The sequence below is a fragment of the Bombina bombina genome, chromosome 7 (assembly GCF_027579735.1).
Source record: "Bombina bombina isolate aBomBom1 chromosome 7, aBomBom1.pri, whole genome shotgun sequence".
In the NCBI taxonomy this organism is placed as follows: domain Eukaryota; kingdom Metazoa; phylum Chordata; class Amphibia; order Anura; family Bombinatoridae; genus Bombina; species Bombina bombina.
Window position 1 is genome coordinate 503,276,632 of NC_069505.1, and position 72,089 is coordinate 503,348,720.

General features: G+C 40.5%; 1 protein-coding gene across 2 annotated transcripts; it reads left to right on the top strand.

Moving 5' to 3' along the window:
• Positions 1 to 18,255: 18,255 nt before the first annotated feature.
• LOC128636037 (uncharacterized) lies at positions 18,256 to 42,747 on the top strand. Of its 2 annotated transcripts, XM_053689112.1 has the most exons (4): positions 18,256 to 18,345; positions 28,115 to 28,314; positions 42,186 to 42,314; positions 42,534 to 42,747. In XM_053689112.1, the coding sequence occupies exons 2-4, from the start codon at positions 28,219 to 28,221 to the stop codon at positions 42,579 to 42,581; spliced, it is 273 nt and encodes a 90-aa protein (XP_053545087.1). In that variant the 5' UTR covers positions 18,256 to 18,345; positions 28,115 to 28,218; the 3' UTR covers positions 42,582 to 42,747. The 2 variants fall into 2 exon arrangements, with proteins under 2 accessions (XP_053545087.1, XP_053545086.1); XM_053689111.1 differs by lacking the exons at positions 42,186 to 42,314; positions 42,534 to 42,747 and having other exon boundaries at positions 18,262 to 18,345; positions 28,115 to 28,344.
• The last annotated feature ends 29,342 nt before the right edge of the window (positions 42,748 to 72,089 follow it).

Consider the following 72,089-nt stretch of genomic DNA (forward strand, 5'->3'; position numbering starts at 1 on the left):
CTTTTGGGCACTCCAGTGATGTTGCAGCTCTGAAATATGGCCAAACTGGTGGCAAGTGGCATCTTGGCAGCTGCACGCTTGACTTTTCTCAGTTCATGGGCAGTTATTTTGCATCTTGGTTTTTCCACATGCTTCTTGCGACCCTGTTGACTATTTTGAATGAAACACTTGATTGTTCGATGATCACGCTTCAGAAGCTTTGCAATTTTAAGAGTGCTGCATCCCTCTGCAAGATATCTCACTATTTTTGACTTTTCTGAGCCTGTCAAGTCCTTCTTTTGACCCATTTTGCCAAAGGAAAGGAAGTTGCCTAATAATTATGCACACCTGATATAGGGTGTTGATGTCATTAGACCACACCCCTTCTCATTACAGAGATGCACATCACCTAATATGCTTAATTGGTAGTAGGCTTTCGAGCCTATACAGCTTGGAGTAAGACAACATGCATAAAGAGGATGATGTGGTCAAAATACTCATTTGCCTAATAATTCTGCACTCCCTGTATAATCTATGTTTTTTTAGATTTCACGGTTGCAACTAATGATCTCTGTGTTTCTAAAATCAATGCCTTTCCTGTAATCATTTTTTTCAAAAGGATGCCATATGTCCTCTTTCCTGCTGCTGGTTTTGTGGAGGGTCCTGGAGCCTCTGCTAAAAAGGCCTAAGGATAAAGAAGTGTACTGGGTGTATAATCTATGTTTTTTTAGATTCCACGTTTGCAAAAAATTATCCACGGGTTTCTAAAATCAATGCCTTTCCAGTAATCTATTATTCACAAGGATGCCATATGTACTTTTTGATGCTGTTGTTTCGGTTGAGGCTCCAGGAGCCTCTTATTAAAAAGGCCTAATGAAAAATAAGTGTACTGGGTGTCTAATCAATGTTTTTTTCGATTTACCGTTTGCAACTAATGATCTCTGTGTTTCTGAAATCAATGCCTTTCCTATAATCATTTTTTCCAAAGGATGCCATATGTCCTCTTTCCTGCTGCTGGTTTTGTCGAGGGTCCTGGAGCCTCTGCTGCGCATAATAAAGAAAAAAAATTAATTTAACTTGACTTAATAACTGAAGCATGACTTCAGGAGTCAGGTGTGGTCGTAGGTAGTGGTTGTTGTTAGCAGATTATTTTTATTGCAAATTGCAATTGCCACAGCGTGCATAAAATGTGCGTCACTAGTCCAAATTGTTATTTTTTTTTTTTCATTCAGGATTAGTTTGGGGTACGGCGCAATATTGGAAACGCAAAAAACAGGTCTCCATACCCGTTGATATAAGGGGTGACTACTACTGCTTTTACCAGGCTCCTCTTGGATAGCCCCAGAAAGTGTGACTATGAATCCCAAAAGAAAATTAAATTAAGGTTGAAAACTAACTCCAAAGTAACTTGTAAGACCTGGAGCTCCTCAAACACACGTCCTACCTTAACAGCTATAGGCTCCACAACCCACAAATCTTAACTTTTTCATGCCAATTGAGATTGCCACAGCTGGAACAACAGTAAATAACATGTGCGTCACCACAGTCTCCGAAGCTGTTGTCGGATGTATACAAAAACACTGATAAAGTATTCCTTTAGGAGCGCAAAGAGATGGCTACCAGAACACCAGGAACTTCACAAGAGTGGCTGTATTGTGTTTCTGGTGATGTTTGAGACATCTGGGTAGTGTACAGGGAGGGCAAAAATCGTCTCCATCTCTGTGCACCAAAGGACATGACGTCCTTGTCATCCATAAGCACATGAAATTGCTGGCATTTTTGTTGCTTCAAGAAGTTCATTTTTTGTGGTGATAGATAGTACTGAATTAAATAAACTTTGGTTTCCTACCATACTCAAGACAATCTTGTAGTTCAAGCTTCGGACTTGCTGTTGGAAACAGTGGGCTGTCCATAGCAGGAAGATGATTTAGACAGAAGTAACGGGCTCTGCTTGCAGGTGACACATGTTTATCGTCAATCATCAAAGGGGTTGCGTGCAGAATATGGCTGATGGCCCCTTATTCACATGTTTGTCCAGAGCAACAACATTTGCAAACAGCCAGAAGAGAGGTCGGTTCTCATCAGCCTTAAGTTGAGCTTCAATTACCAAATGCTGATATTCAATAAATAGACAAACAGTGTCTTAAAAAACACATTTGCAATATGGATTCAGCAGAGCAAGGTCATTGCTAGTATTTCCCACAGTAACAAAATTAAAATGACACAACTCCGCAATCTTCCCCTTCACATTATTATTGTCACACTCCATTGTACTCCTATGCCCACCTCCCTGCTCTTGTTTTTGTTGAGGATCCTGGAGCCTCTGCTAAAAAGGCCTAAGGATAAATAAGTGTACTTGGTGTATAATCGAAGTTTTTTGTGATTTCACGTTTGCAACTAATGATCTCTGTGTTTCTAAAATCAATGCCTTTCCTGTAATCTAATTTTCTAAAGGATGCCATATGTCCTCTTTCATGCTGCTGGTTTTGAGGAGGGTCCTGGAGCCTCTGCTAAAAAGGCCTAAGGATAAAAAAGTGTACTTGGTGTATAATCGAAGTTTTTTGTGATTTCACGGTTGCAACTAATGATCTCTGTGTTTCTAAAATCAATGCCTTTCCTATAATCATTTTTTTCAAAAGGATGTCATATGTCCTCTTTCCTGCTGCTGGTTTTGTCGAGGGTCCTGGAGCCTCTGCTGCGCATAATAAAGAAAAAAAAATTAATTTAACTTGACTTAATAACTGAAGCATGACTTCAGGAGTCAGGTGTGGTCGTAGGTAGTGGTTGTTGTTAGCAGATTATTTTTATTGCAAATTGCAATTGCCACAGCGTGCATAAAATGTGCGTCACTAGTCCAAATTGTTATTTTTTTTTTTTCATTCAGGATTAGTTTGGGGTACGGCGCAATATTGGAAACGCAAAAAAACAGGTCTCCATACCCGTTGATATAAGGGGTGACTACTACTGCTTTTACCAGGCTCCTCTTGGATAGCCCCAGAAAGTGTGACTATGAATCCCAAAAAGAAAATTAAATTAAGGTTGAAAACTAACTCCAAAGTAACTTGTAAGACCTGGAGCTCCTCAAACACACGTCCTACCTTAACAGCTATAGGCTCCACAACCCACAAATCTTAACTTTTTCATGCCAATTGATATTGCCACAGCTGGAACAACAGTAAATAACATGTGCGTCACCACAGTCTCCGAAGCTGTTGTCGGATGTATACAAAAACACTGATAAAGTATTCCTTTAGGAGCGCAAAGAGCTGGCTACCGGAACACCAGGAACTTCACAAGAGTGGCTGTATTGTGTTTCTGGTGATGTTTGAGACATCTGGGTAGTGTACAGGGAGGGCAAAAATCGTCTCCATCTCTGTGCACCAAAGGACATGACGTCCTTGTCATCCATAAGCACATGAAATTGCTGGCATTTTTGTTGCTTCAAGAAGTTCATTTTTTGTGGTGATAGATAGTACTGAATTAAATAAACTTTGGTTTCCTACCATACTCAAGACAATCTTGTATTTCAAAATTCGTACTTGCTGTGGGAAACAGTGGCCTGTCCATACCAGGAAGATGATTTAGACAGAAGTAACGAGCTCTGCTTGCAGGTGACACATGTTTATCGTCAATCATCAAAGGGGTTGCGTGCAGAATATGGCTGATGGCCCCTTATTCACATGTTTGTCCAGAGCCACAACATTTGCAAACAGCCAGAAGAAAGGTCGTTTCTCACCAGCCTAAGTTGAGCTTCATTTAACAAATGCTGATATTCAAAAAAATAGACAAACAGTGCCTTAAATAACACATTTGCGATATGGATTCACCAGAGCAAGGTCATTGCAAGTACTAAGTTCCCACGATAACAAAATTAAAATGCCACAACTATGCAATCTTCACCTTCAGATTATTATTGTCACACTCCATTGTACTCCTATGCCCAGCTCCCTGCTCTTGTTTTTGTTGAGGGTCCTGGAGCCTCTGCTGAAAAGGCCTATGGATAATAAAGTGTACTGGGTGTCTGTTCAATTTTTTTTTTGATTTCCCGGTTGCAAGTAATTATCTCAGTGTTTCTAAAATCAATGCCTTTCCTGTAATCTATAATTCAAAAAGATTGACATATGTCCTCTTTCATGCTGTTGTTTCAGTTGCGGCTCCGGGACCCTCGTATTAATAAGGCCTGAGGATAAATAAGTGTAACCGGTGTCTAATGAATGTTTTTTTCTATTACACGGGTCATATAAATGATCTGTGGGTTTCTAAAATCAATGCCTTTCCTGTAATCTTTTATTCAAAAGTATGACATATCTCCTCTTTCATGCTGTTGTTTCGGTTGAGGCTCCGGGACCCTCGTATTAAAAAGGCCTGAGCATAAATAAGTGTCACGTGTGTGTAATCAATTTTTTTTTCTAATTTCACGGTTGCAAATAATGATCTGTGGGTTTCTAAAATCAATGCCTTTCCTGTAATCTTTTATTCAAAAGGATGACATATCTCCTCTTTCATGCTGTTGTTTCGGTTGAGGCTCCGGGACCCTCGTATTAAAAAGGCCTGAGCATAAATAAGTGTCACGGCTGTCTAATCAATGTTTTTGTCTAATTTCACGGTTGCAAATAATGATCTGTGGATTTCTAAAATCAATGCCTTTCCTGTAATCTTTTATTCAAAAGGATGACATATCTCCTCTTTCATGCTGTTGTTTCGGTTGAGGCTCCGGGACCCTCGTATTAAAAAGGCCTGAGCATAAATAAGTGTCATGGCTGTGTAATCAATTTTTTTTTCAAATTTCACGGTTGCAAATAATGATCTGTGGCTTTCTAAAATCAATGCCTTTCCTGTAATCTTTTATTCAAAAGGATGACATATCTCCTCTTTCATGCTGTTGTTTCGGTTGAGGCTCCGGGACCCTCGTATTAAAAAGGCCTGAGCATAAATAAGTGTCACGGCTGTGTAATCAATTTTTTTTTCTAAATTCACGATTGCAAATAATGATCTGTGGGTTTCTAAAATCAATGCCTTTACTGTAATCTTTTATTCAAAAGGATGACAGTACTACCAAAATACAGCCAATGAAGGGCCTTAGGAAGACTGAGCCAAGGTTGGATTGTAGTATTTGGTTAGGCTAATCATGATGGCCATGTAGACCACCACCACCGAGAGTCCTGGAAGTAACAGGGATGATGAGATGAAAGAGCTAAGAATAGTAGAACTTGAAACAACAGAGTTAGCCATGGGTGTTAGTGCAAAACCGCTTGTTTTATTTTTGGCTTTGGGTGCGGCTATTCATGCAGGCCATATAGAGCTGACAACATTCAGTGTCGTATCAGCTATTAAACTAATAAGAACAGTACTACCAAAATACAGCCAATGAAGGGCCTTAGGAAGACTGGGCCAAGGTTGGATTGTAGTATTTGGTTAGGCTAATCATGATGGCCATGTAGACCACCACCACCGAGAGTCCTGGAAGTAACAGGGATGATGAGATGAAAGAGCTAAGAATAGTAGAACTTGAAACAACAGAGTTAGCCATGGGTGTTAGTGCAAAACCGCTTGGCTTTTTTTTGGCTTTGGGTGCAGCTATTCATGCAGGCCATATAGAGCTGACAACATTCAGTGTCGTATCAGCTATTAAACTAATAAGAACAGTACTACCAAAATACAGCCAATGAAGGGCCTTAGGAAGACTGGGCCAAGGTTGGATTGTAGTATTTGGTTAGGCTAATCATGATGGCCATGTAGACCACCACCACCGAGAGTCCTGGAAGTAACAGGGATGATGAGATGAAAGAGCTAAGAATAGTAGAACTTGAAACAACAGAGTTAGCCATGGGTGTTAGTGCAAAACCGCTTGGCTTTTTTTTGGCTTTGGGTGCGGCTATTCATGCAGGCCATATAGAGCTGACAACATTCGGTGTCGTATCAGCTATTAAACTAATAAGAACAGTACTACCAAAATACAGCCAATGAAGGGCCTTAGGAAGACTGAGCCAAGGTTGGATTGTAGTATTTGGTTAGGCTAATCATGATGGCCATGTAGACCACCATAGTAATAAGAACAGTACTACCAAAATACAGCCAATGAAGGGCCTTAGGAAGACTGAGCCAAGGTTGGATTGTAGTATTTGGTTAGGCTAATCATGATGGCCATGTAGACCACCACCACCGAGAGTCCTGGAAGTAACAGGGATGATGAGATGAAAGAGCTAAGAATAGTAGAACTTGAAACAACAGAGTTAGCCATGGGTGTTAGTGCAAAACCGCTTGGCTTTTTTTTGGCTTTGGGTGCGGCTATTCATGCAGGCCATATAGAGCTGACAACATTCGGTGTCGTATCAGCTATTAAACTAATAAGAACAGTACTACCAAAATACAGCCAATGAAGGGCCTTAGGAAGACTGAGCCAAGGTTGGATTGTAGTATTTGGTTAGGCTAATCATGATGGCCATGTAGACCACCACCACCGAGAGTCCTGGAAGTAACAGGGATGATGAGATGAAAGTGCTAAGAATAGTACTACTTGAAACAACAGAGTTAGCCATGGATGTTAATCCAAGACCGCTTGGATTTATTTTTGTATTGGGTGCAGCTAATCATGCAGGCCATATAGAGCTGACAACATTCGGTGTTGTATCAGCTATAAAAATAATAAGAACTGTACTATCAAAATACAGACAATGAAGGGCCTATGAAGACTGAGCAAAGGTTGGATTGTAGTATTTTGTTCGGCTAATCATGATGGCCATGTAGACCGCCCGTAACAGGGATGAAAGTGCTAAGAATAGTACTAATTGAAACAACAGAGTTAGCCATGGGTGTTAGTCTAAGAACACTCGGCTTTTTTTTGGGTTTGGGTGCAGCTAATCATGAAGGACAGATAGACCTGCCACCATTTGGTGTTGTAACAGGTATGAAAATGCAAAGAACAGTACTACATAACACAACCTACTTACCATGGGTCCAAGAACATATGTTTGGTTGTTATATTTTGTAAGGGTAATCATGCAGGCCATATAGACCTCCACCGATAGGGTGAGTATGAGTAACAGCTATTAAAATGCGAAGGACATTACTAATTAACACAACATAGTTACCATGGGTCGCAGACCAAGAGCAGATGTCTTATTATTATATTTTGTATGGGTAATCATCCAGGCCGTATAGACCTCACCAAATAGGGGGAGTTACAGAGATTAAAGTGCTAAGAATGGTAGTACTTAAAACACAACCTCGTTAAAATAGGTAGCAGACCACATGTCTTATTATTATAATTTTTCAGGGTAATCTGGCAGGCCATATAGAACTCCCACGATAGGGGGGGGGGGGGGAACAGGGATTAAAGTGCTAAGAAAAGTACTAATTGACACAAGCTAGTTGGGTCCAAGAACGCATGTTTGATTATTAGAATTTATTAGGGTAATTATATATCTAACAAATATATCTATTTCTCTTCTATTGATTCTATCTAACTATCAATCTATGTATATCTATCTATCCTATCTATCACTATCAATCTATCTTCTGTCCGGGATGTTTTGAGACAGCCACTTTGGGAATGTTAGTTGATTTAGACCCATTATGGCTTAAAAGCAGACTCTGCATCAACTATGTAATTTTCCATGGAGTTTTGCCAGGGATCCCCCTCCAGCATGCAACAGTCCAGGTGTTAGGACCCTTGAAACAACTTTTCCATCACTATTGTGGCCAGAAAGAGTCCTTGTAGGTTTTAAAGTTTGCCTGCCTATTGAATTCAATGGCGGTTCGCGCGGTTCGCGCGTTTGCGAACAATACCGGAAGTTCGAGTCCGCGGTTCGCGAACCGAAAATTTTAGGTTCGCGACATCACTACTTTTGAGCCCTTCAAAGATGTCCTATAGCATGCAGGGGACTGCTGAGGGAAGCTGAATGTCTCTGTCTGTAATTTTAACTGCGCAAAAAAGCGCTAAAATAGGCCCCTCCCACTCATATTACAACAGTGGAAAGCCTCAGGAAACTGTTTCTAGGCAAAAATCAAGCCAGCCATGTGGAAAAACTAGGCCCCAATAAGTTTTATCACCAAAGCATATATAAAAACGATTAAACATGCCAGCAAACGTTTTATATTGCACATTAATCAGAGTATATACCTCTGATAGCAAGCCTGATACTAGTTGCTATTAAATCACTGTATTTAGGCTTAACTTACATTAGTCCGGTATCAGCAGCATTTTCTAGCAAATTCCATCCCTAGAAAAACTTAAACTGCACATATCTTATTGCAGGATACCCTGCACGCCATTCTCCCTCTGAAGTTACCTCACTCCTCAGACATATGTGAGAACAGCAGTGGATCTTAGTTACTTCTGCTAAGATCATAGAAAAACGCAGGCAGATTCTTCTTCTAAATGCTGCCTGAGATAAAATAGTACAACTCCGGTACCATTTAAAAACAATAAACTTTTGATTGAAGAAAAAACTAACTATATTACACCACTTTCCTCTTACTACCTCCAGCTATGTTGAGAGTTGCAAGAGAATGACTGGGTATGGCAGTTAGGGGAGGAGCTATATAGCAGCTCTGCTGTGGGTTATCCTCTTGCAACTTCCTGTTGGGAAGGAGAATATCCCACAAGTAATGGATGATCCGTGGACTGGATACACCTTACAAGAGAAAAAACACACTTTTTCTAACTTTGACCCCCAAAATCTGTTACACATCTACAACCACCAAAAAACAACCATGCTAAATAGTTTCTAATTTTTGTCCTGAGTTTAGAAATACCCAATGTTAACATGTTTTTTGCTTTTTTTGCAAGTTATAGGGAAATAAATACAAGAAGCACTTTGCTATTTCAAAACCACTTTTTTTCAAAATGAGCGCTAGTTACATTGGAACCCTGATATCTGTCAGGAATACATGAATATCCCTTGACATGTATATATTTTTTTTTAGAAGACATCCCAAAGTATTGATCTAGGCCCATTTTGGTATATTTCATGCCACCATTTTACCGCCAAATGCGATCAAATAAAAAAAAATTGTTCACTTTTTCACAAACTTTAGGTTTCTCACAGAAATTATTTACAAACAACTTATGCAATTATGGCATAAATGGTTGTAAATGCTTCTCTGGGATCCCCTTTGTTCAGAAATAGCAGACATATATGACTTTGGCGTTGCTTTCTGGTAATTAGAAGGCCGCTAAATGCTGCTGCGCATCACACGTGTATTATGGCTAGCAGTGAAGGGGTTCATTAGGTAGTTTGTAGGGAGCTTGAAGGGTTAATTTTAGCTTTAGTGTAGAGATCAGCCTCCCACCTGACACATCAGACCCCCTGATCCCTCCCAAACAGCTCCCTTCCCTCCCCCACCCCACAATTGTCCCTGCCATCTTAAGTACTGGCAGAAAGTCTGCCAGTACTAAAATAAAAGGTTTTTTAAAATGTTTTAAGTTTTTTTTTTAGCATATTTACATATGCTGTGGTGTAGCATCCCCCCTTAGCCCCCAACCTCCCTGATCCCCCCCAAAACAGCTCTCTAACCCTCCCCATCTGCCTTATTGGCGGCCATCTTGGGTACTGGCAGCTGTCTGCCAGTACCCAGTTTGCAAAAAAAAAGTAGTTTTTTCTGTTTTTTTCTTTTTTTTCTGTAGTCTAGCTTACCCCCCCACAGACCAACCCCTACCACCTGCCTGATCTTTTTTTTTTTTTTTTTTTTTTATTCCTTTGTTTTTAAAAATTTTACACCAACTTTTTCTGTAGTGTAGCGGTTCCCACCCCCACCCACCCCATGCAGGTGCCCGCTCCCGCCCCTCCCGTGCGCACGCTGTGCGTGCGGTGCGTGCCTGCCCACGGACATCCCCGCCCACGATCCCGCCCCCCTCCACTGACTGCTATTATTTCACAGTCAAATTTCTAGTTTTTTTTTTAACCCCTTAAGGACCAAGGCCATTTTTCAATTTCTTTCCCTTAAGGATCAGGGCTATTTTTACATTTCTGCAGTGTTTAGATGTAATTTTCCTCTTACTCATTTACTGTACCCACACATATTATATACAGTTTTTCTCGCCAGTAAATGGACTTTCTAAAGATACCATTATTTTCATCATATCTTATAATTTATTATTAAAAATATTATAAAATATGAGGAAAAAATGGAAAAAAACACACTTTTTCTAACTTTGACCCCCAAAATCTGTTACACATCTACAACCACCAGAAAACAACCATGCTAAATAGTTTCTAAATTTTGTCCTGAGTTTAGAAATACCCAATGTTAACATGTTCTTTGCTTTTTTTGCAAGTTATAGGGAAATAAATACAAGAAGCACTTTGCTATTTCAAAACCACTTTTTTTCAAAATGAGTGCTAGTTACCATTGGAACCCTGATATCTGTCAGGAATACCTGAAATATCCCTTGGACATGTATATATTTTTTTTAGAAGACATCCCCAAAGTATTGATCTAGGCCCATTTTGGTATATTTCATGCCACCATTTCACCGCCAAATGCGATCAAATAAAAAAAAAATTGTTCACTTTTTCACAAACTTTAGGTTTCTCACAGAAATTATTTACAAAACAACTTATGCAATTATGGCATAAATGGTTGTAAATGCTTCTCTGGGATCCCCCTTTGTTCAGAAATAGCAGACTTATATGGCTTTGGCGTTGCTTTTTGGTAATTAGAAGGCTGCTAAATGTCACTGCGCACCACACGTGTTTTATGCCCAGCAGTGAAGGGGTTAATTAGGGGAGCATGTAGGCATGCTTGTAGAGTTAATTTTAGCTTAAGTGTAGTGTAGTAGACAACCCAAAGTATTGATCTAGGCCCATTTTGGTATATTTCATGCCACCATTTCACCGCCAAATGCGATCAAATAAAAAAAAAACTTTACATTTTTCACAATTATAGGTTTCTAACTGAAATCATTTACAAACAGCTTGTGCAATTATGGCACAAATGGTTGTAAATGCTTCTCTGGGATCCCCTTTGTTCAGAAATAGCAGACATATATGACTTTGGCGTTGCTTTCTGGTAATTAGAAGGCCGCTAAATGCTGCTCCGCATCACATGTGTATTATGGTTAGCAGTGAAGGGGTTAATTAGGTAGTTTGTAGGGAGCTTGCAGGGTTAATTTTAGCTTTAGTGTAGAGATCAGCCTCCCACCTGACACATCAGACCCCTTGATCCCTCCCAAAACAGCTCCCTTCCCTCCCCCCACCCCCACAATTGTCCCCGCCATCTTAATACTGGCAGAAAGTCTGCTAGTACTAAAATAAAAGGTTTTTAAACATTTTTAATTTTTTTAGCATATTTACATATGCTGTGGTGTAGCATCCCCCCCTTAGCCCCCAACCTCCCTGATCCCCCCCAAAACAGCTCTCTAACCCTCCCCATCTGCCTTATTGGCGGCCATCTTGGGTACTGGCAGCTGTCTGCTATTATTTCACAGTCTAAAAAGTGTTGTTTTTTTTTAAATGTACCTACTGTTACACCAGATATGAGTGGTGGCACTGGGCAAGTGGGCACAGTATACGCTGTGAGCCTGACACACACCGCTGGCAGGCAGGCAACTGCAATTAGATTACACAGGAAAAAAAAAAAAAAGCAGACTGATGTTCTAGCCCTAAAAAGGGCTTTTTTGGGGTGCTGTCCTTACAGCAGAGATCAGATGAGTCCTTCAGGACTGTAGTGGACACTGAATACACTAGCCTAGCTATCGATTTCCCTATTAAATTAGCAGCAGCTACACTGTCCCTCCTCTCACTAAGAATGCAGCTTCCAAATGAATCTAAAATGGATGTTGTCCAGGAGGTAGGAGGGTCTGGGAGGGAGGGTCTGCTGATGATTGGCTGGAATGTGTCTGCTGATTGTGAGGTACAGGGTTAAAGTTTTACTCAATGATGACGAATAGTGGGCGGATCGAACATCGCATATGTTCGCCCGCCACGGCGAACACGAACAAACTATGTTCGCCGGGAACTATTCGCAACAACATATGGTGGGCGTGTAATGGTGTAAACTATTAAGGACAGTGATGGCTAAATAAATAGATAGTAACATGGTACTTTAAGATCATTAGTATTATTGACTTTATGTCTTTGTTCAAACTACAAGGAAGAAGCTGTGCCTGACCCAATCACCCCCAAGTCAGAGTGTCGGGAGCTTGGAAGGGGAAGTTTTGGAAAGGTAAGTCTTATTTTCTGTGTATATGGAACCACCATTTTGCCTATACAAGATTATTTCTTTAACCCAATACATATGTCCTTTGGGTCACTTGCATCTGTAACCACAACCTATTTATCCCTTCCAGGTTATTCTGGCATCAGCTCCTTCTTACAGCGAATTGTTTGCAGTAAAAATAGTTAAGAAGCACAGGACTATTTGGAAGAACAAACAAAATAGAGCTAATAGAGCTCTCTGTGTTTAAGCAAGCCAAGGATTGCGCTTTTCTTACGCACGCATGTGCTGCCTTCCATGTATTACTTATTAGTCTATAACCCCAAACGTTCTTCCAATATGACAATTTAGGGCTCAGTCACGGAGTAGTGACCTAGAAATGAATCTGCCCAGTGGGGGTGCTGAGCGTCTTTATCTGGCCTAGTGTTAATTTTTTCTGGTTGTGTAAGGAAATGTTTCCTCGTATGCTCTAGCGCCACACATATACAGATACTATTAAAGACCCTGTGTGTAGTAGAAATATACTAACACTATTCCTCCTTAGCTGTAAGCATAACTTATTAATCTCTATCCTGCTCTCTGTTACTACAGTACCATCTTAACTATCTAATGGAGTACTTACCTGGAGGCAGCTTGAAAAATCACCTGGCTAAAAGTGGACGGCTTTCTACAGAGAGCACAATGTAAGTTATTGCAAAGACTTAAGAGTTACAAGAAATATAGAAATACAGTTTACTTAAAAAGAGACGTATTACAGTTGATATGACCATGGTCCAAGATAGTATACTTGGATTAGCGCTGCGGAATATCTTGGCGCGCTACAAATAACCGATAATAATAATAATAATAATAAGGCAGCTTTGCTTATGAGACATGTATCTAGCAAAGTCTATAGTTTCCCACATAAGATTTACAGTCCATATGGGAATTCTGTGTACTGTTTTCCCTAAATTTTTATTTATTTTTTATTTTAACAGAATCTATGCTGCTGAACTGACTTGCGGCCTGCAGTTCCTCCATCGTCCGTGCAGATCTCCACCGGTAATTAAGCATTCTCTATTCTCTTCTATGTTTGGTATTTTCTGCATTTCTCAGATTTTTTTAAGCAATTGAAACACCCATAAAGGTTAAATCTAAGTGCACGTTATTGAAGTTCATTAGGTAGACTAGATTGATCCTTCTGCTTTGTACCCACAGTATATCTTGCACGCACTGTACCAGGACTCTCAAATCCCCCTGTTACCATAACTTACTCTTTTGTATGTGACTGCCCAATGACTTGCCATATGTAAGCTAACCTCACAATTTTCCCTCCCCTCAGCGATATTAAGCCAGACTAAGATTCTACTGGGATGCGGCGAGGACATGTTAAGATCTGCAGGGGACACCTGGCTACTTTGCCCCAGAGGTTAGAGAAAGAAATTTATGCTCTACCTGATAATTGATTTCTTCTACTATACGACGAGTCCACGGATTCATCCTATATTTGTGGGATACTTATCCTCCTGCTAACAGGATGTGGCAAAGAGCACCACAGCAGAACTGTCTATATAGCTCCTCCTTGACTCCACCCCCCCAGTCATTCGACCGAAGGTATAGGAAGAAAAAGGAGAAACTAAAAAGGTGCAGAGGTGACTGAAGTTTTAAACAAAAAAATATAATCTGTCTTAAATTGACAGGGCGGGCCGTGGACTCGGATACAATACCAAAGCTACAGGACACAGATGAACGGGAGGGACAAGACAGATACCTAAAAAGAAGGCACCACTGCTTGAAGAACTTCTTCTCCCAAAAATAGCCTCAGATAAAGCAAAAGTATCAAATTTGTAAAATTTGGAAAAAGGTATGAAGGGAAAGACCCAAGTCGCAGCCTTACAAATCTGTTCAACAGAAGCATCATTTTTAAAAGCCCATGTGGAAGCCACCACTCTAGTAGAATGAGCTGTAATTCTTTCAGGAGGCTGCCTGTCTTGATCCTTGCAATCAGACGAGGTAGGAGAGGAAAAGGAGGAAACACATAAGCCAGGTTAAACGACCACGGTACTGCTAGCGCATCTATAGTACTGCTTGGGATCCCTTGATCTGGGACCCGTAACAAGGAAGTTTGGCATCTGACGAGATGCCATCAGATCCAATTTCCGGTGTGCCCCATTGATGAATCAATTTTGCAAACACCCTCCGGATGGATTTCCCACTCCCCCGGATAAAAGTTCTGACGACTTAGAAAATCCGCTTCCCAGTTCTCCACTCCTGGTATATATATTGCTGATAGATGGCAAGAGTGAGTCTCTGCCCACTGAATTATTTGGAAACCTCTATCATCGCTAGAGAACTCTTTGTTCCCCCCTTGATGATTGATATATGCTACAGTCGTGATATTGTCCTACTGGAATCTTATGATTTGGCCGAAGCCAGCTGAGGCCACGCTTGAAGCTAGTTGAATATCGCTCTCAGTTCCAGAATATTTATTGGTAGTAAGGACTCCTCCCTGAGTCACACACCCTGAGCCTTCAGGGAACTTCCAAACTGCACCCAGCCCCAAGAGGCTGGCATCCGTCGTCACTATGACCATGCTGGCCTGCAGAAGCACATTCCCTGGGACAGATGATCTGTGACAACCACCAATGAAGAGAGTCTCTAGGTCTCTCGATCCCATATTTATCCACGGAGATAAATCCGCATACTCCCCCATTCCACTGTCTGAGCATGCACAGCTGCCAGTGGTCTGAGAGTAAGCGAGCAACCGGAACTATGTCCATTGCTGCTACCATTAGTCCCAATTACCTCCATACACTGAGCCACTGATGCCGAGGAATGAATGAAAGTGCTCGGCAAAGTGGTTAAGATCTTTGATTTTCTGACCCTCGTCAGAAAAATCTTCATGTCTACCGAGTCTATCCGAGTTCCTAGGAATGGAACCTCTTGTCAGAGGAACAAGTGAACTCTTTTTTATGTTCACCTTCCACGCGTGAGTTCTTAGAAAAGCCAACACAATGTCCGTGTGAGATTTGGCTAGATTGTAAGTTGACGCCTGAATAAAAATATCATCCAGATAGGGCGCCACTGCTATGCCCCGTGGCCTTAGAACCGCCAGAAGGGACCCTAGCACCTTTGTGAAAATTCTGGGAGCTGTGGCCAACCCGAAAGGAAGGGCCACAAACTGGTAATGTTTGTCCAGGAAGGTGAACCTGAGGAACTGGTGATGATCTTTGTGGATAGGAATGTGAAGATACGCATCCTTCAAATCCACGGTGGTCATATATTGACCCTCCTGGATCATTGGTAAAATTGTTTGTATGGTCTCCATCTTGAACGATGGAACTCTGAGAAATTTGTTTAGAGTTTTGAGATCTAAAATTGGTCTGAAAGGTTCCCTCTTTTTTGGGAACAACAAACAGATTGGAGTAAAACCCCTGCCCTTTGTTCTAATTTTGGAACTGGGCAGATTACACCCATGGTATAGAGGTCTTCTACACAGCGTAAGAATGCCTCTCTTTTTGTCTGGTCTACAGACAAACATGAAAGATGAAATCTCCCCTTTGGAAGGGAATCTTTGAACTCTAGACGATACCCCTGGGTCACAATTTCTAATGCCCAGGAATCCTGAACGTCTCTTGCCCAAGCCTGAGCGAAGAGAGAAAGTCTGCCCCCTACTAGATCCGGTCCCGGATCGGGGGCTGCCCCCTTCATGCTGTCTTGGTAGCAGCAGCGGGCTTCTTGGCCTGTTTACCTTTATTCCAGGTCTGGCTAGGTCTCCAGACTGACTGGGATTGAGCAAAGTTCCCCTCCTGCTTGGAGGCGGACTGAAGGGGTAAGGACCGCCTTTAAAGTTTTGAAAGGAACGAAAATTATTCTGTTTGGTCCTCATTTTTAATGTCTTGTCCTGAGGAAGGGGCATGACCTTTACCTCCAGTAATGTCAGAACTGATCTCCTTGGGGGAGGAGCCCATCATCTGACTGAACAGACGCACACTTCAGGAGCTCCGGCAATAATTTTCATTAAAATTCAGTTTACCAATTCTTAACCCTTTATTTTCAATAAATATAGGGAATTTAGCTACCCAGAAAACGGTACTGGGTCTGGATTTTGGAGCCTATCACTCATGGCGGGTAAAACTCCCTGGACAAGACGAATACCCCTACTTGGAGTTCCGAGAGGCGGCCATTTACCTACCATGTGGAGTCTAGACGAGACCGAATCAAATTGGTTACCCTAACCTTTTACCTGATCCTGATGCCTTTAAGAGCACCATGGCATCTGCAGCCCGCCATCCTCAAAGAACTGAGCACCCTTTTGGACGGCCTACCAGGAGCTTTTCACAAGCGCTCGAGACGCTTTTCAACTTGAGGGGACAGACCTTGTTAAGCCCTGTTCACTACCCAGCTGATTCTATGGCACCGCATTTAAAGTTTCGAAAGGAACGAAAATTATTCTGTTTGGTCTCATTTTAATCGTCTTGTCCTGAGGAAGGCTCATGACCTTTACCTCCAGTAATGTCAGAAATGATCTCCTTGGGGGGAGGAGCCATCATCTGAACTGAACAGACGCACCACTTCAGGAGCTCGGCAATAATTTTCATTAACATTCAGTTTACCAACTTCTTAACCCTTTATTTTCAATAAAATATAGGGAATTTAGCTACCAGAAATTGTACTGGGTCTGGATTTTGGAGCATATCACTTCATGGCGGTAAACTCCCTGGACAAGACGAATACCCCTACTTGGAGTTCCAGCGAGCGGCCATTTACCCTACCCATGTGGAGTCTAGCGAGACGATCAAATTGGTTACCTAACTTTTACTGATCCTGTGCCCTTTAAGAGCACCATGGCATCTGCAGCCCGCATCCTCAAATAACTGAGCACCCTCTTTGGACGGCTACCAGGAGGCTTTTTCACAACCTGCTCGAGGACGGCTTTTCAACTTGAGGACAGACCTTGTTAAGCCTGTTCACTACCAGCTGATTCTATGGCAAGTCTGCGCAAGAGGTACCGCTCAGGAGCCTCAGCGTTCAACATTCATTTTGTCTGCAGACTGGGAGGTTGAAAAAAACGGCACCCCCGAGAGTGCACCTATGCTCAACTGAAGGAACAGCCTCTGAGATTGCCCAGCACGACATGCGGGACTGCCTGCCCTGTCCACCGTTGCATAATAACCTGAGCCAGTTTCCCATACCAGGCAAGCAATGAGGAGACAAGGGTGGAAAGCCGTAAAGGAACCTCATATTGCATCTCTGGCCATGGATGATGCCTCTAAGGCGACACAAGGGGGCCATAACAGCAACTGTAGCAGTGCCAGGTAACAGGATTCGCGACTAACCATGTCGCTACAACACTTGGAGGAGGTATTGTAGAGAGCTGTTGGTTCACTATAAGCCCCCATCTAACAGAACTGTCTTGCACTGGTATCGGATAGAGGATTTCCCTTATCATTGTACTTAAGTCACTGCACTGTCTCTCACCTTGCTAATAGATCTCCCGGAGAGACTATATGTGACACTGGACAAAATATCACTGAGCTTCAGACATCAAAGCTTGGTTTCAAGCCATCTATGGACTCGGAGTGGGGTGATATATGCATATCTTGTGAGCTTTTTATAATGGCAGGTCAACATAGTTTAAACATAAGGTTCTTTAAGATTAACCTGCTTTTAGAGAGCATATATAGAATTAGAGTTTTCAACTTGTTTTTTAGTTCAGTACGTTTGGTATGCCTGTGTTTTCTTTCATTGTGTTATTGTAACAGTGTGGGCAACTGCAAATGGTATGCTAATCTACTCAATTTCACCATATTTATTCTGCTATAAAACGTGACTTTCTAGGGTAAAAGTGCTGGTTTATCCACGGGAAAAAATGTATATACACTGTGTAGCTCAACTATCTTAAATAATGTCTAGCTGGTTTTCAACAGTTGCTGCAAGTAATAGATTAGCAGATAATCTGCTTTATATAGTTCAATAGATAGATCTCTTCCACAATCACAGAATTGAGGACGTAAATCAATATTCTTTCTTATAAGATGTAATTACCAGCTTCTACCACCGGAGGGGAGTCTAAGCTTAGTTACACTGTACACAGTATATCACGTTTGACTCAGTTTAGTTCACTCTATTAATCAGGCTTTCTCCATGCTTTCTAGTGCCTACCCTTATCGAGTTGCCCTTTACAGATACACTATACAACTTGATATATGGGGATACAACAGTGAGGTGAGTTTGTGTTTATTCTGGAGTATGTATGTTCCACTGTAATTTACTAGTTATGTATGCACTATTACAAACTCCTATTTCTTGGCATACATGGTGGGCTTCTGAGCACCTTAGGTCACAGGGGCTAGTCTATCTCCATTAGATTGTTCTGATGTTATATTCTATCCTATTTACATGGTCTAATTGTCAAGTTTAAAAAAAAAAAAAAAGGAAAGGAAGAAAAAGCGAAAGAAGAGAAAAAAAGGAGGGTTACAAGTTCTCTACAATTTTACAGCATTCTAATTTGATGTGTTTAAAGGGGGGTCTCTTACCCTCTAATGTTGATGTTTGTATTTACAAGCTATGTTTGAAAAGACTTTTGGTTGTGTTTCCCTGTTATTGAAGTGCTAGACAATAGTATTTATCACCACCCTCTTTATAAATGCATAAGTATCACATGAAGGCTGTTATTTAAGATTCAGCTGACCGGCCCTAGGGGTCTTATATATTTATTTACATGTACACTTCCTTGCACACTCATATAGTTAATTGCACTGAGGATTGAAACAAATGTGCTATGCCTGTCCCCTAACATTGTGAATGCTCCTAAAGGCTTAGGTGTCCCCTGAGCCTTCTCATCTGTATTCCCATAGACGGCATAGACAACATATATATGGAAAAGAGGACCAATTGGTTAGATGTGGGAATACCAATATGCTTCATTAGAAATATGTATAAACCCTTGCAGGTAGTTCCAGACTTTTGCTTCTCATCAGACCTAGTGGCTCTGTTCATGTATTCTGTATATCACCCTTCATACTACCACCCTCCCTCCCCCCCCTCCCCCATCTTAATATACCTCCGTAGTTTAGGAGGGTTAAATAAGCGGCTAATCTCGCCTATGCCGCCTTTCATAACTTTTTATATTACCTACTAATTGAATATGCTAAATAGCTTTTAAATCACAGAACACTGTTTCACCACTGTCGCAGCTACAACTGCATTCTATGTCTAAGTCTATACGAAGTTGAAATGGTTATAAAACTATTTTTTAAAGAAGAAATAACTATGCGACTAAAAATGACCATTCAAATTGTTAATTTCAGCTCAGGTAAAATAGAAAAAGAGGTTCATCTGATTATTCTTATTAAGAATTTTGTCTTCTATCTATATAGATATTGTCACATTGAAATGTACCATTTATGTTTGTCTTACTGACATGTCTTATATAAGTTGTATTGTTTTCGCACAACCTCAATAAAAAATTTATATAAAAAAAAAAAAAAAAAAAATGATCTCCTTTAGTTCAGGCCCGAATAAGGTTCTTACCCTTAAAGGGAATAGCTAAAAGCTTGATTTAGATGACACATCAGCAGACCATGACTTAAGCCATAACGCTCTACGCATTAAAATGGCAAAGCCTGCATTCTTAGCCACTAATTTAGCATTTGGAAAGCGGGCATCCTGTAATAAAAGAATTTGCTAGCTTGAGAGCCTTAATTCTATCCAAAATATCATCGAATGGGGTCTCAATCTTAATAGACTCCTCTAGAGCCTCAAACCAAAAAGCTGCTACAGTAGTTACTGGAACAATGCACGCTATAGGTTGCAGAAGAAAACCCTGATGAATAAACAACTTCTTTAGAAGCCCTTCTAATTTTTTATCCATAGGATCTTTGAAAGCACAACTGTCCTCAATAGATATAGTTGTACGCTTAGCCAGGGTAGAAATAGCTCCCTCCACCTTAGGGACCGTCTGCCACAAATCCCGAATGGTGTCAGATATGGGAAACATTTTCTTAAAAGTAGGAGGGGGAGAGAACGGAATACCTGGTCTATCCTATTCCTTAGTAACAATGTCCGAAATTCTTCTAGGGACTGGAAAAACATCAGTGTAAGTAGGTACCTCTAGATATTTATCCATCTTACACAATTTCTCTGGCGGGATGACAATAGGGTCACAATCATCCAGAGTCGCTAAGACCACCCTGAGTAACAAGCGGAGGTGTTCAAGCTTAAATTTAAAGGCCGTCACATCTGAGTCTGTTGGAGGGAACATCTTTCCTGAATCAGAAAGCTCTCCCTCAGACAGCAATTCCCCCCCCCCCAAATCAGAGCACTGTGAGGGTACATCGGGGGTATGGCCAATAAAGCATCAGACGGGGCTCAGGGGCCCATTTACTCTAATACCGGAGACCTACTGCGCTTACCCTGTAAACCTGGAGTTTACGATAATACCTCTGAAAAGGCAGTCAGAATAACTGCAGCCATATCTTGCTGGTGAAAGAATTAGACGCACTAGAAGTACTTAGCGCGTCGGCCTTGGAGCGGGCGTTAAAGGTTGTGACACTTGAGGAGAAGTAGATTGCAATAACCTGATTCTCTCTGACTGAGCATCATCCTGAGACATATCTCCTTTATCAAGCTAAAATATGTCTTTGCACTGGTAAGGCCTATTCAGGACACCATTTGAGTGGGGGGTTCCACAATGGCTATCTAAAACACTGAACATTGGCCTTTTCCTCAATGTCCCAGACATGTTAAAACAGCGCTAGTAATGACCACAAACAGGGCTTTGAAAACACTTTATTTTGTGAAAAAAATAACAATCTGAAAAAACGGTACTGCGCCTTTAAGAGAAAAAAAAAGCATACAATTTTTCGAAAGCTTTAAAACGATAAAATTATCTCAATTTTATGATAAATGTATCCCAACTTGTCAGCTAAGATTGCCCCGCAAGAAAAGGAATACTTAACCCTTAAGAACAAAAAACTTTATACCAAAAATGTTATAGTTAAACAAAAACACCCCCTGCACCTCGCCACAGCCCTGCTGTGGCGCCTACCTGCCCTCAGGGGTCTGCAAAATCGGATTAACCCTTCAATTAGGCCCAATTTTTCCTGAAAGGCCCACCGGAGCTGGAGTTTGCTGCTTGCATGGGAAATACAAATGAGGCGCGAAAATAGGCCCCGCCCATCTAACTCAATGTCTCACAGCCTTAACAATAACCGCACCAGAGCGGTCTAAAAAAACCTAGCCATGTGGGTTCATATACCCATCTAAATGAAGCCATGTGTACCCTCTATTGTGATGCTTTTCAGCCCAAAATAAATTGAAAACGTTTGCCACAAAAAACGTTATTTTACCTCCCAACATAGAATTGTTTGCCCACAAACTTCATGTCATCAGTGTCAACCATTTTTTACAGCCCAACATATAGGTCCAGTAATACCCCTCTCTATACATTAGGATTACTGCTTACCCTTTCCCTAATGGGGATACTGTCAGCCAATTCTGAAATAACACAGTCTCTCCAGAAAAAAATGACTGAACATACCTCAATGCTTGTAGCATGAAAAACGTTCCTCACACTGAAGTTTCTTAAGTACTTCTCAGCCATTCTGTGGGAACTACTCTGGATCTTAGTAACAACTGCTAAGATCATCAGTCTCCAGGCAAAAATCTTCATTCCATCTGCTGCCTGGGAAAAAATAGCACTCAACGGTACCATTTAAAATAAAAAAGTCTTGCTTGAAGAAAATAAAAACTAACATTTAATCACCTCTTTCACTTTACCCTTCCTATTACTTAGTGTAGGCAAAGAGAATGACTGGGGGGTGGAGTCAAGGGAGGAGCTATATAGACAGCTCTGCTGTGGTTCTCTTTGCCACTTCCTGTTAGCAGGAGGATAATATCCCACAAGTAAAGGATTAATCCGTGGACTCGTCGTATCTTATAGAAGAAAAATTATTTTTTTTTCTATTTAACTACCACTGTAGCTGCATTTTACTGCAAAATGAGAAAATAGTTAAAGGGACAGTCAACACCAGAATTTTTGTTGTTTTAAACAATAGATAATCCCTTAATTACCCATTTCCTAGTTTTGCATAACCAACACAGTTATAATAATACACGTTTTACCTCTGTAATTACTTTGTATCTAAGCCTCTGCAGACTGCCCCCTTATTTCACTTCTTTAGCCAATCAATGCTCACTCCTCTGTAAATTAACGTGCATGAGCTCAATGTTATCTATATGAAACACATGAACTAACGACCTCTAGTGGTCAAAATGCATTCAGCTTAGATGCGGCCTTTAAGGTCTAAGAAATTAGCATATGAACCTCCTAGGTTTAGCTTTCAACTAAGAATAACAAGAGAACAAAGCAAATTTGGTGATAAAAATAAATTGGAAAGTTGTTTAAAATGACATGCCCTGGGGGCGTGTCCGTGCAGCGTTCAGAACAGGACGCATTTTCTGTAGGCTCCAAAAGATCTCCCAATAATCCGCCGATTGTTGGCATTTAACAGCAAGAACAAAAGCATATTATTTGACAACTCCATGGAACAGGTATCCAGGAGCCAAAATCATTTAATTTTGCTGTTTATATGACATTGGGGACTCAGTTCGGAGAAAGGCCTTAGGCGGCGGCCTGCTGACAGGTTTCCACCTCCCCCCCGGGTAGAGCCGGGTTATCGGTGCTGCTAGAGAAATCTAGCTTACTGAACCTCTTCACAATTTATATCCTACGGGACTTTAATTCTTTTACAACACCATAGGTGATAAATACTGGGAGGAACTGTGCGGAAGCTTCATTTTACTTCCCCTTATTCACAATGATCTGTGTGATAGAACCGGAGAAACAACATCGCCTTCCATCATCTATGGAAAGATTGGAGAAAATCTTTGAATCACTACTGGTCAAGGCGCCATATGACTATCTGATGAGTAAAATTTGCTCCGATAGTGCACCGGAGGATCAAAAAGAGAGAACCTCTGATTTCAGCAGCCAAAATGGAGCCGGTCTAATGGAATCCACTACACCTAATACACTCCATTGCAAAACATGTACAGAACATCAACGCACAACGCCTGGCCACGGAATATTACAGCCAATAATGGACTTTAGACACAACCCAGACTGCATGTTTACCAAAGTAGCCCTCATACACTGACACCTGCTAGACGTCTGTATTGGCCTCAACAAAAGTAGTCATATCAAAGATGTGTCATACCTATTGGGAAATCAGACGTGGGCTCACAGACGGATGGTCTCATGGAGTCACAGCATAGCAAAGTGATAGATACCGCTAAACAGCTGAATACCTTGTACAAGGGTTTCATTTGCAATCATAGAGATGAGACGGAATTTGGGACCTGTGGTTTCACAGCAGGCTCTGAGGGCATCAAAAAGACTCTCTGAACTGCTCTTCGATCGTTGGCATAACGTTCCAGCTGAGACCGGATGGCGGAGATATACAAATGACTCATATTGGGACATTAGTCACTTCCAAGCGAGCGATCGCTACCCAAAAACAGGAAAGGGGTAGGCTGCAGATGCCCCTTTCGGACATTACAACCCTGACTCGACTGGTCCTACAGGGGTATATTATATGTTATTGTTCCATCTATAAATAGTTTATTCTGCACGCTCTAAGGTTCTGAGCTGGTACTTATTGTATTCTAATGGGGGTCGGTGGGATAGTGCATCAGAGCAGACTGCATAGCTCTACATATATGATGAAACATGCGACTATGTCAGGAGGTTCTGGAGCATGTTAATTATACCCTTTCTAGCGATTATCTAAGTTACAATGTGTTGCATGGGTTTTTACATACATACTTCCCTTTGTTGACCAGTTAGAGCCTTTTTACTCATACCAAAAGAATATCACTACTGAAGTTATTTATGCTGCTCGCTGCTTTACAACAGGTAAACTAGCCTTACCAGAGCGATCACGGTGTGACCTCCCCCCCCCTCCTCCGCGTGGCTTACGGCCGGGGCCCGCGGTGGGTGGAATGGGCTAAACACCTTATCAGGGCAACAACTGTAAACACTAATCCCTTCTATCCACATGTTTGAATATATGCACTTAATAGTAGAGTGGACGGCAAAACATCAATTAAGCCCATATATTTCGGAAGGATAACTCCTTAGAAACCACCTGAAGATCATACCACTGCATTGTGGCCCTAGAGTTTAATATATAGCTCCAAGTATATCTACCCGCTCAGTTTTTGTCTCCCACAGATATCCCCATCCTAAAAACACAAGGTGTTACATATAAGTTATTAACTCCCGCTTACAATTCTAATCTTTATCAGTCCCCCTTTAAAACCCAAATCTTCTCCCTATATGCTTTTTATATATATGTACTAAACAACTTCTAAAAATATAAAAACAAGGTAATACAATCAGAGACACTGGCCTTAACCAATGGCTAGTGTGAAGAACGCTAAAGATTCCTGGTTTCCCAGTGTACGGTAATCAAGGTGTCCTTGGACTAGGGTGAACACTTAAAGGGACAGTATACTGTAAAATAGTTTTTCCCTTAATGTGTTTACAATTGCTTTTTTTACCAACTGCAGAGTAAAAAATGTATGAAAATTAGCTTTTTAAGGTTTATTTCTGTATATTAAAGCTCTGATTTTGTGTTTTGAAGCCACAGCCTAATAAAATAGGTTGAGCTTGTAGGTATAATCAGATCTCATTACTGTATCACATTGTGCACATATACCTGCTTCTTTATCTTATATCTGTCCTTAAAACAATCACCAATACTTTGAGAGAACAATGGAAAATCAACATTTTATTACCTTATCTCTGCTTTATCACACTGGGAGTGTAATTTCTTCTGCTGGCTGTGTTTACAAAGCTTATCTATAGCTGGTACACGCGGCCACAAACTTTCAGAATAGGTGGGGATACCACATGCTAAATTAACAATTTCAAATGCCAATATAAGGGTAAAGGAGCTACTTGTAAACAATTTAATACACTCCAGCAGGTAAAGTGGATCATTGGGAACAAATTAAAGGGGAGAAAAATTTTGAGTAAACTGTCCCTTTAATCTAATGGTGTGTTGAAGATAGGGTACACCGATAATCCTACAAATGTCTTAGAGTAAATAAAATATAAATATATATAACTGTCCCAAAGTTGAATGTAGATTTGTCCTTGATCGTAACAGCTGTGTCTGTGAGCTACAATAATGTGTTGTTGAGGTGGTTGGGCTAACGATTAGATATGACTGCGTGTGTAGAATGGGCACAATAAAAAAGTGTTGCACAACTCAGTGCTAAATCAGGTGTCTGTGAACGTGCAAACTAAGTGACATTTAGATATAACTTCCATACAAATAAGTAATCAAAAATATATATAAAACTACAACCTTCAAAGTATATGTGACATAGATTAGCCAATCATAACAGAATTTGATGATCCGTGTATCGTAAAAAAATACAAATTCAGCAGTACAAAATATATGAAAAAATAAAAATAATTAAAAATCAAAAATCAGTGGCCACTGTGTGAAAAAGAAAGTTAAGTGAACAGTCAATCCAACAAACAGATCTTCCTAAATCTCTTTAAATAGGATAACGTTCCTGCAGTAATCCTGCAACCGCAGCAGGAGCGGAGTTATTATGTAAAGGAAAGTCTTGGTCTCCTCAGACGCTAAGCAATCCACAATGGTACCTAAAATAATAAAAACAAACAATGGTGCAGATGGTTTTCCTAATCTTCTAACAATTGAAAAAGAACTCACCAGTCGACGCATTTCGGTCTGTACTAGACCTTTATCAAGACTGTTTATCAGTTTTGATAAAGGTCTAGTACAGACCGAAACGAGTCGACTGGTGAGTTATTTTTCAATTGTTAGAAGATTAGGAAAACCATCTGCACTATTGTTTGTTTTTATTATTTTAGGTACCGTTGTGGATTGCTTAGCGTCTGAGAAGACCAAGACTTTCCTTTACATACTAACTCCGCTCCTGCTGCGGTTGCAGGATTACTGCAGGAACGTTATCCTATTTAAAGGAGTTTTAGGAAGATCTGTTTGTTAGATTGACTGTTCACTTAACTTTCTTTTTCACACAGTGGCCACTGATTTTTGATTTTTAATTATTTTTATTTTTTCATATATTTTGTACTGCTGAATTTGTATTTTTTTTACGATACACGGATCATCAAATTCTGTTATGATTGGCTAATCTATGTCACATATACTTTGAAGGTTGTAGTTTTATATATATTTTTGATTACTTATTTATATGGAAGTTATATTTTAAATGTCCCTTAGTTTGCACGTTTCACAGACACCTAATTTAGCACTGAGTTGTGCAACACTTTTTTATTGTGCCCATTCTACACACGCAGTTATATCTAATCGTTAGCCCAACCACCTCAACGACACATTATTGTAGCTCACAGACACAGCTGTTACGATCAAGGACAAATCTACATTCAACTTTGGGACAGTTATATATATTTATATTTTATTTACTCTAAGACATTTGTAGGATTATCGGTGTACCCTATCTTCAACACACCATTAGATTAAGTGTTCACCCTAGTCCAAGGACACCTTGATTACCGTACACTGGGAAACCAGGAATTTTTAGCATTCTTCACACTAGCCATTGGTTAAGGCCAGTGTCTCTGATTGTATTACCTTGTTTTTCTATTTTTATAAGTTGTTTAGTACATGGAACCATGCATATTTGTAATTAAAGTGTAATTTATTTTACTGAATTGTGTTTTTAGCCTTTGTTAGTTCAGACCCAGCCTTTTTTTTGGCGCTTTGGTATCCATTTCATTCTACTTAGTATATTATTGACTACTAGGAGTCAATTTCCGAAGCTAGGGTCATTTCTAGGCAGGCGCTCAGTGTACCCGTTCTTTTTATATATATCACAGGTGAGAGTGCCACAGGCCTATGGGAGGCCTATACAGATATAAATTAAGCCATCTAATATCACTCACACTGATATAGATTCCTGTTTCCTATCCCCTTAGTTCCTTTTGATGTTTGTAATCTGTTTTGTTTAGTTTATTTGTTTTTTGAGCTCCCATCAGTACTTTTACCAGTTTTATCAATAAGATCCAAGAGTGGTCTGCAGTGCTAACAATGGGAACAATAGAGAGATACACTGATTTAACAAAAATATGATTTAGTACGTCAAACTCATGGAGAATATATATATGTATATATCGTGTTTTTTCAGAATATGCACAATGTGCTGTATTAGTGATATTTTGCTTGGTATCTTCTCTGACGTATATCTTGTACATGCATTTTATGAAGTGTATTTGCATATTATTTAAATAAAGCTCTTTTGAAAATTAAAAAAAATGACATGCCCTATTTGAATTATGAAACTTTTCTTGGACTTGACTGTCCCTTTAAGGTAGTATTAAAAGGAAGCATCAATTAATGATTTAATGAAAAAAGTAAACAAAAGTGGATCAGTTGGCAAATTGTAGGATGCAGATGAATAATTAACTTCCAGTGGAAGGTATTTTCCATCTTGTTACGTCTCAAGCATACAGTGATCAGAAAGTAGTATTTGATTTCTGGAATCTATCTAATTTCACATCTCATCTCCATCTTAAGTAAATCCTGGAGACTTTTTCTATGTAAATCATTTTGATTTGACATTGCTTCTTTTTAATTATTTGTATTTAATATTATGGTGTTTGGTTAAATTGTGGTTAATTCTTATTCTAATGTCATTTTTAACATGCTATATAATTGTTTTTTTCTTTGATACATAAGTCACTAATTGTAGATTAAAATATTTGAGAAAGCCTCTCTTATTGTAAGCCATTCACAATTTAAAATTGGAAAGGTAAAGTAGCTCTAGTAACTCTCTCCTTTTCAGGATAGTGATGCTCCTCCCCCGAAGAGCCACTTCCCTGTTATATACAATCTTCAATATTGTTTTGCAATGCAATCTGTTGAAAATAATTAAAATATTTGAAATTAACCTCTAAATATTCCCTGGACAGATGTACTTACATAAGAGCTATACCTGTGCTGTTGACTGGTGGTCTTTTGGAGTAACCATCTATGAAATGGCCATTGGAGTGCACCCTTTTCTTCAACAAGAAACATGGTCAGCATTAAATCGTCTACCATTGGCTGTTGTAAAGGAGGAACCAGTCTATCCAAACTGGCTGGAATACTGGACCAAGGACTTCATCATAAAGTTGAGTATTTGAGGACATATTAGCAAACAGAGGAGCAATACAAAGAGATGAATATGTACAACGAGAAAACAAGAAACACATTAGATAGTTGTACGGAGTACTAAAGGGACATTGTTACGTGTTGGTTTCAGGAGGGGGGTGTCAGTTCAGGACTGGGCATCGGGCACACCATACCAGCTGGAAATCAGTACTTATCTGTTCAGGACGTCCAGGAGAATAGATTTCAGACCACGCAGCTATGATTCCAAAAGCTATTCTGTTTATTACCAATTGTTAGGCACTTTTATAGCCAAGAATTACAGCATATAGGTTTAACAAGTGACGTATTCATAATTACATCATTTCACATAGTATTTCTATAAGAACAAAGAAACTCATTTCAAATATAATTGGAAGAAAAGGAGTGTTAGGGAGTCATTTCTACAGAAATACCTAACCACAGATAAATAGTAACTGGGCCTCCTAGCCCAGCACAAATCACAGCCGTTTGACATCTTGTAGAGATAACAATGCATCCAAGCACATCGTCAGGGTCATTCTCAGGGCTATTATATCTATTGAAGTCTCCCTAACATCAGCATATTTCTTACTACATAATAAACCACTATAATAAAAGATTCATTACCCAAGATGGATGCCTAAGACAAAATGGCGGCGAAGGACAAGATGGCACTAGTCATGCTAACAATAATTCCTAACATACCACTCTTTTATTCTAACAGAATAACACAAAAATAGACAGGCGCAGAAAATTAGTAAAGCCTTTAAGAACAGTATAAGCTTAATACTATGGTAACAGGACTCTATGTGAGAATAATATACAGCAAAATATTCATATGTAGTGGTATAATTTTATAGGCTAATAGGGCACAATTTGTCACTACACATAGGTGCGGTCCCTCCAATACTCTCCGTTCACCTCCCAGCATCCCCAAACTACTGGTCTATCTGCACAAAGACCCAACCAGCCCCCCATCTACCCCCAAACAACGCTGCATCTCTTATTTCTCCACCTGCATTGCTAGCAACCCCCAATATTTCCAACAGTTCCTTTCTCCACAGTAAAGCATGACATGGTAACAGCACAACTGTCTCTAGGTGGCCTCTTATCATTTTAAGAACAGCCTTTGTCCTCTTCACCTTCCTCAAACACTTTGCTATAATACAGTTCTCCAACAGTTCATTTGCAGTAGGGGTGCTTATCCAGTGTTCTTCCACAGGGAGATGCTGGAAATCTGATGGTTTTTTCATGGGGTAGACAAGGCAGCCAGTGGATCCCCATGGCAAGCAGACACTCAAGTCACAGGGAGTCTATGAAGAAAACAGAAACAGCACAAGATGAGTACACACCCAAATACAATCACAATTATGTCCAAATAAAACTTTTTTAATCTTTTTTTGTAAGCATCACAATTCCTTTAGCTTAACTCATCCTATGTAAACATTGTGGATATATAATACAAACTAAATACATTGATACTTTACAGAGAATAATTCACAGCTTCTCTATACAATTTAAATGATACTTCATGAATATTAAGCAAGTGAAAACTGCTAAACTTCCTCAAGAGGCTGCATGGCTATACTAAAACTTATGCTAAGGCCTGCCATGTAGCAAAATGAAAAATAAAACTGTCAATAAAAACATTTTCTCTCAAATGAATTTCTTTACACGGTTACTTTGAACTACTAAAAGTAAAAGAACCTAGTGCTGCTTTATTCTGCACAGCTACTATCTATAATGTTTATAATTCTCCAACTATGATCTTAATAGTCAACAATCTCATCTGATATAAACATTTATTAGTTTACTAATTATTTTATGCAACCTAAATTCTCTCACACTCCTGTATGAGGAAAGAATACAATCATAACATTATTTAAAACTACAAAATCTCTTAAAGGTAAACACATCTGTATGGTAAGATAAATCCTTTCTTTGACAAACATCTGGAATTACCAAATTCAAATTGCAAGTACCATACCAATTAATAAAAGGGAAACAAAATACATTTGCTTTCATAACATAGCTCCAATAAGAGCCATGGCATGTAGAAAATATACTATCAATATGACTATAATTATGCTACTCCCTAAACAAATATTTATCTGTCTAATTAATATAAACTTCTAGCTGAGACATGTCCTCATTATGTTCCACAGGGTGGAGGGTCTAAAATATTCTGATATATTTCAGCATTTTCTTTAAATTATAAAGGTGCAAACATATTTTCTATACTCAGTGGGCCATTCAGTAGGTTACAATACTGCAAAGTTTAGACTTACACTTATCTAAAGGGTTACACTTTTCTGCAGACAAAACTATATGACTATAACTAATGTGATCAACAAAAAATAACACCAATACAATAGCGTACAAAACAAGAAATATAAGTACACGAGTTAAAACAATACTCCCCTAATTTAATTGGTTGACCCTGTAACAGCATAACAGGTCCTCCATATCCACCGGCAAGGCACAGTCCAGAGAAGGATAGTCTTTATGTTCTGACGACACACATCAGAGGAGACAGTCATGGATTACCCAGAGTCCAGTTCTGGGGCTGGTACCAGCATGCAAAGCAAAGAATGGATCCAAAGATAGTTCAGCAACTTTTACTGCAGTATGGTGGTTAAAACAAGCTTGACAAAAGGTCTTTTATCTTCATCTTTTCTTTCTTTAAAGGTTTACTTGCATTCCATCTTTAATCTTTTGAAGAGTGCACTTATGGAATTTTATCTGTACAGATTTTACCTAAATATGGAAAAAAACTCAAAAATAATTCCGTTAGTGTCTTTAATCTCTGGATACAGCTGCATGATCTCCTCCTGCAAATACAAATATAGTGTTAAGAACCAAATAGAAAAATAAAACATTTTAGGCATCTGAAATATGAGAGCAAAACAAAACACAGAAAGACAATGAAGAGATAGAAGCCACCAGGGAGGGTAAAAGGAGTGGTGTATGAGTATACAGGCTACGACTGGGGTGGCCATCAAGGTAGATGATGTCCGTGGCCAGATTCCCAATGAAGGAAAGTTCTAGACAATCCTAGGGACGTAGTGCATCCTGCATAGGGATAAGACAGGGAAATTTAGGGCACAGCTGGTGGTTAGGCAATAACATTGTAAGAGGAGATTCAAAACGTTTTAGGTTCACCTTCTTACCTAAAAACAATCACCCCTATCACATAAAGATACTCATCAATACTTCCCCCTTTTTTTTGCGTTTGCGTGAAACATCCCATGTGGCACGCAAACACAACATAACAAGAAACTAAAAGACAAATTATGCACTCCACTCATGCATGCAGAATACAATTTTCAATAGCAAGCAAAATCAAATACACCTCCACATGCAATATTCCATTCATACAGCACCTTACCACACGCATTCACGAAAAATAAAAACACAACATTCTCTTAGAAAACACTTTAACCAATTGTCCATTTTACAAAACAAAACATGAACAGTCGACACAAATTTTTAACAACCAGAATTAACCTGAAATTCAACACATATATTTACATTCACTAAAACACAGCACTGAAAAATCCTACATTCTAGCAAAACTCTACAAATAATTAAAATCCTATAACAACTTTCTAGGCCCTAGATTTGCAAATTCTACCATGCACAATACTATGAGATCACACTAATAATGCAATCACTTCAGAAGATCAATAAACTCCAGTTGCATATTTACAAATAAAATCCCTAACCATAAATTTACAAAAGAACACACAAACACCTAAGTATCCAATTTTGGGAATAATTAGATAATAATGATACAGCCACTGTTCTATATAGCTCCTGCTCGCATGCACCATGCAAATCCACTGTTAAAGGGACATTTTAGTATAAATTAAACTTTCATTATTCAGATAGGACTTTTAATTTTAATCAACTTTCCAATTTACTTTTATCATCAAATTTTTCTCTTGGTATTCTTAGTTTAAACTAAACATAGGTAGGCTCATATGCTAATTTCTAAGCCTTTGAGGGCTGCCTCTTATCACAGGCTTTAAAAAATCTCTTTCCAACACAGAGAGACAAAATACATGTGGGCCGTATAGATAACACTGTGTTCAGGCACAGGGGGTCATCCAAGATCCAGCACAAAACAATGCTAAATTTAAGACAATAGACCATAAACAGTCACAGTCATGTGACCAGGGAGCTGGAAGAAGGTTCCTAGATACAAGGCAACTACAGAGGCAAAAAGCATACCAATACAACTGTGTTGGCCATGCAACACTGGGGAAGGGGTAATAAAGGGATTACCTATCTTTAAAACAATAACAATTATATGGTAGACTGTCCCTTTAAGTAAATCAAGTGTGGCACAAATAATTTGTGAAAAGCTGCTAGAATCCAGTCTATACTTTTACATAACCAAAATTTTAATAACAACACAATTATTTGATTTAACTTTGTTTATAATTTGATATTCACCATTCTGCAGCTCTCTAGCCAAATGTAACAAATGTATATAACAAAAAAATAAAATAAGCTTTCTACAAAAAAATTATAATAACATTTCCCCTTTAAATTATTCCCAATGAGTCATTGGCCTTACTTATAATAAAAATGTATACTGACATTCATTAAATAGCCTAAGCAAGCATAACCAGCATAAAAACACACTCACAGTGGGATGCAGGCTAGTTAAAGGGACATTTTACTCAAATTAAAAATTATCTTTAATTGAAACTGCTGATACAGTTAAATATACTAGTGTGAGGCTTACAGTAAACCTCATTGTCTTCTCTGTAAATATTTCCTTAAAATCTCAGATTTTATATAAGTTTGCCTGTATCCCTTTAAATATTTTCACTCCTCTGTTCGTCTTTTTTTTTTTTTTCTTTGCTAGTCTCACATATCGCAACACTAAGGCCTAGATTTGGAGTTCGGCGGTAGCCGTCAAAACCAGCGTTAGAGGCTCCTAACGCTGGTTTTGGCCGCCCGCTGGTATTTGGAGTCAGTGATTAAAGGGTCTAACGCTCACTTTTCAGCCGCGACTTTTCCATACCGCAGATCCCCCTACGCCATTTGCGTATCCTATCTTTTCAATGGGATCTTTCTAACGCTGGTATTTAGAGTCGTTTCTGAAGTGAGCGTTAGAGCTCTAACGACAAAACTCCAGCCGCCTGAAAATAGCAGGAGTTAAGAGCTTTCTGGCTAACGCCGGTTCATAAAGCTCTTAACTACTGTACCCTAAAGTACACTAACACCCATAAACTACCTATGTACCCCTAAACCGAGCTCCCCCCCACATCGCCGCCACTCGAATAAAATTTTTTAACCCCTAATCTGCCGACCGCCACCTACGTTATACTTATGTACCCCTAATCTGCTGCCCCTAACCCCGCCGACCCCTGTATTACATTTATTAACCCCTAACCTGCCCCCCACAACGTCGCCGCCAGCTACTTAAAATAATTAACCCCTAATCTTCCGACCGCAAAGCGCCGCCACCTACGTTATCCCTATGTACCCCTAATCTGCTACCCCTAACACCGCCCGACCCCTATATTATATTTATTAACCCCTAATCTGCCCCCCTCAACGTCGCCGACACCTGCCTACACTTATTAACCCCTAATCTGCCGAGCGGACCTGAGCGCTACTATAATAAAGTTATTAACCCCTAACCCCGCCTCACTAACCCTATAATAAATAGTATTAACCCCCTAATCTGCCCTCCCTAACATCGCCGACACCTAACTTCAATTATTAACCCCTAATCTGACGACCGGAGCTCACCGCTATTCTAATAAATTGATTAACCCCTAAAGCTAAGTCTAACCCTAACACTAACACCCCCCTAACTTAAATATAATTTACATCTAACGAAATAAATTAACTCTTATTAAATAAATGATTCCTATTTAAAGCTAAATACTTACCTGTAAAATAAATCCTAATATAGCTACAATATAAATTATAATTATATTATAGCTATTTTAGGATTAATATTTATTTTACAGGCAACTTTGTAATTATTTTAACCAGGTACAATAGCTATTAAATAGTTAAGAACTATTTAATAGTTACCTAGTTAAAATAATAACTAATTTACCTGTAAAATAAATCCTAACCTAAGATATAATTAAACCTAACACTACCCTATCAATAAAATAATTAAATAAACTACCTACAATTACCTACAATTAACCTAACACTACACTATCAATAAATTAATTAAACACAATTCCTACAAATAAATACAATTAAATAAACTAGCTAAAGTACAAAAAATAAAAAAGAACTAAGTTACAAAAAATAAAAAAATATTTACAAACATAAGAAAAATATTACAACAATTTTAAACTAATTACACCTACTCTAAGCCCCCTAATAAAATAACAAAGCCCCCAAAATAAAAAATTCCCTACCCTATTCTAAATTAAAAAAGTTACAAGCTCTTTTACTTTACCAGCCCTGAACAGGGCCCTTTGCGGGGCATGCCCCAAGAATTTCAGCTCTTTTGCCTGTAAAAGAATAAATACAATACCCCCCCCCCCAACATTACAACCCACCACCCACATACCCCTAATCTAACCCAAACCCCCCTTAAATAAACCTAACACTAAGCCCCTGAAGATCTTCCTACCTTGTCTTCACCATCCAGGTTCACCGATCCGTCCTGAAGAGCTCCTCCGATGTCCTGATCCAAGCCCAAGCGGGGGGCTGAAGAGGTCCATGATCCGGTCAAAGTCTTCATCCCAGCGGGGCAGAAGAGGATCTTCCATCCGATTGAAGTCATCATCCAGGCGGCATCTTCTCTGGTCTTCCATCCGGAGCGAAGCGGCAGGATCCTGAAGACCTCCAGCGCGGAACATCCATCCGGACCGACGACTGAACGACGAATGACTGTTCCTTTAAGGGACGTCATCCAAGATGGCGTCCCTCGAATTCCGATTGGCTGATAGGATTCTATCAGCCAATCGGAATTAAGGTAGGAATTTTCTGATTGGCTGATGGAATCAGCCAATCAGAATCAAGTTCAATCCGATTGGCTGATCCAATCAGCCAATCAGATTGAGCTCGCATTCTATTGGCTGTTCCGATCAGCCAATAGAATGCGGTAAAAGGGCTGTTAACGCTCTGCGGGCTTTTTTCTGGCCGCACCATAAATTTAACTCTGGTATCGAGAGTTCAAACAAATGCTGCGTTAGGCTCCAAAAAAGGAGCGTAGAGCATTTTTACCGCAAATGTAACTCTCGATACCAGAGTTGCTTACGGACGCGGCCGGCCTCAAAAACGTGCTCGTGCACGATTCTCCCATAGGAAACAATGGGGCTGTTTGAGCTGAAAAAAAACCTAACACCTGCAAAAAAGCAGCGTTCAGCTCCTAACGCAGCCCCATTGTTTCCTATGGGGAAACACTTCCTACGTCTGCACCTAACACTCTAACATTTACCCCGAGTCTAAACACCCCTAGCCTTACACTTATTAACCCCTAATCTGCCGCCCCCCGCTATCGCTGACCCCTGCATTTTTTTTTAACCCCTAATCTGCCGCTCCGTAAACCGCCGCAAACCTACGTTATCCCTATGTACCCCTAATCTGCTGCCCCTAACACCGCCGACCCCTATATTATATTTATTAACCCCTAATCTGCCCCCCCACAACGTCGCCGACACCTGCCTACACTTATTAACCCCTAATCTGCCGAGCGGACCTGAGCGCTACTATAATAAAGTTATTAACCCCTAACCCGCCTCACTAACCCTATCATAAATAGTATTAACCCCTAATCTGCCCTCCCTAACATCGCCGACACCTAACTTCAATTATTAACCCCTAATCTGACGACCGGAGCTCACCGCTATTCTAATAAATGTATTAACCCCTAAAGCTAAGTCTAACCCTAACACTAACACCCCCCTAACTTAAATATAAATTTACATCTAACGAAATAAATTAACTCTTATTAAATAACTTATTCCTATTTAAAGCTAAATACTTACCTGTAAAATAAATCCTAATATAGCTACAATATAAATTATAATTATATTATAGCTATTTTAGGATTAATATTTATTTTACAGGCAACTTTGTAATTATTTTAACCAGGTACAATAGCTATTAAATAGTTAAGAACTATTTAATAGTTACCTAGTTAAAATAATAACTAATTTACCTGTAAAATAAATCCTAACCTAAGATATAATTAAACCTAACACTACCCTATCAATAAAATAATTAAATAAACTACCTACAATTACCTACAATTAACCTAACACTACACTATCAATAAATTAATTAAACACAATTGCTACAAATAAATACAATTAAATAAACTAGCTAAAGTACAAAAAATAAAAAAGAACTAAGTTACAAAAAATAAAAAAATATTTACAAACATAAGAAAAATATTACAACAATTTTAAACTAATTACACCTACTCTAAGCCCCCTAATAAAATAACAAAGACCCCCAAAATAAAAAATTCCCTACCCTATTCTAAATTAAACAAGTTACAAGCTCTTTTACCTTACCAGCCCTGAACAGGGCCCTTTGCGGGGCATGCCCCAAGAATTTCAGCTCTTTTGCCTGTAAAAGAATAAATACAATACCCCCCCCCCCAACATTACAACCCACCACCCACATACCCCTAATCTAACCCAAACCCCCCTTAAATAAACCTAACACTAAGCCCCTGAAGATCTTCCTACCTTGTCTTCACCATCCAGGTTCACCGATCCGTCCTGAAGAGCTCCTCCGATGTCCTGATCCAAGCCCAAGCGGGGGGCTGAAGAGGTCCATGATCCGGTCAAAGTCTTCATCCAAGCGGGGCAGAAGAGGATCTTCCATCCGATTGAAGTCATCATCCAGGCGGCATCTTCTATGGTCTTCCATCCGGAGCGAAGCGGCAGGATCCTGAAGACCTCCAGCGCGGAACATCCATCCGGACCAACGACTGAACGACGAATGACTGTTCCTTTAAGGGACGTCATCCAAGATGGCGTCCCTCGAATTCCGATTGGCTGATAGGATTCTATCAGCCAATCGGAATTAAGGTAGGAATTTTCTGATTGGCTGATGGAATCAGCCAATCAGAATCTAGTTCAATCCGATTGGCTGATCCAATCAGCCAATCAGATTGAGCTCGCATTCTATTGGCTGTTCCGATCAGCCAATAGAATGCGAGCTCAATCTGATTGGCTGATTGGATCAGCCAATCGGATTGAACTTGATTCTGATTGGCTGATTCCATCAGCCAATCAGAAAATTCCTACCTTAATTCCGATTGGCTGATAGAATCCTATCAGCCAATCGGAATTCGAGGGACGCCATCTTGGATGACGTCCCTTAAAGGAACCGTCATTAGTCGGGAGACAACGGAAGAAGAGGATGGATCCGCGTCGCCTGCTTCAAGATGGACCCGCTCCGCACCGGATGGAAGAAGATCGAAGATGCCGCTTGGAGAAGATGTTTGCCGGGCCGGATGTCCTCTTCTTGCCGGATAGGAGGAAGACTTTGGAGCCTCTTCTGGACCTCTTCAGCACCGGATGATGGATCGCCAACCCCCGCTTGGGTTGGATGAAGATGTTGGAGCCAGGACGGATCGGTGAACCTGGTATGGTGAAGACAAGGTAGGAAGATCTTCAGGGGCTTAGTGTTAGGTTTATTTAAGGGGGGTTTGGGTTAGATTAGGGGTATGTGGGTGGTGGGTTGTAATGTTGGGGGGGGGGTATTGTATTTATTCTTTTACAGGCAAAAGAGCTGAAATTCTTGGGGCATGCCCCGCAAAGGGCCCTGTTCAGGGCTGGTAAGGTAAAAGAGCTTGTAACTTTTTAAATTTAGACTAGGGTAGGGAATTTTTTATTTTGGGGGTCTTTGTTATTTTATTAGGGGGCTTAGAGTAGGTGTAATTAGTTTAAAATTGTTGTAATATTTTTCTTATGTTTGTAAATATTTTTTTATTTTTTGTAACTTAGTTCTTTTTTATTTTTTGTACTTTAGCTAGTTTATTTAATTGTATTTATTTGTAGCAATTGTGTTTAATTAATTTATTGATAGTGTAGTGTTAGGTTAATTGTAGGTAATTGTAGGTAGTTTATTTAATTATTTTATTGATAGGGTAGTGTTAGGTTTAATTATATCTTAGGTTAGGATTTATTTTACAGGTAAATTTGTTATTATTTTAACTAGGTAACTATTAAATAGTTCTTAACTATTTAATAGCTATTGTACCTGGTTAAAATAATTACAAAGTTGCCTGTAAAATAAATATTAATCCTAAAATAGCTATAATATAATTATAATTTATATTGTAGCTATATTAGGATTTATTTTACAGGTAAGTATTTAGCTTTAAATAGGAATAATTTATTTAATAAGAGTTAATTTATTTCGTTAGATGTAAATTATATTTAAGTTAGGGGGGTGTTAGTGTTAGGGTTAGACTTAGCTTTAGGGGTTAATCAATTTATTAGAATAGCGGTGAGCTCTGGTCGTCAGATTAGGGGTTAATAATTGAAGTTAGGTGTCGGCGATGTTAGGGAGGGCAGATTAGGGGGTTAATACTATTTATTATAGGGTTAGTGAGGCGGGTTAGGGGTTAATAACTTTATTATAGTAGCGGTGCGGTCCGCTCGGCAGATTAGGGGTTAATAAGTGTAGGCAGGTGTCGGCGACGTTGAGGGGGGCAGATTAGGGGTTAATAAATATAATATAGGGGTCGGCGGTGTTAGGGGTAGCAGATTAGGGGTACATAAGGATAATGTAGGTGGCGGCGCTTTGCGGTCGGAAGATTAGGGGTTAATTATTTTAAGTAGCTGGCGGCGACGTTGTGGGGGGCAGGTTAGGGGTTAATAAATGTAATACAGGGGTCGGCGGGGTTAGGGGCAGCAGATTAGGGGTACATACGTATAACGTAGGTGGCGGTCGGCAGATTAGGGGTTAAAAATTTTAATCGAGTGGCGGCGATGTGGGGGGAGCTCGGTTTAGGGGTACATAGGTAGTTTATGGGTGTTAGTGTACTTTAGGGTACAGTAGTTAAGAGCTTTATGAACCGGCGTTAGCCAGAAAGCTCTTAACTCCTGCTATTTTCAGGCGGCTGGAATTTTGTCGTTAGAGCTCTAACGCTCACTTCAGAAACGACTCTAAATACCGGCGTTAGAAAGATCCCATTGAAAAGATAGGATACGCAAATGGCGTAGGGGGATCTGCGGTATGGAAAAGTCGCGGCTGAAAAGTGAGCGTTAGACCCTTTAATCACTGACTCCAAATACCGGCGGTAGCCTAAAACCAGCGTTAGGAGCCTCTAACGCTGGTTTTGACGGCTACCGCCGAACTCCAAATCTAGGCCATAGTGTTATTGCTGCTCCTGAACTCCTTTCACATGAGTGAACTGGTCCTTTAAATAATAAAATGACAGTTTTCTAGTGCTCTGTCTACGCACTGAGCTCTGATCTTACAGACAATTCAACCCATTACAATTTACTTCATATATACACAAACTTGCAAATGCAACTTCTCCTACATTTTAAAATATTCAGCTTGTATAACAAGCCATTGACAATGCATTAATTTCAAAAAACAATTTACAGTACACTGTCCCTTTAAGGACTAACCATTTATCACAAGTCACTCAATCATCTGCACATTCACAAATCCTTTAATTAGTTTCCTTGCTTCCTTGCAAAAACAATATATTTATATGCTGCATCAGGTGGACAGTTTTTTTTATTTGCATACAACAAATATCACTTAAAACTAAAACTGCTTATTAATAACACACATATTTAAAACATGCTGTTGACTTTAAAATACATTTATAAAGCTATAACAAGCAAACTTCAAATACCTCATTACAACGTCCGTGTTCATTTTTACAGGGATAAACACCCACAATCTCATCTCACATACCATAAATTCACTCCCTTTTTTTTCCTTTCCTCCGGAAAACAAATATTCAAAAAACATACCAAAGACACATAAAACACAATAAGATCAACTTTCCACCAAATTTACAATGTATTTGAAAAGTCCCCGAAATCGTAAGGAATGGCCATCTCCCCACGACTTGAGAAACATTTCAAAACAGGATAAAAAACATCCTCGTTCCATTTTTTTTATTTATTTATTTTTTATTTTGTTATTCTGTTGATCTAAGCAACTCTTTGACACATAATACCAGACACATAACACATGACACATCCAAATATACAAAATTTCCTTTTCATTACTGCAAACAAAAGAAAGAAAAAATTTGTACTTAACGGAGCTGCTGTAACAGTTTATTTCTTTTCTCTGACTCTACACAGCTGAGTCAAATGCAATAACATTTTCCTCTTCTCTGTGCATTATTAACAATATTTGGCTATGGGCAGACTCCACTTTTCTTTAACAACACAAAAAGAGCAGCAGTAATAAAATGCACAGTCACTTAATATATATTTTAAGCACAAAACAGCACAGCAATTTTATAGCAATAAAAAGCAAGCAAGCAAACAAATTAGTATCCAATTTCCAGTGATAGGTAACAAAAATCTACTATAGGAATGTATAGGGACAACTTCAACACAGCAATGTCAATTTGCCCGGGGAACTTAACTTAAAAATCTTCCGTCAAATTGCATGCTAACTTAACTTGCGCGCTTACCAGACAGGACTACAATACCTGTCATAAACTAGCACAGGACTATTAACCTGTCTAGAACTAGCACAGGACTATTAACCTGTCTAGAGGGATTTATCACAAGTGCCAAAACAGGACTCAAACCTTCGCACAAACCCTGCTTCTTTCTTTAATGCAGGAATCTCTTTTTTAACCCTTTATCATATATTACCAACACCTATTACAAAAAAAATAAAACCAACTAAATTTAGGTTCAGATTCACAGAGGGAAAGCAGAGTAAATAAACACTGATCCACTCACCCAGTGTAAATCCCACTTCTGACACCATAAACTGTTACGTGTTGGTTTCAGGAGGGGGGTGTCAGTTCAGGACTGGGCATCGGGCACACCATACCAGCTGGAAATCAGTACTTATCTGTTCAGGATGTCCAGGAGAATAGATTTCAGACCACGCAGCTATGATTCCAAAAGCTATTCTGTTTATTACCAGTTGTTAGGCACTTTTATAGCCAAGAATTACAGGATATAGGTTTAACAAGTGACGTATTCATAATTACATCATTTCACATAGTATTTCTATAAGAACAAAGAAACTCATTTAAAATATAATTGGAAGAAAAGGCGTGTTAGGGAGTCATTTCTACAGAAATACCTAACCACAGATAAACAGTAACTGGGCCTCCTAGCCCAGCACAAATCACAGCCGTTTGACATCTTGTAGAGATAACAATGCATCCAAGCACATCGTCAGGGTCATTCTCAGGGCTATTATATCTATGCAAGTCTCCCTAACATCAGCATATTTCTTACTACATAATAAACCACTATAATAAAAGATTCATTACCCAAGATGGATGCCTAAGACAAAATGGCGGCGAAGAACAAGATGGCGCTAGTCATGATAACAATAATTCCTAACAGACATCATATTAAGGGTGAGGGGGCAAGTTGCAGGTTCAATTTAGTTGACACATGAGTATTTGAACAATGCTCAGTGTTATATATAAACAAATTTCTGTATATTTTAGCATATATTATTGACTTTTTTGTAAATATGAATAATGAAATGTCCCTGCATCATATATTCCAAATGTATTATGGGTATAATATCTAAGCAGGGCATACAGAATGGGCTTTCTATCAATCTCACTATCTTGAATTATGTGCTTTTGTATCCACTCAGCTTATTTCAGAAATCTGTATTCTATAAAAATAAGACGTATTTCGTATTCCACAAAGTAGGGTACTATATTCCTTCTGCTTCTTTTTTCAGCTCTTATGTAAACAACCATCAAGGCGGATAGGTGCCTTTGGCCTAATTTGCGAGCACCCAATCTTCCAGGGTCTTGACTGGGTGCAGCTAGAGCAACGCAAAGTGGAGCCTCCTTTCATCCCAGTGGTGGTAAGTGCATAATCACAAGCTAAGGCTTGATCTAAAGAACCAATGATTTCTACGTCTGTCAAGTCCTTGTGCCAATGCAGTAACTGAAGTGGTGAAAGGGTATGTTCTCACATAACCAAAATACTGGTACATCTGACAGTGGAGTTTACACTGAAGAATATTGATTTTACAAAATGGTGCAATATTAACTATTAATTATTGACTTTTCTAATTTTATAGGAACCATTGGCAGTCTCCTCGACCATTACCAGAAGTGGAATCATCTAAAGCCTGGAATGTGTCTATTTCATCAGAGGAACAGAGATTATTTGAAGGATTTTCATATGCATCCTCCAAATTTGCTGTCATCAAGTAACTGTCTGGAGAGCAGACGGAACATTTGGTTTTGGGTCAACTTTTTAAATTTCAAATAAAATGGAAAACATCAAAATAAGTCCACTGTCTGTGTTCTTGCTTCTTGAAGAAAATCATAGAAATTGTCTCTGAACTATGTTTTTAGGAAAAGGATGATTTTATTATTACAGGAGTGTAAATAAGGTGTGAATCAAATGGTACGAGGAAGAATGGGTTAATCCAGTGGTGGGATCAGGGTTAGAGTTACAGTGAGGTGTGCGTTAACTATTGAAGGGCTGCACCTTGGGTGGGGGTTTTTGTGGGTACTTACAAGGGTGCAGATATGTGTAGTCAGGGGAGGTAGAGCCTCACCAGTCATGAAAAAAAAAGAAAAGAATGTTAAATTAAAATATTCTCGTCAGGGCTTGAGCTGTAAAATCAATTTGGGTAAAGAGATAGCAGCAACAAAGCAGCTTAGAGTCAAGGATGTGATGGCAATGGTCACAGAACTCACCCAATGGGCCACGTATAATTAAACTGATGTGACAGGTTTTGAGCCCTATTATTCATGCTGAGAGATCAGAGAACCCAGGGTATATCTGTTATCAAACACTGCCCATAGAGGTCTTATATAGATCTCTTACTCCACTCACCCCTGACACCAGTTACCATTGTGCTGCTTACTACCGTACGGGAAGCAGATGCCACGTGGGTTATGTGTTCATTTGGACGGCTATGAGAATGCCCCGAAAATGCCGCCTGGACTATACAGTCAGCTGGAATTAACCGGTTCCTGAGCAGAGTGCTGGACGAAGTGACCGGCCATCGAATCTTAATGCCTCTATATGTAGCCTCTCTGGGACAGAACATCTGTAATACCGGCGTGGGGTAAGAGACTTTGCCCCACGGGAAAGTGACTACACCACTTCTTGAATCTGGTGACTTGTCCTGCCTTCTATTAGCAACAGCCTAATAATTATGGGAACTTTATATGAAGACAGAGATGTCAGAAAGCATGGACCTGTAACCATATATGGGACAGTCTCTTGATTATAGTTAGTTGCCTATTAAGGTATTAGGTAATGACTTAGATGTTAAAGTGTATAGTTCTACTGATACAACAGTATATGCTAATCTACGTTTTAGTGTTGCTCTTCCCTAAGACGTTATATTTGGTTTTTAGAACCTATATATGAGACAGTCACTTAATTATAATTAGCTGCCTACTTAGGCATTAATTACTTAGATGTCAGATAATTTTCATAGGTAAAGATACACTTTAAACTAATACCTCAATTCTTATACTTGGTATTCTTCTATAGTTCCCCGTCAGCCCATAGATTAGGAACTTGCACTACTTTAAACAGTCTTAGTGTCTCATATTAATAAGGCAGAGCAACTAACTTAATAAATTAGCCCTGCCACTCACTATACACCTTACATCAGTGCAATATTTGAGTGCTGAGATCTTAAGGCGACTAGATATTGATGCTCAATTAATTTTATGTTCTTTATGTGGTATTTTTACAATGTTTACTTCAGATAAGTAGCCTCTTCTTGTTATTATACTAATTTATGACAAGGTCCTATGTTTATCTACTAGGTACCATGGAAATTAGAGGCTAAGGGGTAGATTTATCATACTGCAAGCGGACATGATACAATGTAGCATATCATGTTCGCTACACATCGAACTATGGGTGCAATGCCACCCCCCTGCAGATTTGCAGCCGCTAGCAGGGGGTGTCAATCAACCCGATCGGGTTGATTTCTGTCCACGGCCTCAGAGCAGGCGGACAAGTTATGGAGCAGCAGTCTTTAGACCGCTGCTTCATAACTTCTGAAGGCTCGCGCGGAAAAAGGGGCATCAAGCTCAATACGGAGCTTGATAAATCGGCCTCTAAATGTTTATACGCATGAAATTAGTGTATCAGATATAGTTTATAGATGGAGATCTGAATGATTGTTATTTTAGTCAGTTAGATGGTCTAGCAGTCATATGTACATAGACAATTATGAGAATTAGAACCTACAAGCTAGCACTATATAGTTGATCTTAGGGGAAGAAGGTAAATGTATATGCCCAAGCTATATAGTATAAGAATACCTGACTATTTTTTAAGATCATGATGTAGACGCTTTATATAAGTGGTGTTGGGCCCATACCCATGCGGCAGATCTACATTATATAACATTCTCATGATATGTTATTTTAGTTCTTCTGCCTTCAGTTTATTCTTTCTTTTTGCTTGCAATAGAATGGGTATATCTATATCCAAATAGACAATTTTATTGATTCATTTACCCTCTGGAGTATTTTTTTTCACATGATCTTAATTAGACCTTGACATTATATCATCCCAAACCAAATAGCTACATGATACAAGGTGATGGTTTAATATTTGGTAGTACTACATGTTTTTTCTTCACATCTCCAAATAAGAAATATAGTCTCCCAACACTAGCACCGCCTGCTCCATGCCACCATAGTTTACTTAGTAAACACTGGAAAATATATCCTTAGTCTTACAATCCAAAACCATTGCTCTCTAAGCTTAAATATAGAAGAAGCTGAATAGGAGATGAAATATTTTACATAAGATGTGTTTGGGGAAATAACTAACTTATATCTTTCCTTAGATATAGGGGAGATATGCAAATGAGAAGTAATTTAGATTACGTTATAGTACGAACCCTCAAATAGTATAGGCATTTTTCTCTAGTAATTACATAGGATACTTTCTAGTCCATTATATTAGGGAAACAGAGTAGTCTATAAGAAACACATTACCAGAAACCTATTTGGCATCTGCTATTATTAACACTCTTTTATAGTATGCTTCTCAATGTTCAATTTTACCCTGTACTCCCCTAATATTACTTATTATATCTTTATTTATGCATATATAGTGCATAATAAAACACCTCCCCCCAACATAATCTCATAACAAGCTTCTTTACATTTATATTCCCTACCCATTTGAGCTTGATATTACTATTCCCAAATATTTATATCTTCCTTGTTGCTGGTCCAAGAGTGACCGCTTGTTGAATTGGGAAAAAGTCCATTATAATTTAAAAAAAAAAGAGGTTAGCCATTGATTGTATAGGTTTACTACTCTTATATACTTGTGCATATGTCTAAAGAATATTATGTCCTTCTTTATAATATATTATATTAGAGGTACACTGTCGAAATTCTCAACCATTATGCTATCCAACCTTTAAAACACTACTGTATGTTGATTTAAATTATGGAATTTATTGACAATACTGTTCATATGTTGACAATTGCTTATGTCCATAACTGCACAGTAACCTTGCTTTTGTTTATAAGTTTTGGAACCTTAATAAAAACATATTTAAAAAAAAATAAAAAAATAAGAAGCTTACCAAATTTTCTGACCTTAGCTCTAAATATATGGTGAGAGGCAGTGACCAGCACAGCCTTCCTCAATTGCGCAACAACTTAGAAGGTGCTGTATGGAGCACCTGCCCACTGTCTGTAAGATCAGGAGTCACATTTCAAATTAAACGAATCATAAAAAGCCCCAAGAGTGGCAGCTCTCATATCTGCCTCTTGGGGGCGTGACCATCTGTGCTGTGGGTGGGAACAAATAGAAGAGGGAAATAGGGGTGGCCACTTTAAATACAGTTCCCCAGGGGGTGGCATTGCAGTGTAGCAGAAGTCCTTGCTCTGCTTTTTTACAAACTTCTGCAAGCAGCAAGCAGCAGCCGTGGCTTTAAGAGGGCAGAAATGGCAGTCTTTCACTTCCTTCCTCTACTAGGCAGACAGGCAGTACATTACTGGGATGTGGTGCTCTTAGCTCTCACTGCTGTTGTGATAGCCCTCATGTGAAGGTGCTTTGTTAAAGTATTTATTTTACAAGCATTTAACCCCTTATGCGCAGTGTATTTGTTGTTTATAACATTTGTGTTAAAAAGCCTTGAAAAACAATCGCCTAGATTTAGAGTTCTGCGTTAGGGTTAAAAAGCAGCGTTAAGGGGTCCTAACACTGCTGTTTAACGCCCGCTGGTATTTAGAGTCAGACAGGAAAGGGTCTACCGCTCACTTTCTTTCCGCGACTCGAGGCTACCGCAGATCCCCTTACGTCAATTGCGTATCCTATCTTTTCTATGGGATTTGCCTAACGCTGGTATTACGAGTCTTGGAAGAAGTGAGCGGTAGAGCCTCTACCGACAAGACTCCAACCGCAAAAAAAGTCTGTAGTTAATAGTTTTATGGGCTAACGCCTGAACATAAAGCTCTTAACTACTGTGCTATAAAGTACACTAACACCCATAAACTACCTATGAACCCCTAAACCGAGGCCCCCCCACATTGCAAACACTATAATAAAAAAATTGAAACCCCTAATGTGCCGCTCCGGACACTGCCGCCACCTACATTATCCCTATGAACCCCTAATCTGCTTCCCCTAACATCGCCGACACCTATATTAAATTTATTACCCCCTAATCTGCCCCCCCCAACATCGCCGCCACCTACCTAGACTTATTAAACCCTAATCTGCCGACCGGACCTCGCCACCACTATAATAAATGTATTAACCCCTAAACCGCTGCACTCCCGCCTCGCAAACACTATAATAAATTGTATTAACCCCTAATCTGCCCTCCCTAACATCGCCGCCACCTACCTACAATTATTAACCCCTAATCTCCCGCCCCCAACGTCACCGCTACTATAATAAAGTTATTAACCCCTAAACCTAAATCTAACCCTAACCCTAACACCCCCCTAACTTAAATATAATTTAAATTAATCTAAATAAAATTACTATAATTAAATAAATTATTCCTATTTAAAAATAAATACTTACCTATAAAATAAACCCTAATATAGCTACAATAAAACTAATAGTTACATTGTAGCTATTTTAGGATTTATATTTATTTTACAGGCAACTTTGTATTTATTTTAACTAGGTACAATAGATATTAAATAGTTACTAACTATTTAATAGCTACCTAGTTAAAATAATTACAAAATTACCTGTAAAATAAATCCTAACCTAAGTTACAAATACACCTAACACTACACTATCAATAAATTAATTAAATAAATTACCTACAATTAGCTAAACTAAAATACAATTAAATAAACTAATCTATAATACAAAAACCCCCCACTAAATTACAGAAAATAAAAAAAATTACAAGAAGTTTAAACTAATTACACCTAATCTAAGCCCCCTAATAAAATAAAAAAGCCCCCCCAAATAATAAAATGCCTTACCCTATCCTAAATTACAAAGTAATCAGCTCTTTTACCAGCCCTTAAAAGGGCTTTTTGCGGGGCATTGCCCCAAAGTAATCAGCTCTTTTACCTGTAAAAAAATACAACCTCCCCAACATTAAAACCCACCACCCACATACCCCTACTCTAACCCACCCAAACCCCCCTTAAATAAACCTAACACTAACCCCCTGAAGATCTCCCTACCTTGAGTCGTCTTCACCCAGCCGAGCCGAATTCTTCATCCAAGCGGAGCAAGAAGAGGTCCTCCATCCGGTAGAAGTCTTCATCCAAGCGGGCAAGAAGAGGTCCTCCATCCAGTTGAAGTCTTCATCCAAGCGGGGCAGAAGAGGTCTTCCATCCGATTGACGTGTTCATCCAAGCGGCATCTTCTATCTTCATCCATCCGAAACGGAGCGGCAGCATCCTGAAGACCTCCGACGCGGAAGATCCATCCTGGCCGACGAGTGAACGATGAATGACGGTTCCTTTAAATGACGTCATCCAAGATGGCATCCCTCAAATTCCGATTGGCTGATAGGATTCTATCAGCCAATCGGAATTAAGGTAGGAAAATTCTGATTGGCTGATTCTATCAGCCAATCAGATTGAAGTTCAATCCGATTGGCTGATCCAATCAGCCAATCGGATTGACCTTGCATTCTATTGGCTGTTCCGATCAGCCAATAGAATGCGAGGTCAATCCGATTGGCTGATTGGCTTATATTTATTTTACAGGTTATTTTGTAATTATTTTAACTGGGTAGCTATTAAATAGTTATTAACTATTTAATAGCTATTGTACCTAGTTAAAATAAATACAAAGTTGCCTGTAAAATAAATATAAATCCTAAAACAGCTACAATGTAACTATTAGTTATATTGTAGCTATCTTAGGGTTTATTTTATAGGTAAGTATTTATTTTTAAATAGGAATAACTTATTCAATTATAGTAAATTTATTTAGATTAATTTAAATTATATTTAAGTTAGGGGGTGATAGGGTTAAGGTTAGACTTAGGTTTAGGGGTTAATAACTTTATTATAGTAGCGGCGATGTTTGGGGCGGGAGATTAGGGGTTAATAATTGTAGGTAGGTGGCGGCGATGTTAGGGAGGGCAGATTAGGGGTTAATACAATTTATTATAGTGTTTGCGAGGCGGGAGTGCGTCGGTTTAGGGGTTAATACATTTATTATAGTGGCGGCAAGGTCCAGTTGGCAGATTAGGAGTTAATAAGTGTAGATAGGTGGCAGCGACATGGGGGGGGCAGATTAGGGAGTAATAAATATAATATAGGTGTCAGCGATGTTAGGGGCAGCAGATTAGGGGTTCATAGCGATAATGTAGGTTGCGGCGGTGTCCAGAGCGGCAGATTAGGGGTTAATAATAAAATGCAGGTGTCAGCGATAGCGGGGGCGGCAGATTAGGGGTTAATAAGTGTAAGGTTAGGGGTGTTTAGACACAGGGTTCATGTTAGGGTGTTAGGTGTAGACTTAGAGAGTGTTTCCCCATAGGAAAAAATGGGGCTGCGTTAGGAGCTGAACGCTGCTTTTTTTGCAGGTGTTAGGTTTTTTTTCAGCCAGCTCAGCCCCATTGTTTCCTATGGGGATATCGTGCACGAGCACTTTTTCCAGCTTTTCCAGCTGGTATTGAGGGTTGAAGTGGAGCTAAATTATGCTCAACGCTCCCTTTTCTGAGGCTAACACAGCCATTCAGACAACTCGTAATACCAGCGTTGTTTAAAGGGTGCGCTGGAAAAAAAGGAGCGTTAGCACCGCAGGTCTTTACCGACAAAACTCTAAACCTAGGCGAATGTTATATAATTATAATGAGCATAATACTGTATTTATTTATACTATTGATTTCTAAATGGCAGAAAATTGTGGTATGGAATCAGAGTGTACTGACAGCATTAAAATTGTCTGTATTATTTAAAAAAATACCATCTGTCATATTTAAAGCAACCTCTATCCATCTTATCTTCAAAAAAGCCATGTGCCTTTATCATGTAACTAATAGTGTTTTTAAAATTACTTTAGGGACATTATTTACTATTTATTTACAAGTTTAACTGATTGTGGGCCTGATTACAACTGGAGGGCAAAATATTGCTTTCGCAGAATAAAAATTTGCACACCACTGAGTAATACCAGCGCACTGTGCACTGGTATTACAAGTTCAGCGCAATGCAAACGTGAGCTCCGGAGTGTCTCTTTAATAAATTAAATTAATTAATTAATTAAATAATATAATTTATTAGAATAACTGCATAAAATATATTTTGCAAAATATAGAAGGGTCTGGCTGCAGACTGGAGCTCCACTCTAGACAGGAAACGTAACCTCCGCTCAAAGTTTTTTTTTTTTATCAACTTTAACGTAACAACCAATAGACAATAATTCTGAAAACTAAACATTTTGCTTTCTTGCTCTTAATGGCACAGTCTACACCAGAATTGTTATTATTTAAAAAGAAAGATAATCCCTTTATTACCCATTCCCCAGTTTTGCATAACCAACACAGTTATATTAATATACTTTTTACCTCTGTGATGACCTTCTATCTAAGCCTCTGCAGACTGCCACCTTATTTCAGTGCTTTTGATAGGCATGCAGTTTAGCCAATCAGTGCAGACTCCTAAATAACCCCACGGGAGTGAGCACAATGTTATCTATATGGCACACATGAACTAGTACTGTCTAACTGTGAAAAACTTTCAAAATGTTCAGAGCTAAGAGGCGGTTTGCAACGGTGTAGAAATCAGTTTGAGCCTACCTAGGTTTAGCTTTTCAAAAATACCACCAAGGGAACATAGCAAATTTAATTATAAAACTCAATTGGAAAGTTGTTTAAAACTGCATGCCCTATCTGAATCATGGAAGTTTAATTTTGACTAGACTGTCCCTTTAATGTTCATTCACAGTGGTTTATGCTGATTTTCATTTATAAGGTAACCACTGTGAATGAACATTAAGAACAAGAAAGCAAAATGTACAAGGCTGATGTTGGCTTCTTATTCTGCAACTGATTGCAATTTGCAAAATAAATAAAATAATACACTTTCCAGAAACCTAAAAAAACTTACATTTTAAAAATTAAAAAAAAATCATCTTATATTGCAATAAACAGATGGCAAACATGGCACAATTGTGGTTATGTTTTAAATAAATAACTGGTATTATTTAAAGGGTTAAAATCCTTGGGGCCATAAATCTTTGTGTGGCTATATACATATCTTCATAAGATAAACGTGTGCCAACCTTGCCACCTCATATATTTACATTTTCTAAATAACTAACTGGTAATTTTAAATCCTTTGGGCAACTCATTTCTGTTTAGATATATACAGGATATGAGCCCCTACATACAATCCACAAGTTTTCAGACTGGCCCAACGGTTTATATGGCAAACAAACTGGTGCCAACCTTGCCACTTCATATATTGTACCTTTTCTGAATAAGTAACTGGTATTTTAAACAAACTGGTGCCAACTTTGTCACTTTATATATTTAAAATTTTCTGAATAAGTAACTGGTTAAAATCTTTGGGCCATTAACTTCTGTGTGGATATATATATAGGGCGTGAGCCCCTTCATAGGATAGACAGGTACTCAGCCTGGCCCAACTGTTTCTATGGCAAACAAACTGGTGCCAACCTTGCCACTTCATTTATTTTACCTTTTCTGAATAAGTAACTGGTATTTTGAAAGGGTTAAAATCCTTTTGGCCTATAATTTCTGTGTGGATATGTACAGGGCGTGAACCCCTTCATACAATCTACATGTTCTCAGACTGGCCCAACGGTGTCTATGGCAAAAAAAACATAATTTATGTAAGAACTTACCTGATAAATTCATTTCTTTCATATTAGCAAGAGTCCATGAGCTAATGACGTATGGGATATACATTCCTACCAGGAGGGGCAAAGTTTCCCAAACCTCAAAATGCCTATAAATACACCCCTCACCACACCCACAAATTAGTTTAACGCATAGCCAAGAAGTGGGGTGATAAGACAAAAGTGCGAAAGCATAAAAAATAAGGAATTGGAATAATTGTGCTTTATACAGAAAAATCATAACCACCACAAAAAAGGGTGGGCCTCATGGACTCTTGCTAATATGAAAGAAATGAATTTATCAGGTAAGTTCTTACATAAATTATGTTTTCTTTCATGTAATTAGCAAGAGTCCATGAGCTAGTGACGTATGGGATAATGAATACCCAAGATGTGGATCTTCCACGCAAGAGTCACTAGAGAGGGAGGGATAAAATAAAGACAGCCAATTCCGCTGAAAATAATCCACACCCAAAATAAAGTTTAAATCTTATAATGAAAAAAACTGAAATTATAAGCAGAAGAATCAAACTGAAACAGCTGCCTGAAGTACTTTTCTACCAAAAACTGCTTCAGAAGAAGAAAACACATCAAAATGGTAGAATTTAGTAAAAGTATGCAAAGAAGACCAAGTTGCTGCTTTGCAAATCTGATCAACCGAAGCTTCATTCCTAAACGCCCAGGAAGTAGAAACTGACCTAGTAGAATGAGCTGTAATCCTTTGAGGCGGAGTTCTACCCGACTCAACATAAGCATGATGAATTAAAGATTTCAACCAAGATGCCAAAGAAATGGCAGAGGCCTTCTGACCTTTCCTAGAACCGGAAAAGATAACAAATAGACTAGAAGTCTTTCGGAAATTCTTAGTAGCTTCAACATAATATTTCAAAGCTCTAACTACATCCAAAGAATGCAATGATCTCTCCTTAGAATTCTTAGGATTAGGACACAATGAAGGAACCACAATTTCTCTACTAATGTTGTTAGAATTCACAACCTTAGGTAAAAATTTAAAAGAAGTTCCCAACACCGCCTTATCCTGATGAAAAATCAGAAAAGGAGACTCACAAGAAATAGCAGATAATTCAGAAACTCTTCTAGCAGAAGAGATGGCCAAAAGAAACAAAACTTTCCAAGAAAGTAATTTAATGTCCAGTGAATGCATAGGTTCAAACGGAGGAGCTTGAAGAGCCCCCATAACCAAATTCAAACTCCAAGGAGGAGAAATTGACTTAATAACAGGTTTTATACGAACCAAAGCTTGTACAAAACAATGAATATCAGGAAGATTAGCAATCTTTCTGTGAAAAAGTACAGAAAGAGCAGAGATTTGTCCTTTCAAGGAACTTGCAGACAAACCTTTATCCAAACCATCCTGAAGAAACTGTAAAATTCTCGGAATTCTAAAAGAATGCCAGGAAAAATGATGAGAAAGACACCAAGAAATGTAAGTCTTCCAGACTCGATAATATATCTTCCTAGATACAGATTTACGAGCCTGTAACATAGTATTAATCACAGAGTCAGAGAAACCTCTTTGACTAAGAATCAAGCGTTCAATCTCCATACCTTCAAATTTAAGGATTTGAGATCCTGATGGAAAAAAGGACCTTGTGACAGAAGGTCTGGTCTTAACGGAAGAGTCCACGGTTGGCAAGAGGCCATCCGGACAAGATCCGCATACCAAAACCTGTGAGGCCATGCTGGAGCCATCAGCAGAACAAACGAGCATTCCTTCAGAATCTTGGAAATTACTCTTGGAAGAAGAACTAGAGGTGGAAAGATATAGGCAGGATGATACTTCCAAGGAAGTGACAATGCATCCACTGCTTCCGCCTGAGGATCCCTGGATCTGGAGAGATACCTGGGAAGTTTCTTGTTTAGATGAGAAGCCATCAGATCTATTTCTGGAAGTCCCCACATTTGAACAATCTGAAGAAAAACCTCTTGGTGAAGAGACCATTCACCCGGATGTAACGTTTGGCGACTGAGATAATCCGCTTCCCAATTGTCTATACCTGGGATATGAACCGCAGAAATTAGACAGGAGCTGGATTCCGCCCATACAAGTATTTGAGATACTTCTTTCATAGCCAGAGGAATGTGAGTCCCTCCTTGATGATTGATATATGCCACAGTTGTGACATTGTCTGTCTGAAAACAAATGAACGATTCTCTCTTTAGAAGAGGCCATGACTGAAGAGCTCTGAAAATTGCACGGAGTTCCAAAATATTGATTGGTAATCTCACCTCCTGAGATTCCCAAACCCCTTGTGCTGTCAGAGACCCCCAAACAGCTCCCCAACCTGTCAGACTTGCATCTGTTGAAATCACAGTCCAGGTCGGAAGAACAAAAGAAGCCCCCTGAACTAAACGATGGTGATCTGTCCACCACGTCAGAGAGTGTCGTACAATCGGTTTTAAAGATATCAATTGAGGTATCTTTGTGTAATCCCTGCACCACTGGTTCAGCATACAAAGCTGAAGAGGTCGCATGTGAAAACGAGCAAAGGGGATCGCGTCCGATGCAGCAGTCATAAGACCTAGAATTTCCATGCATAAGGCTACCGAAGGGAATGATTGAGACTGAAGGTTTCGACAAGCTGAAATCAATTTTAGATGTCTCTTGTCTGTCAGAGACAGAGTCATGGACACTGAATCTATCTGGAAACCTAAAAAGGTTACCCTTGTCTGAGGAATCAATGAACTTTTCGGTAAATTTATCCTCCAACCATGATCTCGAAGAAACAATACAAGTTGATTCGTATGAGATTCTGCTAAATGTGAAGACTGAGCAAGTACCAAGATATCGTCCAAATAAGGAAATACCACAATACCCTGTTCTCTGATTACAGACAGAAGGGCACCGAGAACCTTTGTAAAAATCCTTGGAGCTGTTGCTAGGCCAAACGGCAGAGCCACAAACTGGTAATACTTGTCTAGGAAAGAGAATCTCAGAAACTGATAGTGATCTGGATGAATCGGAATATGCAGATATGCATCCTGTAAATCTATTGTGGACATATAATGCCCTTGCTGAACAAAAGGCAGGATAGTCCTTATAGTTACCATTTTGAATGTTGGTATCCTTACATAACGATTCAATATTTTTAAATCCAGAACTGGTCTGAAGGAATTCTCCTTCTTTGGTACAATGAAGAGATTTGAGTAAAACCCCAGCCCCTGTTCCAGAACTGGAACTGGCAAAATTACTCCAGCCAACTCTAGATCTGAAACACATTTCAGAAATGCTTGAGCCTTCGCTGGATTTACTGGGACACGGAAAAGAAAAATTCTTCTTGCAGGAGGCCTTATCTTGAAGCCAATTCTGTACCCTTCTGAAACAATGTTCTGAATCCAAAGATTGTGAATTTAATTGATCCAAATTTCTTTGAAAAATCGTAATCTGCCCCCTACCAGCTGGGCTGGAATGAGGGCCGCACCTTCATGTGGACTTGGGAGCTGGCTTTGGTTTTCTAAAAGGCTTGGATTTATTCCAGACTGGAGATGGTTTCCAAACTGATACCGCTCCTGTGGGTGAAGGATCGACGATTATTAGACCTAAATTTACCTTTAGATTTTTTATCCTGTGGTAAAAAAGTTCCTTTCCCTCCAGTAACAGTTGAGATAATAGAATCCAACTGAGAACCAAATAATTTATTACCCTGGAAAGAAAGGGAAAGCAAAGTTGACTTAGAAGACATATCAGCATTCCAAGTTTTAAGCCATAAAGCTCTTCTAGCTAAAATAGCTAGAGACATATACCTGACATCAACCCTAATGATATCAAAGATGGCATCACAAATAAAATTATTAGCATGTTGAAGAAGATTAACAATGCTATGAGAATTATGATCTGTTACTTGTTGCGCTAAAGCTTCTAACCAATAAGTTGAAGCTGCAGCAACATCCGCTAAAGATATAGCAGGTCTAAGAAGATTAGCTGAACATAAGTAAGCTTTACTTAGAAAGAATTCAATTTTCCTATCTAAAGGATCCTTAAAGGAAGTACTATCTGCCATAGGAATAGTAGTACGTTTAGCAAGAGTAGAGATAGCCCCATCAACCTTAGGGATTTTGTCCCAAAACTCTAATCTGTCAGATGGCACAGGATATAATTGCTTAAAACGTTTAGAAGGAGTAAATGAATTACCAAAATTATTCCATTCCCTGGAAATTACTTCAGAAATAGCATCAGGGACAGGAAAAACTTCTGGAATAACTACAGGAGATTTAAAAACCTTATTTAAACGTTTAGATTTAGTATCAATAGGACCAGAATCCTCTATTTCTAATGCAGTTAGGACTTCTTTGAGTAAAGAACGAATAAATTCCATTTTGAACAAATATGAAGATTTATCAGCATCAACCTCTGAAACAGAATCCTCTGAACCAGAGGAATCATTATCAGAATCAGAATGATGATGTTCATTTAAAAATTCATCTGAAAAATTAGGTTTTAAAAGACCTTTTACGTTTACTAGAAGGAGGAATAACAGACATAGCCTTAATGGATTTAGAAACAAAGACCTAGATTTGGAGTTTGGCGTTAGCCGTGAAAACCAGCGTTAGAGGCTCCTAACGCTGGTTTTAGGCTACCGCCGGTATTTGGAGTCACTCAAAATAGGGTCTAACGCTCACTTTTCATAAGCGACTTTTCCATACCGCAGATCCCCTTACGTCAATTGCGTATCCTATCTTTTCAATGGGATCTTTCTAACTCCGGTATTTAGAGTCGTTTCTGAAGTGAGCGTTAGACATCTAACGACAAAACTCCAGCCGCAGGAAAAAAGTCAGTAGTTAAGAGCTTTCTGGGCTAACGCCGGTTTATAAAACTCTTAACTACTGTACTCTAAAGTACACTAACACCCATAAACTACCTATGTACCCCTAAACCGAGGTCCCCCCACATCGCCGACACTCGAATAATTTATTTTAACCCCTAATCTGCCGACCGCCACCTACGTTATCCTTATGTACCCCTAATCTGCTGCCCCTAACACCGCCGACCCCTGTATTATATTTATTAACCCCTAACCTGCCCCCCACAACGTCGCCTCCACCTACCTACACTTATTAACCCCTAATCTGCCGACCGCAAAGCGCCGCCAGCTACATTATCCTTATGTACCCCTAATCTGCTGCCCCTAACACCGCCGACCCCTATATTATATTTATTAACCCCTAACCTGCCCCCCACAATGTCGCCTCCACCTACCTACACTTATTAACCCCTAATCTGCCGACCGCAAAGCGCCGCCAGCTACATTATCCTTATGTACCCCTAATCTGCTGCCCCTAACACCGCCGACCCCTATATTATATTTATTAACCCCTAATCTGCCCCCCACAACGTCGCCTCCACCTGCCTACACTTATTAACCCCTAATCTGCCGACCGGAGCTCACCGCTATTCTAATAAATGTATTAACCCCTAAAGCTAAGTCTAACCCTAACACTAACACCCCCCTAACTTAAATATAATTTACATCTAACGAAATTAATTAACTCTTATTAAATAAATTATTCCTATTTAAAGCTAAATACTTACCTGTAAAATAAATCCTAATATAGCTACAATATAAATTATAATTATATTATAGCTATTTTAGGATTAATATTTATTTGACAGGCAACTTTGTATTTATTTTAACCAGGTACAATAGCTATTAAATAGTTAAGAACTATTTAATAGCTAAAATAGTTAAAATAATTACAAATTTACCTGTAAAATAAATCCTAACCTAAGTTACAATTAAACCTAACACTACACTATCAATAAATTAATTAAATAAACTACCTACAATTACCTACAATTAACCTAACACTACACTATCAATAAATTAATTAAATACAATTCCTACAAATAAATACAATTAAATAAACTAGCTAAAGTACAAAAAATAAAAAAGAACTAAGTTACAAAAAATAAAAAAATATTTACAAACATAAGAAAAATATTACAACAATTTTAAACTAATTACACCTACTCTAAGCCCCCAAATAAAATAACAAAGCCCCCCAAAATAAAAAAATGCCCTACCCTATTCTAAATTACTAAAGTTCAAAGCTCTTTTACCTTACCAGCCCTGAACAGGGCCCTTTGCGGGGCATGCCCCAAGAAGTTCAGCTCTTTTGCCTGAAAAAAAAAACATACAATCCTTCCCCAACATTACAACCCACCACCCACATACCCCTAATCTAACCCAAACCCCCCTTAAATAAACCTAACACTAAGCCCCTGAAGATCTTCCTACCTTGTCTTCACCTCACCAGGTATCACCGATCCGTCCTGAAGAGCTCCTCCGATGTCCTGATCCAAGCCCAAGCGGGGGGCTGAAGAAGTCCATGATCCGGCTGAAGTCTTCATCCAAGCGGGAGCTGAAGAGGTCCATGATCCGGATGAAGTCTTCATCCAAGCGGGAGCTGAAGAGGTCCATGATCCGGATGAAGTCTTCTATCAACGGCATCTTCAATCTTCTTTCTTCCGGATCCATCTTGCAGACCTCCGACGCGGAACATCCTGCTGGCCCGACGGACTAACGACGAATGAAGGCTCCTTTAAGGGACGTCATCCAAGATGGTGTCCCTCGAATTCCGATTGGCTGATAGGATTCTATCAGCCAATCAGAATTAAGGTAGGAATATTCTGATTGGCTGATGGAATCAGCCAATCAGAATCAAGTTCAATCCGATTGGCTGATCCAATCAGCCAATCAGATTGAGCTCGCATTCTATTGGCTGATCGGAACAGCCAATAGAATGCGAGCTCAATCTGATTGGCTGATTGAATCAGCCAATCGGATTGAACTTGAATCTGATTGGCTGATTCCATCAGCCAATCAGAATTTTCCTACCTTAATTCCGATTGGCTGATAGAATCCTATCAGCCAATCGGAATTCGAGGGACGCCATCTTGGATGACGTCCCTTAAAGGAGCCTTCATTCGTCGTTAGTCCGTCGGGCCAGCATGATGTTCCGCGTTGGAGGTCTGCAAGATGGATCCGGAAGAAAGAAGATTGAAGATGCCGTTGATAGAAGACTTCATCCGGATCATGGACCTCTTCAGCTCCCGCTTGGATGAAGACTTCATCCGGATCATGGACCTCTTCAGCTCCCGCTTGGATGAAGACTTCAGCCGGATCATGGACCTCTTCAGCCCCCCACTTGGGCTTGGATCAGGACATCGGAGGAGCTCTTCAGGACGGATCGGTGAACCTGGCAGGGTGAAGATAAGGTAGGAAGATCTTCAGGGGCTTAGTGTTAGGTTTATTTAAGGGGGGTTTGGGTTAGATTAGGGGTATGTGGGTGGTGGGTTGTAATGCTGGGGGGGGGGTATTGTATGTTTTTTTTTACAGGCAAAAGAGCTGAACTTCTTGGGGCATGCCCCGCAAAGGGCTCTGTTCAGGGCTGGTAAGGTAAAAGAGCTTTGAACTTTAGTAATTTAGAATAGGGTAGGGCATTTTTTATTTTGGGGGTCTTTGTTGTTTTATTAGGGGGCTTAGAGTAGGTGTAATTAGTTTAAAATTGTTGTAATATTTTTCTTATGTTTGTAAATATTTTTTTATTTTTTGTAACAGTTCTTTTTTATTTTTTGTACTTTAGTTAGTTTATTTCATTGTAGTTATTTGTAGGAATTGTATTTAATTTATTTATTGATAGTGTAGTGTTAGGTTTAATTGAAGGTAATTGTAGATATTTTATTTAATTAATTTAATGATAGTATAGTGTTAGGTTTAATTGTAACTTAGGTTAGGATTTATTTTACAGGTAATTTTGTAATTATTTTAACTAGGTAGCTATTAAATAGTTCTTAACTATTTAATAGCTATTGTACCTGGTTAAAATAATTACAAAGTTGCCTGTCAAATAAATATTAATCCTAAAATAGCTATAATATAATTATAATTTATATTGTAGCTATATTAAGATTTATTTTACAGGTAAGTATTTAGCTTTAAATAGGAATAATTTATTTAATAAGAGATAATTAATTTCGTTAGATGTAAATTATATTTAACTTAGGGGGGTGTTAGGGTTAGACTTAGCCTTAGGGGTTAATACATTTATTAGAATAGCGGCGAGATTGGGTCGGCAGATTAGGGGTTAATAATTGAAGTTAGATGTCGGCGATGTTAGGGAGGGCAGATTAGAGGTTAATACTATTTATTATAGGGTTAGTGAGTCGGATTAGGGGTTAATAACTTTATTATAGTAGCGCTCAGGTCCGGTCGGCAGATTAGGGGTTAATAAGTGTAGGCAGGTGGAGGCGACGTTGTGGGGGGCAGATTAGGGGTTAATAAATATAATATAGGGGTCGGCGGTGTTAGGGGCAGCAGATTAGGGGTACATAGGGATAATGTAGGTAGCGGCGGTTTACGGAGCGGCAGATTAGGGGTTAAAAAAATATGCAGGTGTAAGGTTAGGGGTGTTTAGACTCGGGGTACATGTTAGAGTGTTAAGTGCAGACGTAGGAAGGGTTACCGCATAGCAAACAATAGCAAACAATGGGGCTGCGTTAGGAGCTGAACGCGGCTTTTTTGCAGGTGTTTGGTTTTTTTTCAGCTCAAACAGCTCCATTGTTTCCTATGGGGGAATCGTGCACGAGCACGTTTTTGAGGCTGGCCGCTTGCGTAAGCAACTCTGGTATCGAGAGTTGAAGCTGCGTTAAAAATGCTCTACGCTCCTTTTTTGGAGCCTAACGCAGCCATTCTGTGGACTCTCAATACCAGAGTTATTTTTATGGTGCGGCCAGAAAAAAGCCGGCGTTAGTTTTTCGGGTCGTTACCGACAAAACTCCAAATCTAGCCGACTATCTCTTATGTTAACAGGAACACTCTGAGTATTAGATGTTGACGGAACAGCAACAGGTAATGTAACATTACTAAAGGAAATATCTGCATTAACAAGTTTGTCATGACATTCATTACAAACAACAGCTGGAGGAACAGATACCACAAGTTTACAGCAAATACACTTAACTTTGGTAGATCCAGCACTAGGCAGCGATTTTCCAGAAGTATCTTCTGATTCAGGGTCAATTTGGGACATCTTGCAATATGTAATAGAAAAAACAACATATAAAGCAAAATTGATCAAATTCCTTAAATGACAGTTTCAGGAATGGGAAAAAAATGCCAGTGAACAAGCTTCTAGCAACCAGAAGCAATAAACAATGAGACTTAAATAATGTGGAGACAATAGTGACGCCCATATTTTTTAGCGCCAAAAAAGACGCCCACATTATTTGGCGCCTAAATGCTTTTGGCGCCAAAAATGACGCCACATCCGGTAACGCCGACACTTTTGGCGCAAAAAAACTTCAAAAATGACGCAACTTCCGGTGACACGTATGACGCCGGAAACAAAGAAAAAAATTTTTTGCGCCAAAAAAGTCCGCGCCAAGAAAGACGCAATAAAATGAAGCATTTTCAGCCCCCGCGAGCCTAACAGCCCACAGGGAAAAAAGTCAATTTTAAGGTAAGAAAAAAATTATTTATTCATATGCATTATCCCAAATATGAAACTGACTGTCTGAAATAAGGAACGTTGAACATCCTGAATCAAGGCAAATAAATATTTAAACACATATATTTAGAACTTTATATAAAAGTGCCCAACCATAGCTTAGAGTGTCACAAAAATAAGACTTACTTACCCCAGGACACTCATCTACATGAAGTAGAAAGCCAAACCAGTACTGAAACGAGAATCAGTAGAGGTAATGGTATATATAAGAGTATATCGTCGATCTGAAAAGGGAGGTAAGAGATGAATCTCTACGACCGATAACAGAGAACCTATGAAATAGACCCCGTAGAAGGAGATCATTGAATTCAAATAGGCAATACTCTCTTCACATCCCTCTGACATTCACTGCACTGAGAGGAAAACCGGGCTCCAACCTGCTGCGGAGCGCATATCAACGTAGAATCTAGCACAAACTTACTTCACCACCTCCATAGGAGGCAAAGTTTGTAAAACTGATTTGTGGGTGTGGTGAGGGGTGTATTTATAGGCATTTTGAGGTTTGAGAAACTTTGCCCCTCCTGGTAGGAATGTATATCCCATACGTCACTAGCTCATGGACTCTTGCTAATTACATGAAAGAAAAAAGTGCCAACCTTGCCACTTCATACATTTGACTTTTTAAAATACCAGTTGCTTATTCAGAAAAGTTAAAATACATGAAGGGGCAATGTTGTCACCAATTTGTTTGCCATAAAGAGCGTTGGGCCAGGCTGATAATATGTCTGTCCTATGATGGGTTCATGCCTTGTATATATCCACACATAAATAAGTGGCCCAAATGATTTTAACCCTTTCAAATTAACAGTTACTTATTCAGAAAAGGTAAATATATGAAGTGGCTAGGATGGCACAGGATTGTTTGCCTTAAAAAGCATTGGGCAGGCTGAAAATATGTCTTCTATGAAGGGGTTCAAGCACTTTATATATCCACACAGAAATGAGTGACCCAAAGGATTTTAAACCCTTTTAAAATACCAATTACTTTTTCAAAACATAACCAAAATTGTGCCATGTGTGCCATCTGTTTTTGGCAAATAAATGATAAGATGATTTTTTTTATTTATAAATGTAAGTTTGTTTCGGTTTTTGGACAGTGTATTATTTTATTTAAAATAAAATAATCCTACATATTACACATCTTTATTTTGCAAATTGCAATCAGTTGCAGAATAAGAAGCTGACTGAATAAGAATCCAACTTCAGCCTTGTACATTTTGCTTTCTTGTTCTTAATGTTCACTCACAGTGGTTACCTTATAAATGACAGTCACAGTGATTACCTTATAAATGACAGTCACAGTGGTTACCTTATAAATGACTGTCACAGTGATTACCTTATAAATGACAGTCACAGTGATTACCTTATAAATGACAGTCACGGTGGTTACCTTATAAATGACAGTCATGGTGTTTACCTTATAAATGACAGTCATGGCGGCGGTTACCTTATTAATGGCAGTCACAGTGGTTACCTTATAAATGACAGTCACAGTGATTACCTTATTAATGCCAGTCACAGTGGTTACCTTATAAATGACAGTCACAGTGGTTACCTTATTAATGCCAGTCACAGTGGTTACCTTATAAATGACAGTCACAGTGGTTACTTTATTAATGCCAGTCACAGTGGTTACCATATAAATGACAGTCACAGTGGATACCTTATAAATGACAGTCACAGTGATTACCTTATAAATGACAGTCATGGTGGTTACCTTATAAATGACAGTCATGGCGGTTACCTTATAAATGACAGTCACAGTGGTTACCTTATAAATGACAGTCACAGTGATTACCTTATAAATGACAGTCATGGTGGTTACCTTATAAATGACAGTCACGGTGGTTACCTTATAAATGACAGTCATGGTGTTTACCTTATAAATGACAGTCATGGCGGCGGTTACCTTATAAATGACAGTCACAGTGGTTACCTTATAAATGACAGTCACAGTGATTACCTTATTAATGCCAGTCACAGTGGTTACCTTATAAATGACAGTCACAGTGGTTACCTTATTATTGCCAGTCACAGTGGTTACCTTATAAATGACAGTCACAGTGGTTACCTTATAAATGACAGTCACGGTGATTACCTTATAAATGACAGTCATGGTGGTTAACTTATAAATGACAGTCATGGTCGTTACCTTATAAATGACAGTCATGGCGGTTACCTTATAAATGACAGTCACAGTGGTTACCTTATAAATGACAGTCACAGTGGTTACCTTATTAATGACAGTCACAGTGGTTACCTTATAAATGACAGTCACAGTGACTACCTTATTAATGACACTCACAGTGGTTACCTTATAAATGACAGTCACAGTGGTTACCTTATTAATGACAGTCACAGTGATTACCTTATTAATGACAGTCACAGTGGTTACCTTATAAATGACAGTCACAGTGGTTACCTTATAAATGACATTCAGCATAAATCACTGTGAATGAACATTAAGAACAAGAAACCTGCAACATGTTTAGTTTTCAGAATTATTGTCTATTGGTTGTTTGCTACGTTAAAGTTGATTAAAAACCTTTGAGTGGAGGTCACATGTTTCCTGTCTAGTGGAGCTCCAGTCTGCAGCCAGACACCTTTGAAATTTAGTGGTATCTCCTATAATTTAAATGCAACTGTTAAAGGAACAGAAAAGTGAAACTTAAAGGGACACTCAATCAAAATTAAACTTTCATTATTCAGATAGAGCATGCCATTTTAAACAACTTTCCAATTTACTTCCATTAACAAAATGTGCACAGTCTTTTTATATTTAAACGTTTTGAGTCACCAGCTCCTACCGAGCATGTGCAAGAATAAGTGTGTATGCATTTGTGAATGGCTGATGGCTGTCACATGGTAAGTGTATGAATTTGTGATTGGCTGGTGGCTGTCACATGGTACAGTCGGAGTGGAAAAAGACAACTTTTAAAATTGTCAGAAAAAAATTCTACTACTCATTTGAAGTTCAGACTAAGTGCTATTGCATTGTCTTGTTATCTTGCATTTGTTGATTATGCAAATGCAAATCTACTGTGTTGACTGGCCCTTTAACATATGCCTGGGTATAATTCAATTTTAAATAGAAGCCTTTTTGCAATATATTTCCATAAGGGATAAACCTCCTATTACGTCTTTCTTGTACCAACAAATTGAATAAATAAAGACACTTGACAACAGGTTATATGGGCTAAAGACCGGTCACGGTCACATTTATTAATAACAATAAGCCTTTAAAACTAGGCTTATTCAACTATGCCAAATAGGCAACTTTAAATAGATATATAACGAACTATATTAGTTCTTCGCTGGTGGCGGCCAAGACTAGCTAAATTAACCCTTACTGACAGACGGCCAGGGCCCTACACGGTGTTTGCAACGTGGCAGGCTGCCACGCCCAATTGGCAGGGAGAGAGAGCTGTAAGCTATAGAGGTATTTGCCTAAGATTCGTAGGGGGGAGCAACCCCTAGGTCGGCACCTAGCGGGTGTCACCTCCCCCATCCCATGACATCACTCATCTCGCCCCCTGCCCGCTCTCTAGGCCCTGACCGACCGCCACAAGAGTCAACCTCTTGCCGCCACAACTGACTAGCTCCTATAACAACATATAAATATACCTAACCAGAATTCTTTTTTTTTTTTTTTTTTTAAACTAAACCACTTAAACAAACAATAAAAGTGCTTTTCGAATGTCAGCTAGAAATATGTCCAGACCCTCTTCCGTGAGGTGAACGCCGTCCTTGCGGTAAAGAGCCTTATTGTCAGCCGTTATTGCATCATGCCTAATGGCAAAACCACCTAACGCCATGACCGTTCTCCCCATCTCCCTGTTAAGCTTCTTCCTAACATTGTATGCAGCCCTCTGATTCACAATGTATCGCCAACACAGTCATGCAACCACGTTGGACCAACCAATCCTGACATCAGCGAGCCAAGCACACACCCAGCGGACATCTGAAGCCATCCTCCTGATCAAGTCCAATACAGGAACCGACCCCATGTCGTTCCCCCCCAGATGCAAAACAATGATATGGGGCTGACCCCACCTCCTATGTGCATCCTGGAGCAAAGCAGGTAATTCTTCCCAGGTTAACCCTCTGCGCCCTAGCCACCGCACACTAGCTCTGGATCTTGAAATCCCCAATTGCTGTCCATCCGGCCGCTGCGATGCCCTGATGGACGCCCAGTGCACAAAGGAATGACCCACTATCCAGACACGCTTCGTGGGTGCAGCCCTACCTGCAACACAGATACACAACTGAACCAACTACAAGGAAAAGGAAAACAATCATTCCCAAAACTTAACAAGACTCACCCTGAATGTATGACTTAAATCTCCCCGATTTCCAGCGCCCCAAACTCTTGATGCCAGCCTCCGACACCCCATTGCTAGCTGCGCTAGTAGCCACCCCGATCCGGAATGAATGGGGGGCAATTCGCAAAGGATCCAGCCCAGCAGCGGCCGCTGCCAAGGATAGAACCTTCTTAAATTGGTATAGAGATAAGGCAGAGCCATCTTCGTGGATAAGGAGCTGCCGAAAACCTTTCGGCCGAACCTCACAATAAGCCTCATAGTTCCGAACCGGGCAGCACTCCGGAAAATCATGCTTCCTCAAAGGGAGCCATGCACCCTTACCTAGAGGATCCGTTTTAGACCTAGGTACAAGGAGCAACAGACCATCCTCTGACGGCTGAACATGCTCCCATTGTATCCCACCCTTGGTATCGCTTTTTGATGAAGCTGCCACTTCACCAATCCTCAAAGCCCCCGCTAGAGCAATTGAGAATGCTGTCCTAAATAACAAAACCTCAAACTTTGAAGCGCAAACCGACCGCAGAGCGCCCACCAATGCCTTCAACCGTAAGGGTGTGATAGGCTCCCTGCGATCGTTCACTCAAGGGGACAACCGACCCCATCCTTTCATTACCTGCTTCACCAGGAATGACCGCGAAAAATCCACTATGCCGAGTGACTTATTAAAGAAAGAGACGACCGTTAACCTACTCTGCGCCGACAGCCTAGAGACACCTTGCTTATGTAACTCCGGTAGCCATTCCAGCACCTGTACCTGCGTAGCCCTCTGCACGGAGAACCCTTGCTGGTCGGCGAAGCAGACCCACGATCTCCAGTGTTTCTCATAAGCACCCCAAGTCTTAGGAGCCAAGGACGCCCGTACTAGGGGAAGGACACTTTCCCAACCCCCGCCATCTGCCAAAGAAATTGAGGGCAAATTAGACCTGTGCTTGCTGCCATTGGCGCAACCCTCCTAAACTGACCCCACTGAAATCTAGAGAGAGCATCGGCTATGACGTTATGCACCCCCGGGACATGACGTGCCGTGAACCGTACATTCAACTGCAAGCAGCGCAACACCAGGTGTCGCAGATACGTGACCATCCTGGGTGACGAAGCCGACAACCGGTTTATGGCATAAACAACACTCATGTTGTCTGACCAAAAAAACACCGCCCGATTTGCCAGCTGCTGCCCCCATAGTTCTATTGCTACTATGATCGGAAAAAGTTCCAATAAAGTTAGGTTTTTGGTTAAACCAGCCGAAACCCAATCCTCAGGCCATGGAGCCGTGCTCCATTCGCCCGCAAGGTAAGCCCCATAACCGTAGCCCCCTGCCGCATCCGTAAATAGGTGCAACACTTGATTGGAAATAGGGCCTTCCCTCCATAGGCAAACCCCGTTAAATTTCTTTAGAAATTCCTCCCAGACGCTGAGGTCGTCCCTCATCTCTGCGGACACCTCTATCCTCGATCGCCGCGCATTAGGGCCCTGCAGCCGACTCTCCAACCGCCTGTTAAATACCCTCCCCATGGGTATAGCCCTGCCAGCAAAGTTCAGCAGTCCCAACAAAGACTGCAACTCTTTAAGAGAGATAGAGCTGGCTTTACGCACCGACAAAACCACCTGCAATAGGCGGTCGACCTTGTCTTGTGGCAATCTACAAACCCCAGCCGCGGTATCGATTTCGATCCCGAGGAAAGTGAGACGCGTACAGGGGCCCTGTGTCTTGTCATCAGCTAGAGGCACTCCAAATCTACCCATCATCTCTTGCATGACCACCATCATGCGTGCGCATTCCTCCGAATCCGCCTCACCCACCAGCAAAAAATCGTCTGGGGGTGGGGCCGTGGCCCACTACCTAGACTCCCACTGCACTACCCAGTGCAGAAAGGAACTAAAGCATTCGAACAGTGCACATGAAAGCGAGCATCCCATGGGAAGACATTTATCCACATAGAATGCCCCATCCACCTTCATGCCCATAAGCTTGAAGGCCGACGGGTGCAGGGGGAGTAAACGAAACGCTGACTCTATGTCCAGTTTCGCCATTAAGGCCCTCGCCCCTTTGCCCCTGACAATCCCGAACGCGTCATCAAAGGACTGGTAATGCACTGAACTCGCTTCAGGGTCAATGGCATCATTCACTGACCCCCCTCTCGGGAAAGACAAATGATGAATGAGCCTGAACTTGCCCGTGTCCTTCTTGGGGACCACCCCCAATGGAGACACCACCAAATCCGCCAGTGGCTTATCCCAGAATGGGCCAACCACTCTCCCCAAGGCAACTTCCTTGCCCAGCTTCTCCCGGACCACACCCGGAAATTCGTAAGCCGACTTGAGGTTTCTGTGTATTACAGAACCCTGCACGGCCCCTTCTACCGGAATATAGAACCCCTCCCGCAACCCCGACCAGAGCAAATGCGCTGCCCTCCGATCGGAGTACCGAGCCAGCCAAGGCTCCATGGCTTCCGCTCTAAGAGGGGTTGGGGCCCTTGTACCCAGGGCCCCCTCTGGGGGAAGTCTTATCTGCCCCAGACTCCCTGCGCTTGCTACAATCTGCCCCTGGGTGTGGACCGCTACAGAATTTGCAGATGTGACGAAAGGAGCAGCCAGCCCCCCTGTCACATTGCTTATCCTGGAACTTCCAGCATTCCCTGCCGCGCCTCTTTTGTTTCGGCGCCAATCTATTAGGACCTTGGCAAGGAACAGGGGAGCCTAACGCCCCCCCTTCCACACCCAGCTTTGACCACAGGTCAAGATCCTTAGTCCCGAAATGCAGGAGAGGGTTACCCACCATCTTCCTGCGAAACGCCATATCATATTCCCGCCATGCGCCTTCTTTAAATCTGGCACGGATATCATCGATCGTGTCCTCATATTTGAAGAGAAGCACGGGTAAGTATCCCCGTGCGCTACTACCTTCCTGGGCAAAGGAAGGTCTCCCCCGGCATGGACACAAAGCTAGCATCCTGAGGGGGAGGGACCACCCGACCAAGATCAACCGGTGACCCCTTACCTTTCGCCTGCGCCGCTACCAGCTTCTTAATCATCTTGAACATCTCCTTCTGCCCCTTACCCACTAGCCCTAAGTCACCCTCACTCTCAGAACCAGACCCACTAGAGGATGATCCTAGCCCAGTGTGTGCAGATGTGTGTAAAAGGAACTCACCACTGGGGGCCAAAGGTGGCGCAGCTCCAGAAGGCAGACGCTGACTCCTGTCCTCTGCAGCTGCTGTGGATGAGACTGCCGCCGGCACAGGACCCTGACTGGAAGAAGCAGCCACAGTTGACACCGTCTGATCCATAACGAGCGCCTGTGGAAATAAAACAGATTGGGGAGTACTCCGCGCTGATGACTGAGCCCCTGAGGGGCCCCCAACCTGCTCCCTGGACAAACACACACCTAACGCAGCAGACACAGCCTTACGTATCATCTCCTCTGTCACGCCAGCAGATTGCCCATGCAGACCACTCACAGAGCCCACAGATTCACCTCTAATGCCCTGCGAAACATGTGAACCAGTATCCCGTTGCCTAGTTCCCCCTGAAGCAGTACCCACAACATCCAAGAATTCCGTGTCACCCACAGTATCCCCTTGGTCCACCACAGTTATACCCCTGTGGCTCACACCCAGACACACACCATGCCCAGCTGGCACCCCCGGATACACACCCGGAGCTACACCCTGCGCATTCATACCCCCATGAGCAACAGCAGGAGACCCCTGCACAATTATACCCCTGTGCAACACACCCGTAGGCACACCCTGAACATTCGCACACCTGTGTGGCCCACCCGGCGAGCCCTGTGAAGTGCGATTGCCGAAGGCGCCCTGCCTTTTAAGTTTTGCAATAGTGGCCCGCCTACCGCCCACTGCTTTGCCTGTTGCCTTCCTAGCCTGGCCTGTTTGAGGCCCACCTCTGCCCCCCCCGGCTGCCTCAGGAGCTCGACCACCCGCACGGAGACTCCCCAACTTACTATTCCGAGCTCCATGCGGTGATCTGCTCCTGGTACCTGACCGCAGCCGTGCACGTCCGCGCTCCTCCCCAACTGACTCGTCACTGAGGGAGGAAGCGCGCAACGTGACGGCAGAAGGGGCGGAGCTACGCCCCGACGCGGGCCCAGGCATCTGAAGAGCCCGGACCACGTGGGCAGCCCGCGCTCCTTCCGAACTTGCTCCCACTATACCCAGGCCCCCTTGGGGGGTCTCACCCCAGAGGGCCTGAGCCAACGAGAGTACAGATGCCAAGGCCGCGGGAGGCAGGGCCCCAAGCTGCTGCCAAGACACGTGACCGGCAGCAGCCTGGTCCCCTTGCGGTATCTCCTCCCGGGTCTCAGCATCGAAGAGGCCAGAGGGCTCCTGAACCTCTGGGAATAGCGTAGGGGAATCGGGAGGGGGGTGAATCCGCCCAATAGGGGTAGATGAAGGGATATGGGAAGGACCAGCCTCCTCAATTAGACCCGCTCCCCTAGGACCAATTAACTCAGTCTGGGCCCCTAAACCACCTTGAGGGGGGGAACAGGAGGGACAGGGACAGGAGAGGAACCCTGAGCTCCAGAGCCCGCTGCAGGGGCCCTGGATCCCAGCTTCCCACTGGCCCTTGAAACCCTTGCCTGCAGCACAGGAGCTACCCTAGGCCTAACAACAGGGGAGGGGGTACCACATCCTCTGAGCCTGATCCTCCACTGTCTCTTGCAGCTCCTCTCATGCCTGGAACCACCTTCACCACTTCGCTGTAGCGCTTAGGCGGATTAGACTTCCTCTTAGCACGCTCCATCACCACAGTAGAAGAAAGCTTGCTTGAAGTCTGGAACCAGGAAGAAAAGAGGGCCGGATCCACTGCAGCCAGGACCTATAAAGGTAAGCAGAAACACCGCCCCCCTACATGCAACATTGTAACATTTAGTACCTTCCAGACTTCAACTCAGTTATCCCTTAATTTTGCTACAGGCCCACTAGAGGGCCCTCCACTTCCAGTAGCAAAAATGCTTCTAGTAAAATGTATTATTGCTTTTCAGTGGGTGATACTATGCAACACATATGGCATTTTGACTGGGACAGCACTGGTACACAGCTTGCTTATGCCCTGTGGTTTATGCTTGCAATGACCACTAGAGGCGCTGTTCACTGTGCTGTATACAGTTTGTTCTCAGTCATCTTCTATAGTGACTGCGCAGAGCATGCTGGGTACAGACACACCCTGCAGTTTCCTGTGTTAGAGTCAGGAAGTACAGATGTTATTTAGAGCTGCTGCAGTGACACATGTATGTTATAGGAACAAAAGATGTCTAAAAGTAACCATCATATCTGAGTCTAATTACAATAAATGCTCAGTAATTAAAAGACTGTTTGTCTTTCTCAGTAACTTCAAATATGACATGCCCCACACCTAACTGCCCCCTCTCCCATCCAAGTGTGCCAGCTTCAGTCTGCTTTTTAAAGCCAGTGTAATCCCTGAGTTTACCAGCTACATTATGTCTTCTAATGATCAATTTACAATAATTCCTGGAGTGTGCCAGCAATAGTAAATCTGATCAAAACTAGTTTACAGTAATCCTTGGGTGTGCAAACTATAGTAAAGGCAGCCCTGGATTGGTGCATATGAAGGAGGGGCTTTTTACCCCCGGGCAGGCCAAGTAAAGGATCATGGGGTAGGTGACAGGTCATTGGGAGGCCTTTACTAAGGGGTTATATAGAGTGAGTTATAGGGACAGTCAAGTCCCAAAAAAACTTTCATGTTTCAAATAGGGCATGTAGTTTTAAGCAACTTTCCAATTTACTTTTATCACCAATTTTGCTTTGTTCTCTTGGTATTCTTAGTTGAAAGCTAAACCTAGGAGGTTCATATGCTAATTTCTTAGACCTTGAAGGTCGTCGCTAATCTAAATGCATTTTGATAATTTTTCACCACTAGAGGGCATTAGCTCACATGTTTCGTATAGATAACATTGAGCTCATGCACGTGAATTTACCATGGAGACAGCTCTGATTGGCTAAAATGCAAGTCTGTCAAAAGAACTGATATAAGGGGGCAGTCTGCAGAGGCTTAGATACAAGGTAATTACAGAGGTAAAATGTGTATAATTATGACTGTGATGGTTATGCAAAACTGGGGAATTGGTAATTAAGGGATTATCTATCTTTTAAAACAACACAAATTCTGGTGTTGACTGTCCCTTTAAGGAAGTGAGGGATCCTCCTCATTTCCGGACCGGTAGGTGAGAAGAAGCTAGCTTGAGCTGTTGGTTGCTGCTTCTCACCTTGATACGGAGCTGAAGGTGTCCTTACCTGTTAGTATGGCTCAAGTGTGCGAGGTCTTGGCTGCTGCGACAGCCCTAGCTAAGGAGCTTAGTCCGGGCTGGCTGTTGGATCAGCTGAAGATTGTGGGGGCACTCCCTGGGGCTGATGTAGCTGCGGTGGAGCAGGGGCAGCCTGTGCGGCCCACGAGGCAATCCAGGGCAGCGGAGCAGCTTAGCCCAGATAAGCCAGTAGGGCGATCATGTGGAG

Coding starts and splice junctions, on each gene's coding strand:
- LOC128636037 (XM_053689111.1), top strand. CDS start 18,265: ATGCTTTCTAGTGCCTACCCTTATCGAGTTGCCCTTTACAGATACACT. Junction 18,346..28,114: donor TATGGGGATACAACAGTGAG/GTGAGTTTGTGT, acceptor TTCCCTGGACAG/ATGTACTTACATAAGAGCTA.